Source organism: Elaeis guineensis, chromosome 8, assembly GCF_000442705.2.
Source record: "Elaeis guineensis isolate ETL-2024a chromosome 8, EG11, whole genome shotgun sequence".
Lineage (NCBI taxonomy): Eukaryota > Viridiplantae > Streptophyta > Magnoliopsida > Arecales > Arecaceae > Elaeis > Elaeis guineensis.
This window is the reverse complement of record NC_026000.2, coordinates 131,712,073-131,782,088: the sequence shown is the minus strand read 5'-3', so window position 1 is coordinate 131,782,088 and position 70,016 is coordinate 131,712,073. Positions and strand designations below refer to the sequence as shown.

The 70,016-nt window shown below is 38.1% G+C and overlaps 5 protein-coding genes across 14 annotated transcripts; 1 reads left to right on the top strand and 4 right to left on the bottom strand.

Annotated features, from left to right (window-relative positions):
* Positions 1–27,169: 27,169 nt before the first annotated feature.
* On the bottom strand, positions 27,170–28,469 carry LOC105049611 (uncharacterized protein At5g01610). Its single transcript, XM_010929328.4, has 2 exons — positions 27,825–28,469; positions 27,170–27,753 (listed from the first exon to the last, which is right to left on the bottom strand). Exons 1-2 carry the CDS (start codon positions 28,329–28,331, stop codon positions 27,691–27,693), a joined length of 570 nt encoding a protein of 189 aa, XP_010927630.3. The 5' UTR covers positions 28,332–28,469; the 3' UTR covers positions 27,170–27,690.
* A 7,892-nt stretch (positions 28,470–36,361) lies between these two features.
* Positions 36,362–50,952, bottom strand: LOC105049608 (pentatricopeptide repeat-containing protein At5g66500, mitochondrial). Of its 10 annotated transcripts, none has more exons than XM_019852411.3 (5): positions 49,398–50,952; positions 39,620–39,705; positions 39,434–39,519; positions 39,003–39,040; positions 36,365–37,110 (listed from the first exon to the last, which is right to left on the bottom strand). In XM_019852411.3, the coding sequence occupies exon 1, from the start codon at positions 50,950–50,952 to the stop codon at positions 49,420–49,422; it is 1,533 nt and encodes a 510-aa protein (XP_019707970.1). In that variant the 3' UTR covers positions 36,365–37,110; positions 39,003–39,040; positions 39,434–39,519; positions 39,620–39,705; positions 49,398–49,419. The 10 variants fall into 10 exon arrangements, with proteins under 10 accessions (XP_073098777.1, XP_073098776.1, XP_019707970.1 ...); XM_010929321.4 differs by lacking the exon at positions 36,365–37,110 and adding an exon at positions 37,690–37,769; XM_010929325.4 differs by lacking the exon at positions 36,365–37,110 and adding an exon at positions 37,690–37,762.
* Positions 50,953–51,063: 111 nt separating this feature from the next.
* On the top strand, positions 51,064–53,664 carry LOC105049609 (glycine-rich RNA-binding protein 4, mitochondrial). Its single transcript, XM_010929327.4, has 4 exons — positions 51,064–51,238; positions 51,320–51,388; positions 53,143–53,249; positions 53,366–53,664. Exons 1-4 carry the CDS (start codon positions 51,064–51,066, stop codon positions 53,468–53,470), a joined length of 456 nt encoding a protein of 151 aa, XP_010927629.1. The 3' UTR covers positions 53,471–53,664.
* A 1,832-nt stretch (positions 53,665–55,496) lies between these two features.
* LOC109504749 (probable inactive UDP-arabinopyranose mutase 2) lies at positions 55,497–56,833 on the bottom strand. Its single transcript, XM_019852412.3, has one exon. The coding sequence runs from the start codon at positions 56,831–56,833 to the stop codon at positions 55,781–55,783; it is 1,053 nt and encodes a 350-aa protein (XP_019707971.1). The 3' UTR covers positions 55,497–55,780.
* Positions 56,714–66,256, bottom strand: LOC105049607 (uncharacterized). Its single transcript, XM_010929317.4, has 3 exons — positions 66,025–66,256; positions 57,006–57,135; positions 56,714–56,924 (listed from the first exon to the last, which is right to left on the bottom strand). The coding sequence occupies exons 1-3, from the start codon at positions 66,133–66,135 to the stop codon at positions 56,905–56,907; spliced, it is 261 nt and encodes an 86-aa protein (XP_010927619.2). The 5' UTR covers positions 66,136–66,256; the 3' UTR covers positions 56,714–56,904.
* Positions 66,257–70,016: the final 3,760 nt, after the last annotated feature.

The window sequence follows — 70,016 nt, the reverse complement described above, 5'->3', positions numbered from 1 at the left end:
AAAAAGGGAGAGATACCGACAGGGTTAAGGGGGCTCAGGCCGACGTTGAACAAAAGTTGTTCCCTCAGAAGTTCAGGGGAGAGGGGGGCTCGATAAGCCTCGAGCTTTTTTGAGGCCTCGAGATCGTCCCTTTCCAGGCTAGAGGCCCGACGGACGGAATCCCTCAGAGAACCCCAAGGGGGTAACCCTAGCTCTAAGGTCGGGCATCGGACGTAGAAGAACCTCTCCTTCCAGTTATGGATAGAAGAGGGGGCGCCTTTCAGCAATCCCTTTCTACCGAACTGAGGGAAGAAGTACCATCAATCTCTTATCGAGGGATGGCGTTTGAAGGTGTAGAAGTTCCTAAACAAAGAAAGAGTCGGCCGAACTTCGGCTAAACTACAAAGGGAAAGAAACCCTATCAAAAACCTAAAGGAGTTCGGCACGACGGAAGCTAGAGAAATGTTCAGAAAATGAAAGAGAGAAATAATAAAGGACGACAGCGAGAGCCGAAGTCTGGCACGGAAGGCCTCCTGGTACAGACAGAAGCGACCGGAAAGAGGGGCGCTAGCCCGATCAGATGGCCTGAGAAGCTCCAGCTCGTACTCCGGAGGAACTCCATACTGAATCCTTATCAGTGAGAGTTCATCCGGGGTTAAGGAGTCGGGGATGGTGTCCGGCGCAAAGGTCGGACAAGGTTCGGTCCTAGCTACGGGTTGGTCTACGGTACCAGTACTATGGGGAACTGGGACTGACGAACTCCTAGAACTGCTAGAAGAGAAGATATCAGAGGACATTTTGGATCAAACGGAAGCCACAAAAATCCTGAAAAATTGAGAAAAATAGCAGGCAGGCCTCCGAGAAAACTAAATAAACAGAATACGAAGAAGAAAGGACGGAAAAATGACAGGAAGTTTCGGAACTAACCTAGATCGACCCCAGGAGCACAGGAGAACGGCGAGGACGATGGAGGTCGACTCAGAGAACACCTAAAGCCGGGAAGGATGCTAGAGGAAACTGAAGCTCTCAAGGAAGAGGAGGGGAACCGAGGGATTCTCTCAAGCAAGGTGAAACCCATGAAGGAGGAGAACGTGTTTAAATAGACCACGAAATCCGGTGTAATTATGATTGTGGATCTTCGCTGGCCGGCCTGCATTCACCGCATGTCCCACCCACCTTGACAGACTGTTGGAAACGAAAGGCAGCTGATAAAGTCATTATTACGTCGTACCTAGAGCCATGCCCTGACGAAAATTTCAAAAAGAAGAAATCTTTTTCGAAAAGGCTCCAGTACCAGCGTGCCGAACGTCAAATATCTGGCAACCGTCAAGCATGAAAATCGAGGGAGACCGCTTCGACCGTGAGAATTTTTCTGTACTTCCTTCATTCGTAACCCGAACTCGAAAGTAGGGAGACTAGTGTTGGGTATAAAATCCCCCCCCCGACCGAAGCTTGTAAAGGATCGATCCTTCCTGCGCTCTTTCGACTCCCGACCTTGTGCGAGGCGCCTCTCCGAACCTCCTCAATCGTCCGAACTTTTCCGACAATGAACTTCTGCATTCGTCCATCCGGCCGCCCCGAAGGCCCTCTGGGGGCTCACTGTCAGCCGACCTTCTACAGCAACCAACTACCCCCAAACTTCTTTCAAACTTCGTCAGCGTCCGAGCTTCCCCGACAACGAGAGTTCTACGATAACTAGATTCCACCTGAGTTCTACGGCAGTCGACCACCCCCCGGATCCTAATCGGGCGCACGCGAGAGCCGAACTTCTACTACGAACGGTCTACTCCGAACACCGACAGCGGGTTGTCTACCCCAAACGTCTACTGTAAGCAAATTCCATTCGAGCCTCTACTATGAACAAAATTTTTCCAAACTTCTGTTACAGGTAGACCTCAGCCGAGCTACTCCGTAGCGAGAAGATTCCGGACGAACTTCTACAACGAGACACTACTCCGATTTTCTACGACAACTGGTCCTCACCCGAGCTCCTACAACAAACGGCCCCTTTTCGACCTCTCACGAGAACCGAATCCTGTCTGAACTTCTCCAGTGGATGGATTCTGGACGAGCTTCTATGATGGACGAGCTCCAGCAGCTGGGTCCCTGCGATAGCCGACCGCCCCCGATGTCTGTCGGGCCTCCCCAGCGCTATCCGAAGTCCATCACCGACCGACCTCCTACCAGGCTCTCCATAAAATCGAGCTTCCCCAGCCAACGTTCTTCGGGTGAGCCTCCACATCAGATAAATCCCAGACAGACTTTCTTAGCGATCGAACTTCTCCGGACTCCGCTAACAGAAAATCTCCATCCGAGCTCCTGCGGCAGGTGACCCCTGCCTGAAACGTCAGCGACCTCGAAATATTCGAGCCTCTCCCAGAACGACGATGTGAAGAGCCATTCTGCTCCATCAGGCGCCCCAACCGAGCTTCAACCGACGGATCCGAACTCTCTGACAAGCCATGACAAGAGCCGTCACCCTGCTCCACTCTCTGCAATGGATTCCATGCAGCTCCATCACTCTCTGGCAAGTCACGACAACGGACATTACTCCACTCTCCGCAGCAAGCTCCACGTGGCTCGAGGTGACCTCTGACGCCCCTACTCTCCGTAACAAACTCTGCACGTCTCTGAATGGCCCACTTCCAGACGATTATAGACATCGCTGTCAGCCAGTTACGCTTTTTGTCTATAAATAAGGACTCCCAGATACGTTCTTTTTTAAGCTCTAAACTCTATTTCGAAACTCTGCCAAAATTTTCGCTCGAGCACTCCATTTCTTTTGAAGCAGAGTACTGACTTGAGCGTCAGAGGGTCTTGTCGGAGCACTTTCAACTCCGATTTAGATTTTCTTTGCAGGTCCCGGTAGCGGCCGCGGTCATTCCAGCTCCAGCTTCTCCGACTTCGATGGGATTCTGCACCAACAGTGGGTAAAAAGTTACGAAATAGCTGCTTGCACTTGTACACCAGTTTAAACTTTTATTTTTTTTTGGTTGAACGGCAGTTTAAAGCTGAAAGCTTAGTTGACGACGATGACAACTACTAAATATAAGAACATTTTTCTGCTTCAAATGTAAGACATGCAAACTCTAAGATCAAGTAATTGGTTGGAGGGTAGTTATAAATGGGATAGCTTGGAGTTATCCATGGCAGGCACGAGTTTGTTCCAGGATAAGGAAGGATGTAAGCGAGGACAGCGTGACGAAATTGACCTTTTACGAGGATTGGGATAGAAAGATATACGATACTTCATTAAATTGCATAAGAAAGATTGTAGACTAGAGTTTCATCACACAAAAAAAAAAAAAAAAAAAAAAAAATTGCAGCAAAAAGATTCAAAGAGAGGGAGCATCCACGGAATCCGGACTCATTTGAAGAGCAACATACTAAATATATATATATATATATATATATATATATATATTGTTTTTTTTTTTTTTTCGGCTTCAAACCTTGGCGATTAGGAGGTCGAGGGAGGCGCGGAGGCGGGGGTCGGGGAAATCGGGGGCTGTGGGGTGGCCGAGGGTGAGGACGGCGCGGAGGTCGGCGGTGGAGGCGCGGAGAATGGGGAGGAAGTGGACGAGGGCTCGGAAACGTTCGAAGCAAAAAAAGGAAAAAAAGGAAAGAAAGCAGTACTTGAAGCAGATTAGAGGAGGAAAGCTGACGTCGGTGACGATGGAGAGGAAGGCAACGGTTGAAGGTGGCGGCGAGGACAACGGGGATCCAGTGGGTGAGGGTTTGGAAAGATTCAAAGCAAAAAGAGAAAAAAAGAAAGAAAGAAAGCACCGGAGGGAGATTGGAGGAGGAAGGCCAACGCCGGTGACAATGGAGAGGAAGGCGGCGTCAGTGGAAACCGGCGTGAGATAGTGGCGAGGGCATGGGAAGGTTCGAAGCCAAAAAAAAAAAAAAAAAAGCCTCCGCGATTCGCGCGAGTTAATATGCTAGCGTATTAGATTTACAAGCACCACACCTCCTTCCCCTTTCCCCCTTGCCCACCTCACAGAGTAGAGGAGAGATGCAAAATTATTCAGAGACGGAGACAAAAGACTGGCTGAGGCTGCTGGATAATTCACTCTGCTCGCTTCCGCATTCCAGAGGACTGATCACTGCTTGGCGACCAAACGGAGGAGGGGAGAAGAGCAAGGCAGCAACAGCCGCAGAAATGGTCGCCAACATCAAGTGTTTCACGAAGACCGGCGGCAACCGAATGCCCGCCATGCATACGTACATAAGAAGCAGGCCGAGGGCGAAGGCCAGGAGACTTGCGACGAAATATATCACGGACGTAGGACCAGGCTCTGCACGTGCAACGGGAAGCACGAACCAAGCAGCAGCGACGGAGAGGGCACCCACGACGGCTTGGGTCATGCCGGCCCGGCCGGCCGGAAGAAGCCATGCCGGTAAATTGTGTGCCATGACCTTTTCTTTGGGTGTGGGGAAGGAATTGATAGTAAGGTGGCGTCAATGCCTCGTGATGGCGTTTAGTGGAAGGGATGGACCGTGAGGAAGTCCTCCAGATATGGCTACGTTTGTGAGAGTCAAAGTCATCCAAGTCGCCGATTCCTTTTGTTTAAAAAATCAAAGATGATTATGATGTTGAAAATGATAGAAGGTTGGCAAATAATTTTTGGACCGATATCATTTTTGTGGTCCGGCCTGCCAATTTGACTCCAATGCATGCTTCTTTGAATGGTATTACCCCGTTTCTTTTCTTTTCTTTTCTTTTTGTAAGTGAAGAGGATTTCGATTGCTTAGAGTTTAGCTTGCAAAAGAGATTAAAAAGGCTTTTGATTTTGAGAAAAAAAACAAAAGAGATTAAAAGGGCTTTGCTTTTGATTTTCTTGAATGATGAAGATATTTTAATCTTTGGAACTAGTAGTTAGAGATTCATTAATAAATCTTTTGCATCTATATATATATACATATAGGAAGGCTGTTGTGTTGACGGCAGGGAATGGTTGGTGGGAACAATGGCGCATCCGATCGGGACGGAGATGGTTAATATAATAAAAAATATGTAAAAAATATAATAATATGATCTGAAGAAATACAAAGCATATGTTTTTTTTTTTAGAAATTTAGAAATAGTAGGGCATTCATGGGAGTGGATTTAATGTTTGGTAATATATCTAGAAATAGAAATGCGGCGCACCATAAGTACTCGATAAAAAAAAAAAAAATTAAATTGATACTTATAGGAGTCAAAAGTCCTCCGAGCTGCACCATCCGAGGGTTTTTTATTTTTTAAAATAAAAGATGATTACGACAATGATAATGATAATGATAATGCTAGCAATGACTTTTTCGACTGACATTATTTTTTGTGGCTGCTAGTTGATTTGATTTTGAAGCAGGTGAAATAAAATTGAGGAACGCTTCTTTGAATGGTACCTCTTCTTGTTATTTTGTGCGTGTGAAGAGGAAGTCAATCGCTTAGAGTTCAGCTTCTTTCAACCATCGAAAAAGGGAAAAGAGATTAAAGGGCTTTGAATTTTCTTGACTAAACAAAATATTTTAATTTTTCGACCCAATGGTTAGAGATTATTTAATAAATCTCTAGTTTATGTCTGGACGTTGCGTGTTTTGCTTCTATGAGAAGACCGTTCATGGTGAGGGTTTTTTATTCTTTTAAAATAGAAAATGACTACGACGTTGATGCTGATAATGATTTTTCGACCCATATTACTTTTGTAGTCGTCGGTTGATTTGATTTCAAAGAAGATACAACAAAATGGCCTAACGCTTCGTTAAATGGTACCTATCACACCTCCGATTTGAGATTGTGAATCGAGAGTCATGACAACTGCCGCATACTCATAGAAAATTCTTCCCATAAGCATGTAAGGTATCTTATCATGCTATCCTAAAACAACAGCAGAATAATTGGTTAATAATTTAAATCCAAAACATAACGATCTAAATTTCTTCTTTAATATCTCAATAAATTCAACAATGATTCATAGGCCTTATATCAAATTCAATAAGACTTTCAACTTAAAATAAAAGTATGGAGATTCTGCTTCTGATCACTCTTCCATTCATATCTTGTATCATCTTAATTCCTCAACATCTGTAAAAATAGTAAAATAGAAGGTAATGAGCTAAACAGCCCAGTAAACAATGATCACTTTCAACAGATTTCATCAGGCATTTAAGTAAATAATCATTTATAGAAAATAAGCATATCAAGTTCATCAATTTGAAATCAATTTCGATTATGCAATATAGTTCATGCCAAATTTATTTCTTTTTCAAAATTCGAGTTTTTTTTGAGATTTCAATTCTTTCATTCTTAAATTTTTTTTATCAACCATGAGCTATTACCATATTTTTTCTGTGGCAGGGTCATAAAACCGCATATCTTCTTGTGGTGAGCTGCGAATCATCTGGTAGCAAAGTCTTTCAGAACTACTGGTCTCTCTGACGGTTTGTTGCTGGTCTCTCTGGCGACATATCGCTGGCCACATAAATCCTCAGGATAAATCAATTGCCAACGTATATGCCCCCATTGGCGAGGTCCTTTACATAGTCAGGTTGTCAATTCATATTGTTCTTATATCAGAATTCTTCATAAATCATGTTTCATATTCTAATTTCAATAAGAAAATATATAATCATGCAGTATCGAAATCAATCAATATAATGCATCATGAAATCAATATGTTCAATCATGCTTCATCATAACATTTCAAATAAGATATTTTCATAACAAAATATCATTTCATCCAATTCATGCATCGTTTCTCAAATCATGTTAGAAAAATATATTATAATTTGCTGATAAATCTAGAAAAAATGAAACATTACTTACCTCGAATGCATTCCAATAAATCCACATAATTCTATAAATTTTATTCCAAAATTCTTCAGTTCATAAATCATATCATAATATCCGATTATCAGGTATCAATGATACCTATACGAGATCAAATTCAATAATAAAAAAGAATACGAATATCATATTTCAACGGTTTAGATTGGGTCCGATCATCTAATTTCATCTAATCAAAATCTAATTAGGACATAAATGATCCAAAGTTTGACTATCGGATTAAATCGGATTCGAAGTGATAGGATCGAGATTTCTTCATTGGTTTCATAAAAATCAAGTGGAGAGAGAAAATCAGAGGAGAGAGAATTCATGAGGTATAATTCGAATTGATCAGGTGACATAATCCAACATTACGATTGATCCAATATCTCGATTGATGAAATCAACATGATCAAATCAAGTCATGACTAGATCGGGATCATGGATGATCAAATCTAAGGATTCATGATCTGATCAAGGTGAGTGCCAACACACTGCCCAACAATCATGGATCAAGATTTTTCATCAAATCAGAAATATTAAAAAAAAAATTTCATTGATAAATCGATCGAGAGAGAAATGGCTTTAGAGAGTGAAAATTCTAGAGAAAATTCATCTTGGACTCCTCAGACGATATGATTCAACAAATCTGATCGATCAGATCAAATTATGCTAAGATTATCATGTAGATAATTCAATAAAATCATAAAAAATAGAATCTTAAAAATATCTAATCGGATCAAAGTGGGTGTCGGTGTACCGTCCGACAATCGTAGATCAAAAATCCATCACTAGGATCATTTAAATTTATCATCATTCTTCTCAAAATTCTAAAAAATCTTAGAAGAGAGAAATAACCTAAAGAGAGAAAGTAGAGAGAGAAAGTTCAATTGTAGAGAGATAAATATTAGTTCAGACTGAAGGAAGAGATGAAAAAGAGAGAAACTCTCTTTCTCATATTTTATTATTTATATCATTATTTATTTTTTTCTTCTTCTTTTTTTTTTCTTCACAAGAGAAAGAGGAGAGAGAGTCCTATTATTTTATATAATTTTTTTTATTTTTTTTATTTTCTATTTTTCTACTTCTCTTTTCTTATTCTTCTTTTTTTTTTCTTTTTCTTTTCCTTCTTCTTTTCTTTTTTCTTTTTTTTTTCTTCTTTTTTTTCTTCTTCCTAGACTTCCTTTGGGCCGAAACAGGAGACCTCACAATCCCTTGTTGGCTGGCCGACCGACGGCGCAGCCGGTAAGGGGGCGAAGTCGGCACGAGGAGGGTGACTCGACGGCAAGAGGAGGGCCAAGTCGGTGGCTGACGGCGACCACCGGTATCCACACATTCAAAAGGGATCGAATCTCTTTTTCAAAAAAATCTGGTGACTCCGGTCACCGATGATCGTGCACACGGGCACGGGGAGAAAGGAGGAGAAGAAAGGAAGGGGAGGAGGCTCACCTTCGACGCCGGTGAGGCTTTCCGATGTGAAAATTAGACAGGTATAGAGCTGGTCTTCTGTGAAGATTTTTCAGCGATTGCCATCGATGGACTTCGGGTTCTCCGGTGAGAGAGAGAGAGAGAGAAGGGATCCCCTCCTTAAATAGGGCAAGAGGGGGCCTCTTTCCGACTCCGATTGGGAGTCGATGAGAGGAGGAAGAAGACTCCCTTTGGGAGTCTTCTTCCTCTATTTTTTCTTCCTTTTTTTTTTGTTTGGGCTGGGTTTGTTACATGGACCGGGCCATCATATTCTTCCCCTCTAAAAGAAATTTCATTCTCGAAATTTTTCTTGCTTGAGTCTTCATAGTTTTTTACTTGAATCTCATCCACAAATATTTTAATAGTCTAATTCTTGATATAAATTTATTCTTAAATCATTTCATAAGGCAAAAATCAGTACATCAAATATCAGTCTGAAACAGAACCATTCATTTTCTTATTTATCAAGACCAACATCTCAAAGTTTTTTAATATTTCAAGATTTTGAAATTATTCTCTCATTCCCTATAAAATAATGTTCAATACCTCATGACTAGATCAAAATCAAATCCATCTCTTGTGAATAGAAGAAAATTAATATCTTAATTTCTAAATAAAAATTTTATTTTTCATCATCATTTATTTATTTATTTATTTATTAAAATATTAACCACTCTTAATTTCAACCCATCATAAGATAGAAAAACATACTTATATGAATCATTTGATGACATCCTAATTAATCAAAATTCAAAAATATTTTTTCTTATTCATACTTTTAAAGATTGAAGATTTATCATTTCAATCTCATTCTCGAACTTTTGATATTTTAATTCTCGATGCAACTTTATCATTAAGTCATTTCATAAAGATCAATATCACCAATATTAATTAGAATCAATATCACTATTTTTAGTCATCAAAATTTTCTTAATTAAACTCCAAAACTCTTAAATATTCTAATTCTTGAAGCAAATTTTATCATTAAGTCATTTCATAATAAAAATCAATAACTCAAAAATTGATCTAAATCAAAATTATTTTTTTTTCTTATAATCAAAATCAATGTCTCTATTCTAAGTAAGTATATCAATTTTCTTTATCTAAATATTAACTACTCTTAATTAATCGATTTATTATCAAATTAAATCATAAATAACTCCAATCCATCTTTTGTAGAATAATTGTCAATATCAATTGATAATCTTAATCTTTTTCATTCAGTCAGAAAAATAATAATGATCAAAAGAGTTCAAACTTCAAATTTTATTATATCCTGGAGATAAATATTTGAGTATAATAATTTAAGATCAAAATCATTATTCGATAAACAATCTCAAATTCTTCCTAATAAATAGAGAATTATAAAATTTAATTCTAGGATAGAGAAAATTTATCTCTAAATATTCTAAATCTAAAATCAAAAATCAAGGATCCACTCATCCTAGAATTAGGATGCTAAATATTTTTTTTTTTAGCATAATAGATGGAAGTGTTACTTTTGAAAATCACATTAGGGATATCCAAAAATTATTCTTTCCAATATCAATGCATTTTTTATATCAAATAATATCATCTATCATAATTTTTTAACTCAAAGAGTCAATATTCCTGACTTACTCAAAGTAATCCAGATTACCATGCTTCCGCTGCGCACTCTGTTCTAACAATCAGAATTTCTTAAGTTTACCAAAAAAAATTTTGATCAAATTATTTCTTTATCTTATCAATAGAAAAGATCTAAAATTTTAAATTTCAATTGAAGTCAAAGATTAACTTTCGATTCTCATTCATATTTTTACTGGTGTACAATAATCTTGATTAACCCTTGAGTCCAATACCATATTTAAAACCATCATATAGATTACTATAATCAATATGAATCAAATCTTAATTCTCATATCAATTCAATTTGATAATTTTTAAATTAAAATCCTTATAAGTCAAATCAACGAAAAAATTCTTCGATGCTCCATCAAATTTGGACATAATTCGAATATATAAGAATTTTAAATCATTATTTTTTCTAAAATTTTTATCATCAAGATCCTTAATATCTATCAAGTATCCTTTCACAACAATCATACAAGCCTCAAAAATTAAATCTCCATTTAATAGTAGATTCAATTAGGGACCTCATTAACAAAAGCAAAGAAACTCTATATTAATTCCTAAATCCAAAATTTCTAAATTGTAAATTCATATGGGTCCCATAATCTCAAATAAATATAAACCATATTTTTTATCTTAATCTAAAGATATCAATCTTTCATTAACAACCTCAACAATAATATTAAAAAAATTTTTGATTAACTTAGATACGAAATTTTTAAATTAAAATTTTATACACATCATATAGTCTCCAGGAGACACAATAAGATCTATTATTTAGATCCAAGGATGATGATTAAAGATTTCAGTACAATGAATATCCTACAATCTCATAATCTATTTCATTCATAAGAAATAGGTTTCTTTGCAATACTCTCAAATATGCATTCATCTTAATATGCCACTTTATATATATGATCCACATATCAAGTTCAATTTCGATAAATATTCCAATCAAGCATCATAAAAAACTTTCTTAATCCATCCTAAAATAATATTTTATCATCAAATCTTTATCCTGCCAATAATAATCAACTTCTCAACTAAAAGTAATATCATAGTATTATTCTCACATAAAATTTGAGCTTACGATTCACTTGAATAATCAATGATCAAATTAATAACCACAATGTACATTAAAATTTCATGTCAATCCTTTTGCAATTACTTTCGATCAAAATCTAACTAATCATATCATGATCAATAGATCATCCATCATATTTTAAATTCTATATGTCATAATCTCTTGTGATCCTTTCATATATAATTTCAATATTTAACCAAAAATTATAAAGATTTTTTTTTCCACTACAATCATCAAAGATCTACACTATAATGTCCCTAGTGTCTATCCACTGACACCCATACTATATACATCTTAGGTCATCTACTAATGCTCTGATACCACTTTAATTGTCACACCTCCGATCCGAGATTGTGAATCGAGGGTCATGGCAACCGCCGCATACTCATAGAAAACTCTTCCCATAAGCATGCAAGGCATCTTATCATGCTATCCTAAAACAACAGTAGAATAATTAGTTAATAATTTAAATCCAAAACATAACGATTTAAATTTCTTCTTAAATATCTCAATACATTCAACAATGATTCATAGGCCTTACATCAAATTCAATAAGACTTTCAACCTAAAATAAAAGTATGAAGATTCTGCTTCTGATCACTCTTCCATTCATATCTTGTATCATCTTAATTTCTCAATATCTGTAAAAACAGTAAAATAGGAGGTAATGAGCTAGATAGCCCAGTAAGCAATGATCACTTTCAACATATTTCATCAGGTATTTAAGTAAATAATCATTTATAGAAAATAAGCATATCGAGTTCATCAATTTGAAATCAATTTCGATTATGCAATATAGTTCATGCCAAAATTTTTTTTTTCAAAATTCGAGTTTCTTTTGATATTTCAATTTCTTTCATTCTTAAATTCTTTTCGTCAACCATGAACTATGATCACATTTTTTCTGTGGCAGGATCATAACATCGCATATTTTCTTACGGTGAGCTGCGAATCATCTGGCAGCAAAGTCCTTCGGAACTGCTGGTCTCTCTGATCGTTTGTTGCTGGTCTCTCTGGCGACATGTCGTTGGTCTCACTGGCGACATAAATCCTCAAAACAAATCAATTGCCAACATATATGTCCTCATTGGCGGGATCCTTTACGTAGTCAGGTTGTCAATTCATATTGTTCTTATATCAAAATTTTTCATAAATCATGTTTCATATTCTAATTTCAATAAGAAAATATATAATCATGTAGTATCGAAATCAATCAATATAATGCATCATGAAATCAATATGTTCAATTATGCTTCATCATAACATTTCAAATAAGATATTTTCATAACAAAATATCATTTCATCCAATTCATGCATCGTTTCTCAAATCATGTTAGAAAAATATATTATAATTTACTGATAAATCTAAAAAAAATAAAATATTACTTATCTCGAACGTATTCCAATAAATCCACATAATTCTATAATTTTTTTTTAAAATTTTTCAGTTCATAAATCATATCACAATATCTGATTATCAGGGGTCAATGATACCTATACGAGATCAAATTCAATAATCAGAAAGAATACGAATATCATATTTCAATGATTTAGATTGGGTCCGATCATCTAATTTTATCTAATCAAAATCTAATTAGGACATAAACGATCCAAAGTTTGACTATCGGATCAAATTGGATTCGAAGTGATAGAATCGAGATTTCTTCATTGGTTTCATAAAAATCAAGTGGAGAAAAAAAATCAGAAGAAAGAGAATTCATGAGGTACAATTCGAATTGATCATGTGACACAATCCAACATTACAATTGATCCAATGTCTCGATTGGTGAAATCAACATGATCAAATCAAGTCATGGCTAGATCGGGATCATGGATGATCAAATCTAAGGATTCATGGTCTGATCAAGGTGAGTGCCAACACACTGTCCAACAATCATAGATCAAGATTCTTCATCAGATCAGAAATATTAAAAGAAATTTTTCATTGATAAATCGATTAAGAGAGAAAAATCGATCGAGAGAGAAATGACTTTAGAGAAAGAAAATTTTAGAGAAAGAAAATTTTAGAGAGAGAAAATTCATCTTGGACTCTTCAGACGATATGATTCAATAAATTTGATCGATCAGATCAAATCATGATAAGATTATCATATGGATAATTCAATAAAATCATGAAAAATAGAATCTTAAATATACCTAATCTGATCAAAGTGGGTGTCGGTGTACCGTCCGACGATCGCAGATCAAAAATCCATCACTAGGATCATTTAAATTCATCATCATTCTTTTCAAAATTCTAAAAAATCTTAGAAGAAAAAAATAATTTAGAGAGAGAAAGTAGAGAGAGAAAGTTCAATTCTACAGAAAGAAAATACTAGTTCAGGTTGAAGGGAGAGAGGAAAGAGAGAGAAACTCTCTTTCTCACATTTTATTATTTATATCATTATTTATTTATTTATTTATTTAATTTTTCTTTCCTTTTTTTTCTTTCTTCTTCTTTTTTTTTCACAAGAGAAAGAGGAGAGAGAGTCTTATTATTTTATATAATTTTTTATTTTTTATTTTTCTACTTCTCTTTTCTTCTTCTTCTTCTTCTTCTTTCTTTTTATTTTCCTTCTTCTTTTCCTTTTTTTTTTCTTTTTCTTCCTTCTTCTTTTTCTTTTTCTTCTTACCAGACTTCCTTTGGGCCGAAACAGGGGACCTCACGATCCCCTGTTGGCTGGCCGACCGACGGCACAGCCGATAAGAGGGCGGCAGTCAGCATGAGGAGGGCGACTCGACGGCAAGAGGAGGGCCAAGTCGGTGGCCGGCAACGACCACCGATACCCACACATTCAAAAGGGACCGAATCCCTTTCTCAAAGAAATTCGACGACTCCGGTCATCGGTGATCATGGACACGGGCACGGAGAGAAAGGAGGAGAAGAGAGGAAGGGGAGGAGGCTCACCTTCGAGGTCGGCGAGACTTTCCGGCGTGAAAATTAGACGGGCACAGTGCCGGTCTTCTGTGAAGATTTTTCAGCGATTGTCGTCGATGGACTTCGGATTCTCCGGTGAGAGAGAGAGAATGGATCTCCTCCTTAAATAGGGCCGGAGGGGGTCTCTTTCTGACTCCGATTGGGAGTCGGTGAGAGGAGGAAGAAGACACTCTTCGAGAGTCTTCTCCTCTGTTTTCTCTTTTTTTTTTTTTGTGGGGCTGGGTTTGTTACATGGGCCGGGCCATCACAGTACTACTTGTTATTTTGTTCAAATGATGAAGAATTCAATTGCTCAGACTTCAGCTTCGCAAAAGAGATCGAAGGGCTTTGAAGTTTTTTGACTAAATAAAATATTTTAATTTTTGGACCTCGTAGTTAGAGATTATTTAATAAATTTCTAGTCTATTTATCAGCATTGCGTGCACAGGAAGACCGTCAACGGCGGGAGGTGGCCGGTGGGAAGTCTGACAGCATGTCACGCTGGGATGGAGATGGTTAGCATGACAAGAAGACACTTGAAGTATCTAACAGTGCGATAGACTTGAAGAAGCATGGAGCATATGTTTTTTTCGAACCCAGAAATAGTGGGTCGCGCGTGGGAATGGGTTTGGATTGTTACTCCAACTGATTCGAACATATGCAACTGATTCGAACAACTGATTAGCATGGGTTTGGATTGTTACCACCGAAGGAGTGGCCTGATGGAACCATACAAGTAATCCTGATTCGAGTCTCGATGATGTCGGGGCTTCGATTAAATGGCAGGATACGAATGATCGAATGGGAGCGGTCTAGGCACAAATATTGAAAGCGGTTTCTAATCTGTCAGATCTTGTTAATGCTGGAATGACTTACTCATCTTTACCGATTTACACATACGTTCGTGTCGTATTTGTCTAGTTATCAATACATTTGATGGTTGGAAATTATTAATGATATATACTAAAGATTTGCTTGGATGGTTCCATCGGATGGGACCGAAAATTCTATAGAAATCAGATCTATATATTGGTCCATCTAATTTGCAATTATTAAGAGTCCATCCAAATCTAGACTAAATTCTAGCCTATTCCTACAGGATTTAGGTTGGTTGAAGTCTAGTTGATACAACGTCATACTTAAATTGACAATTTACTTTGTAAATTTTATAGAATTTTCAGTTCAACTCTATAAAAATAACCAAATGGACCCGAAATAGTATAAATATCCAATAAAGGCAATCAACATCTAACATTAAACTAGAACATAAAAGGCGCCTAATGTGTGAGGAAGATTGGTAATACTTATGAAGATTATATTCGATACACAGGCCCCAATTAAATTTAATACATGTACATAATAAAGAGTATACATATAAAATCAAATTTAATATATGTACATGGTAAAGAGAATACATATAAAATGAGTACAACAAGCATATATCTGTGAGCAAGATATCTATATTTATAAAGTACTTTGCTTCTTGCCACAGTGAAGAAGATTGATCTTTGGAGATGTTTGGTAGAATGTAATCCTGACAGGATTATATATAATTTTGCAATAGATAATCAAATTACACTGTTTATTTCGTTATTTTCACAAATAATGCTGCATTACATGTAATGCAGCATTACCCCCAAAAAGAGATAATCTGATTGTCTAGAAAGAGATGGCTATATGCTTACATGTAATCTTACAATCATGCAATTAGGGCTATCAAAATAGACTTGATCCACAGGGCCAGCCCGATCCAACTCTGTAAATGGGGTGGGCTGGGCTGCTAGATGAATAGCCCAAATAACAACCGGACCTATTTGACCCGTCCGACATCAGCCCAAGGGCTAATATGGGTTGGGCCGGGCTAGCCCAGGTGGGCCTTGAAAATTGAAAAAAAATCTTAAAAAAAAAATCCTATTACTATTAGGTTTCTAATTCTAAATTTCTAATCGCTCTGGGAGGTTGGAACCTTAAGTTTTTTAATTTCGAGCCCCGCTGCCCCACATCATCAGCTGCCGTCGCCCCACTGCCCCCACATTGTCGCAGGATGACCGCCTCCGTCGAGCAGCAGGACAACCGCCTCTATCGGTTCCTCTCCCTTTGGCCCCCTCCTCCTCCTCCTCGTCGGTGCCGCCGCCTTCGGCCTTCGAATACGATCACGAAGCCCCATATCATCAGTCTCCTCCTCTTTTCTGCCAACGGATGTCTCTGTTAGGATTTGATGCTTCAAAATTTGATCCACATTGAGCCTACAGCGAGGTCCGCAATAAAAAATAGAGTCCAACGAGATCAAGATCACCTAAAACGGAGCTCGAACGAAGGAGATACACACGTTTGAAGTCGGCATGGAACTCGAGGTGGTGGAGGACCGCCGATGGCCAGCGGCGGGCCGGTGGTGCGGCTGTGCACAGCAGGGCGCGGCCTAGCACGCGACAGCGCATGGGCTGGGCGCGCCAGGGTGCAGCCTAGTGGGTGGGCCTGGCCCAGGCCCAGGCAAGCGGGGCCCGCGGGCCAGCCTAGGATCGGGCACGTGGGGCACGCGAGCGCGGGCCGGCCTAGGCCCACGTGCACGCACGACGGGCTCAACAGCCCATGTACCTCGGTCCATGATGGATCGGGTGGTCTACGGTTGGGCGCGTGGACCGCATGGGCATTTCCCATGCATTTTACGCGGTCCACGATACTATTTCATAGATTGATCATGATCGGACGGCTCTGAGACGTTGCGGTCTTGACCCAACGGTTTGGAGAGGTTTTTGGGCTTTGTTTGGGCTTGATTAGGATTCCTAATTCTAATCAAAGTCCTGTTTAAGGCCTTTAAAAGGGCCTGTACAGTGTAACGAGAGGTCTTGTGTGGTGTGGTGGCCTAGTGGTCTTCTCGCGGTGTGGACATCTTCATGCGAAAACTAGGAACCAGTGACCCGTGGAGAGAGAAGCAGCGCATCGCTGAGAGGAGAAGGACCATGAGGCTCTTGGACAGCAGACAGTAGTCGCTTTAAGGGTTCAGAGGGTCTTCCTAGAAAAAGAGCTTTTGTGAGGGAGAACTTTCTATGAGAGAGAAATTGGGTGTACGAGGGTTGAGGGTAAGATCTCCTCTAGTAATATTTTTTTTCTCATAGTGAAGTTTGCATGCTCCGTGGAGGCGAGCCCTTTTTTGGTTGATCCACGAATTTTGATTATTTTTTGTTTTATTTCTTCTTTCTTCCTGCTGCATCACGTGGTATCGAAAAAATCTTGGGAGGTGGTATCCTGGCCAGACATCCACCCAACAGCCCCTCAATCCAATCTTCGGATGATCCCCCTCCTCCTTCGAGCCCCTCCTCCTTTTCATCGACCGACGCCCCTCCATCCAACCTCCGGACGATCCTCCTCCTCCTCCGAGCCCCTCCTCCCTTCTACTGACGGATGCCTCTCCATCCAACCAGGAGATTCCCCTCTTCCTCCTTATCATTGGTGTCGCCACCTCCGAATTAGGCTCCAGGATCAGAGTTCAGTCTCTCCTTCTCAGGCTCTCTACCTCTCTCGGTCTCTCTCCATCTAGCTTGACCAGAGTTCGGTCTCTCTCCAGGAATTGTGTGATTTGACCATTGCCGGCCCCCTCCTCCTCCTCTCTCGATCTCTCTCCCTCTCGGGCTCGCTTGGTAGTCGGTATGATGAATCTCTCTCTCCGACTCTCCCTCTGCTTTACTGCTTTAAGCCTTTAACAGAGGATGTTAAATTAAATTAATTAATATTAAATTATTAATTAAATAATTGTTTCATTAGACTTTAGTCATGATAGACTGAATCAATGATAGTATCCTTTTGTTTGTTATATTTTATGATTTTTATGTAAGATTTTTGAAAAATCATGGAATCTCAGTCGTCAGAAATTCTAATCGAAACTGAAATTGAATCTAATATTTCTGGATCAATGAATAAGAAGCAGAAAATATGAACATCAGATATTTAGAATTTTTTCATAAAAATTGATAAAGCAAAAGATGGAATTGAAAGAGCAACATGTAATGGTTGCAGGCATAAGTAACAAATTGGTCCTAAACCTGATGGTTCAAATTATGGAACTTCACATTTGCATGGTCATTTGTAAAGTTGTAAAATAGTTGAATATCATAATGTGGAAGAAATGATTTTTGATCAAGTAGAAAAAATAAGGTCTAAAAAAATAGATCAAATAATTTCTCATGAAATGCTTGTAGAAGCTATCATTAAACATGACTTGCCTTATAATTTTGTTGAATATGATAAGATCAGAGCTTGGGCAAAGTATATAAATCCAGATGTGGTGATAAATTCTAGGAATACTGCTGTGGCTGATGTTCAAAAAATTCATTTGAGAGAGAAAGAGAAGCTTAAACAAGCTATGGCTAAGATTCTTAACAGAGTATGTTTGACTTCTGATGTATGGAAAGCAAGCACTACTGAAGGTTATATTTGTTTAACTGCTCACTTTGTTGATGAAAATTAAAAACTAAACAGTAAAATGTTTAATTTTGCTCGCATGGAACCTCCCCACATTGGAGTTGAATTGGCTTCAACTATATTTGATTGCTTGAAAAAATGAGGTATAAAGAAAATTTTTTTTTCTATTACCTTAGATAATGCTTCATCTAATGACAACATGGTAGATATTTTGAAAAATCATTTTCGTTTGCAAAATAGCTTATTGTGTGATAGAGAATTCTTTCACGTATGTTGCTCTGCTCACATACTGAATCTCATTATTCAAAAAGGCTTGAAGGTAGCTAGTGAATCTCTGTATAAAATCAGAGAGTGTCAAATATGTGAGGGGATCAGATGGGAGGATGAAAAAAATTCAAAAATGTGTTAAGCAAATGGGTCTTGATGTAGGAATTGGTTTAAGATTAGATATATCAACCAGATGGAATTCAACATATTTGATGTTTGATGGTGCACTCAAATATGAAAAGACTTTTGCTAGTCTCCAATTGGTTGATAGAAATTTCAAATATTATCCAACAGACGATGAATGGAGAAGAGGAGAGAAAATATATGAATTTTTGGAACCATTTTATGATACTAGTAATAAGATCTTTGGCTCATCTTATCTGACCTCCAACTTATATTTTTTGCAAGTTTGAAAAATTGAATGCATGTTGAATGATAATTTATACTGTGAAGATGGGATTATCAAAGATATGACTCAAAAAATGAAAAAAAAGTTTGACAAATATTGGAAGGAGTATAGTGTAGTACTTGCATTTGGAGCTATTTTTGACCCACGTATGAAGCTTGAATTTTTAGAATTTTATTACTCAAAGATTGAACCTTCTATTGCTGAAGAGAAAAGAGATTTTGTGAAAATAAAATTGTACAAGCTCTATGAATAATATGCAAGCAAGTCCAGTGCATCATCAAGTGCAAGTGTAAGTGATTCTCAATCCAATATTTTGCCTAGGCCAAGTAGAGGAGCTAAAATCAAGGATACAAAAATTTTTAGTGTAAGTTTTGAATATTTTTTAAAATTTATTATTTTGAAATTTTAATTTTTTTCAGCTATATGTTATTTGATATATAATATCTCATCTGTTTCTCTTTTTTTGTTGTGAATGTGTTTAAAATTTTTTAAGAATTCAAGAAATATGGGAGTGCAACTAAATCTAATGATGGCAAATCTGAATTGGATCTTTATTTGGAAGAGCGAACACTTGATTATGACTGCTTTAGTAATTTGGATGTACTCAAGTATTGGAGGGATACTACATAATATCCTGATCTTTCAGTTATGGCACGTGATGTGCTAAGTATTCTAATTACTACAGTAGCATCTGAATCTATCTTTAATATTGGAGGTCGTGATTTAAACAAATATAGAAGCTCTCTCCTTCCTGAAAATGTCCAAACTCTTATTTGCATGCGAAATTGGTTGCATGGCTTTACTCCAAATGATATATATTTTTTAGATTTATTTTAATATCTTGTCTAATGATTAATTTTTATTTTTCAATGGGATTGATTGTCTAATTCTTTTATTATTGTGAATTTTAGATAAAGAAGATAGCCTTGAGATAAATGTATCACAAGTAGATTCAAATGTCATACAGCTTGAGGAAGAGGCCAATGAAGATTGTGAAATATGATTTATTATGGATATTAAATTTTAGTATTTTATATGGTTTGGTGTAATGAATTATTGAATTGGTGATGTTTGAAACTTTTAATTTCTATTTTATTAATATTTGGATTGAATTTTTGAATTTTAAATGCTTGAATTGACGATGTTTCAATTTTTAATTGAGAATATGTTGATTTTTTTATCTGATTATTAGTTTTTTTTATTAATCATTTGAGGTTCAAGGCCCATGGGCTGGCCCGGCTTGGCCCACGGCTATTAAAGGGTTGGGCTGGTCCAGCAATATTATGTCCCATTTTTGGATGGGCCTAGCCCGGCCCGGCCCATCAAATTTTAGGCCCTTATAGGTTGGGCCGGTCTATTTTGACATTACTACCTGCAATCTTGCAATAAGATAACTTCAGGACCAAAATATCTCCATCAAAATAAATCAAAATAAATTAGGGATAATTCCAGTTGGTGAAAATAGAAAAGAAAATATAATTAGTGATGTCATGAAAAATGATTGGTCTCAAAATTAAGTTGTTTCTCTAGAAAATAGATAATAATCAATAAGAAAGAATAGGAGTACTTTGAAAAAATTAGTTTATATTCTATGATATCTAAATTATATACCAAATACTGCAATGTACGATTTCCTATAATTTTATAACAACATTACTGCATATATTAAATACTGCAATATAAAATTTTCTGTAACTTTATCAAATAATTATATTCACTCTGCAATCATATTATTATAGCAATATTATCTATGTAATGCATCAAACACCACTTTTAAGTACTCTCATGGAGGCTACACCAGACTTTCCAATCATTGTTCTCAAAGAGCATGGTATTTTATAGAACATGACTTGTGACATAAAGCAAATGGTTATTCATGGTAAGCAATAGCATAAGCCACTACTTATTTTGTTGTACAAAAGGAAATTTCGAAGAGCCTCACCTGTGGATGTTGTGCTTCATGGTGCATCGAGTCCAATCTCCTTCGTCCCCAAATCTATAGAACAATAAAATCAAAAAATAATCCAAGAAACAGGAAAAAAACATGAAAATAAACAAAGCATTATCATGTTTTTCACCTTGTTGTCCGAGGACACCACCAGCATTTTTTACGGCATATGGGCTCACCCCAAAGCACATATCCGATACAAATCGAACAAATAACTAATATCTTTTTTTGTTAAAAACATTGGTTAAGTATCGGTAGATGCACACAAATATTCATATTTCAGATGCAAGCTACGATCTTCAAGGGATATGTGCATCAAATCAAAGTCCATCTTTTTAACTTGCTTATAATTGCTTTCCCAACCTAAACGTTAACCTGCAGAATTCTGAGTTCAAGTGTTTCGTGGGAAAGAATGCACAGTCTGTTATCCAATGAAATTCTTTGTGTATCATCTTGTCCGTCTGATTAGTCTACATAGTTATTATATTTTAACATACATTTAATATCTGTAGATCAATTTTTTTGTTTAAAAATTTTGTATGATAAAAATATCCTCTATCTTTTAAAAAAATTATGACATTCTATGTCCATATTATGACATACCGCGCTCATAATATGCATATGATGTCATAATTTTTTTTTAAAAAATAAATATTTTCATCATTTAAAATTTTTAAATAAAAAAATTGATCTATAAAAATTAAATGCACATTAAAAAATGGTTAGACAAAAATATTTTTCTCATATTATGATATCCGAGATCATATTATGACATCCTATACTATATTACGTCACAGGATGTCATAATTTTTTCTAAAAAATAAGAGTATTTGCATCATATAAAATTTTTAAATGAAAAAATTGATTTATAAATATTAAATATATATTAAAAAATAATGACTATATAGATCAATCGGATGAGATGATGTATTTCATATCGAATTTTCTACGCCGGCGATAGTGCATAAAGAATTTCTCTTGTTATCCATTGTTATTGAATATGGGCCTTGCACTGTACTGGTTGGGCCACATAAAGCCATAATTAATGGACTGAAATTGGGTAACGTGAAAGGCCTGTTTGGATGTCAGAACCCAGTCTCCGATGGCAGTAGGCATGCTGATGGAGACAGGACATGATAAAGTAGGGGGAAAAAATGGAGATTTGATGCCTTAAAGTTAGGGATACAAGAAGTTACCTTTTTAGTTGAATGTAGCATCTGAAAAAGAGCAATGTCATAAATAGTCCATTATGTTATGTGGCCAATCACACAGAATATGGGATTCTACGGGAGGCTTCCTCATCCATCATTAAATATTCTATTTGCTAATTCCTATAATTATATTTATATTTATTTGGTTTAATTTATCATGTTTATCAAAAAATAAAAAAATAAAAATTCCATTGCATAGAACAGTAGGAGCTAGTATTTTTTTAGGTGCCGTTGACATATTATTAGTGATGTAATTACTGAGATGATATGAACACTGGGGTGATGTGTAAATACTGAGATAATATGTAATCATTATGTTTGGTATATCACTAAAATATCACTGAAAATAAAATTTTACTGTATTTGATATATCACCAAATAGTGATAATGATAATATATAAAATATCATAAATAGTCTTATACATTATACATAATAATTACTCTACAATTTGATGAAACATTCTTCATTTTTAACTCATCACAAAAACATATAGCAGTAGTAATAATAATAATATTTATTTATTTATTTATTATTATAGATATTTATTTCAATGAATCTATTAAAATGATATTATAATAATATTATTGTATAATCAGGTTTGACTAGACTCAGCCAATTTTGACCATCGATATCAGGACTATCCATTAGGAATGATTTAGCCCATCAAAATAAATTGAAAAAAAAAGCATGAAAAATTTAGCACGATCCATCCATGCCAATTAACTATATCTATCTATAGAAATAAAATAGATATCTAATAAATCAATAAAATGTATCCATATCATTTAACTAAACCTATCAATAAAAATAAAAAATACATCTAGTAGATAGGCATCTATAGAGAAAAAAAAGAAAAAAATTTATTTTTTCCTAATTTACTGACTAAAGATATTTTTTTTCTAAAATAATTTTAGCACATCATCAGTACCCGGTGATGTGCTATCACCTAGGATATATGTGGTGATAGCATCACTGCATTGTGCAACGATGCTATCACCGAATTTATCACTGGATCTTTCATCACTGAATTAAATTTTATAATACTAAACAAGATGATCACATCATCTAACTCACATCACTGGGGTGATGTGAAATATCACCTCCTATCAAACAGCATCTTAGAGTTTTATCAACCAAACAAAGCATATTATGGCCAGTCATTTTCAATTCCGCAGTTGCTAGATTTTTTGTAATCTCACTAAATGATGTAGCAATTTAATTGATAGTCCAAAGTCCACGTGGTACAACAATCCTATCCAATAATTTCTCCTTGGGAGGTGTTTATATTACAATCCTATGCAATATATCCTACCTAATATTGGTGCTCTATATCCTACATGTCCTGTAGATGTTTTACATGATAAGAAATAAATAGTAGTCGTTCGCTTGGTAGGTTAGTAGGTACGCGGTAGCTGCTTACACTAAGACACCATTTTAAGTTTTATTTTTTTCGTTAGAACGGCGGCTTAAAGCTCAAAGTTTATTGGACGACGATGGCCACTGCTAGATATAAGAATCATTTCCCCCTCATATACCAGTTCTGCTTCCTATTATAGACAGCACTTTTCCTCAAGATATATTAGATTGGTCAATTCTAAGACCCAGTTTGATTGGAAAATTGTTAGAAAAAAAGATCACTTGGAGTTATCCATGGTGGGTGCTGGTGGTTCCAAGAAAGGGAAGGATAAACGAGAACAGCGAGAAATTGTCAAATGGGACGAAGGTTGTTATCCTCTGTAAATATTGACAAGGACGCTGGAGTTGCCTTTTGGATCTTTTACGAGGATTGGGATAGAAAGAAAAAGATAATTCTTTATTAAATTGGATAAGTTTGTCCTTCCGGTTCTCATTGGAATTGAGAAATGTTTGGGGATGAGTTGGGATAAGGTGTTGGGGGTCATAGGATGGGAAAATTTGCTCCCCTCTTGGAAACATGAATTGATGCAGCACACGGAGGTCCGGTCATATCACATTTAGAGACGGCAATGCTTAATTATTTAATCTATTTAATTTAATTTATTATAAATTTAATTAAATTATTTATTTAGTAAAATGATACAGGTTTAAATTTAAAATTTTAATTTATTAAATAAATAAATTGAGTTCAAGTTGACAAATTTGTGATCTATCTTATATCTGACCTAATTTATATCTGATCCATCTTAATCCGATTGCTATCCATAATCTGATTGAATAATTATAGGTGTGGCAGAGATGTCAGCGATATTGCACACAACATGTTTAGATGGATAACTGCATAACTGTCTAGTTTGAATGAGGGTGTAGTTGCAAGTAGGTAGTAGAGTAAATGTGTTGCTAATTTGGAGTAAGATGACACTGCCACCCTAGTTGTAGGTATTTCTTCTCCTTCAGCAATTCCTTTTATCTTCTTGCTAGCTCATTTCAAGAGGGACCTTAGCGTTGTTTCATCCTGGTTTAGCTCTGATTTTGTTGAAGTATCTTTTCTTTTTAAAACCTTACAAATGAAATGTACTACCATTTATCCAATGCACTTTTAGGCTCTATTTAGCTAAATTTTTAGAGTGTCAGAAAGTACTTTTTGGCTCTCAAAAAGTACTTTGGAGTGCTACAGTGATGTTTAATAAAAATATCGAGAGCTATTTTGGTTTTATCAGAAAGCTGAAAAGATCTATTTGAGAAAAGCTGTATTTTGAAGCTTTCCTCAAAAATATTTTCTGACTAATGTCGAGAAGCTGTTTTGCTTTTTTCAAAATACTTTATCAATATGATTACCAAATACCAAATAATTTTTTGTAAAAGCTTTACTTCCAAAAATTTTACTTCTCAAAAGTTCTACTTCTAAAAATTTCAAAAGCTCTACTACCAACAGCAATCTCAAATAGGATCTTAGCCACTTAAGATGATGCATTCATGAATTAGTGTCATGAAGTGGTAATTATATTAGCTCCCTATCAAAGAACCTCTTAAAATCAATATCCCTCCTGGCATGCACAAGAGAGAGGTAAAAAAGAAATGGGTACCATATGCAAGGAAGCATTATTCTCCACAGTCCTCAAAGGTATATGTTGGATTTTAGCAATCTATTAAATGAATTGGTCCCCCTTCCCAACATAACTATCTAACTCCTATTGCAGTCGTCTTCATCAAGCTATGTGCAGGATCTATGGATGATATCCATTAATGGGTCGCAACAATTTTGCCGTCCTTGCCATGGTCTCTAATTCAATACAAGTTCTAATTAAAAGATCTGCTCTCACTGCAAAAACTTTCTTGCACATCAAGCAACTGCAAGACAATAAGTGACGAGTATGTCTTGAGTTTTCGAGCTGGCAAAAAAAAAAAAAGGTCCTCCCCAGATGCCATATTGTTGTATTTAAGAGAAAAAGGCCCTGCTCGGATGTCATACTGTTCTATTTGGGCTCCATGATTAGTTAGCCAAGGATGCAGAAGTTGAGCTTTTGTGGATCGGACTAATCTGATTATTGGAGGATATCAGTTCATATCCAAATCAGCTTACTCTTTTATATATATCTCTTGTAATCCTAAAAGAAAGAAAGATTTAGAGACTGAATTTATTGAAGAATTAGATTTAAGAGAAAATCTTGTACTCTATAATCTTCAATTTCTGTAGTGAAACTTTTGAATTATCTTATGGACGTAGATCAATAGATCATAGGTACTCACAAAGGGCATTTTCATATAAAAATAATCAAATTTAATTGCAAAGATTCTAGCCTCCACCAATCCAGACTAATGAGAGGAGCCAGCTTTAAAACTTAGTCGTCAAAGATCCAACACACACCACACAAAACTAACAACAGAACAACTAGATATTCTTCTTCATATACACAATTATTATTATTATTATTTGAACCTTAGGTCCACTTCTACCATATTTGATGTTCTATATGAAGCTTTGGATGATCAAGTTGCTTGCTCCTTCGTGAAGACCATGCAATGAAACATCAATGTCTAACTTAGCAACTCATTGTCAGAGAATGACTGCAAGGAATCTACACCACAAGTGTCCATCTATGATGCTCACAAAAATTCCAGCATCCATGGTAGTTCTACTGACCTTCTCAGCTGTGTCCTGGAGCTAACATCCAAATATCAACTGAACACCACATCATCATACCATTTGGAGTTATCCAAATTAGCAGTCAGAACTGCTGCAAGATAACTCAAGATAGCTACATGCCACTAACATCCAAATTTTAATTGAATACCACACCATCACACAAATCAGAGTTATCGACATCACCCCTGTCAGAATTGCAGCAAGATAACTACAAGATAGCAACAATGCCACAAAAATTTAGGTATAGCAGCTAATATTTCAAATGCCCACAGTCAAAACAAAAAAGGCAGGGAACTGTTATTGGCAAGACTTTATCTCTTCGCCCAAAGCATAGTAATATCTGCTAACCTTCTGTCCTTAAAACTGTTGTCTCCTTGTTCACCAAATCTCAGTACAGAAAACTTGCATGCATTCTGTTCTAATATGCCCAGCCATACACTAAAAATATGGGACAAGTTTCAATCTAAGAACATACCTACATGATTTCCATCACTGTTAGAGCACATCTCATGTGTACTGGTGCTTATCATGTAATAGCCAATAATCCTAATAATTAGAAGAATTTAACTATAAAAACTTACAAGCCTTGGCTCAGCTATTTGAGCATCTACATTCCCATTTGATTCAAAATAGGACTGGCAATAAACTTTTTTTCATCTCCATTGATCGCTCATGTGGGCACTTGATATAATTGAATTACTAATTTAGATAAATCAAAAAGGGAAACAGAAGCCAAACACAATGGGACTCCAAGGGTAGTGATTCATCTTTGCAAACTAGACACTTATACTAGCTGTTTTATGTATCCACCTACATTCCTCTTTGATCCCATAAGACTCAAAATATATATATATATATATATATATATATATATATATTTTCCTTTTTCATTCTCTATAGATCACTCATCCAGACAATCAATATAACCAAAGCCCTAATCCAATTGATTCAAAAAAAAAAGGAAAACAGAAGTAAAACATGGTTTAAGCGACTCCAAAAGATAGCCATTCATTATGCAAACAAGAGTTACATATTAGCATCCAATCTAACAAGTGTTTAGAAAATATATAAAGACAGATGATTCCGGCATATACACAGAGACTCAAAGCATTACTCACAACACAACAAAGACAACATAGTAGAGAAGAGCAAGGTCCATCCCAACTCCCCTACCATATATATGTAGCCTTTTTACTAGGATCATGATAGGTTACAAGAATCAAAACTTGAAACCTATATATAACATTCATCACCATTTTTTTTTTTTTTTTTTGGAAGGAATTGAACTCCCTCAACTCCTTCCACTACATCCTCTCGAATCTTTTATCACAATTTTTCTCACAGTGGTGACAGACTCAATCCTTCACCCAGTCAAAATTTCTCCTCTTTTCTAGGATAGAGCAAATCCAAGGGAATTTCTACACTGCAATCACACACATTGTAGAAGCCAAGCCGAGCTTGTCTCAAACGAAGACATAATTCTCTCCGGCGATGATGTTTGATTCACAGAACAACCCCTCGAGCACCCTCTCGATCGAGGTTATAACGCAGCTCCCCCAATTGACTCTGCAATCCAAATGAACCAAAAACTTTCAGATCTGAGCAATGAATCAACGAACCGAGTCGATCAATCTCACCTTGGAGACGAGACGCGCGATGCGGGAGCCCTCGGCGAGGGGTTCAGCGAAGGAGGCGGTGGAAAGAGGGATGCAATCGGGCGGGGTCTCGAAGAGGGAGAGGGAGAAGCGCTTGTAGATGACGCCGACGTCGAAGTAGATGAGTCCGGAGCTGGGGATGTCGACGCGGATGCCGCGGACGGGGAACCAGAGGAAGAGTTCCTGCGCGGCGACGCCGGAGAGGGGGGCGATCTGGCCGTAGGACAGCGTGCCGGCGACGGTGGAGTTGAACCGGACCTCGCTCTGGCTCTCGAACTTGGCCGTGCACGCCGCCTCCAGCCGGACCTCGAACCGCCCCTCCTCGTCCACCTGGAAATTTTTTATCCCCTTCGGCAGCAACCCTATCGGTAATCCATGCGATTTCAGCACATCGTATGCGCTCATCGCCGCCCCCGCCGCTTCGGAGGCGGCGGTCACCGACGAAAGCAACGAACACAAAGAAAAGTAGAAAAATAAAACGATCCACATATTTTTATTTTTATTTTTTTTTTGGGAGTGAAAGGAGAAGAGAAGAGGGAAGAGTTTAAGAGAGGGTTTTTTTTAGGGGATTGGGATCAGAGATGGAATGATCATAAAAGCGAAGGAAAGAAAAGAAAAGAAAAGAACGAGAGAGAGAGAGAGCACAAAGAGGAAGGATCGAAGGGTGGGGATTAAGAAGCAAGTGCAATAATTGAAGGGTGGATGGGAACGGGGGGAGTGGGACCCACCGTCAAATCCCCCACCTCTCTGCGCCGTTGGCGCTGTAGATGTCTGTTGTTGTTGTTCTTCTTCTTCTGGGTCTTTCCTACTCCCTTTCTTTCTTTGTCCCTCGTCCTTCTCCTGGCTGTCACGGCGGTCTTGGAGAGGTGAGGTGGAAGGCTGGGGTTGGAGGAGGCGCGGAGGACGGGGGGCGGGGGTGGAGGGAAGGAGGGGATAAATTACTGCGGGGTTTGGGCATGTTGTCTGTCTGCCACGTACACTTTTCTTATCGAGGGGCCACGGGATATCCACGTGGGATGTTGGGCGGGAACAGATATTAAAATCGAGGCCGGATGCGGCACATGGTTTGGCCTGGCGAGGGAAGTCTCACCCATTCTTGGGGCGATCACGTTCAACCTTGAGATCACTGTATTTTTACATCATTGATTGAAAGATCTGAGGTAGGTTATGGGATCTTGCCCTACCAAATATTTAATATTGATATGTTGATGCTAAGTCAAGTTAAATTAAAATTCCAACAACATTATGATGATGTGTTAAGTAATTATTTATTTATCATTTCTATATATGAAATGCATGTGATGTTCCTTATTAAACATGGCAAGAGGACATTGTTAGAATTATAAATGCCCCATGTTAGCGGTTTAGGTTATGAAGTATGCGAAATAGTAAGTTCTAGCATGTTCGAAAAAGGAGAAGTCATTGGCCTCCATGAAAAACCAAAAAAAAAAAAAAAAAAGAAAAAAATTCTAAACAAAAGTAAAATGCAATCCAACATCTTTTTTGCATATGTAAATATCAAGCCATATGAGGTCTTTCATTTGAAACTCAAAAATGGTTCATCCGACCCTAATGAAATGTTCTGAAAACCATATAAAGTTATATCAATTGTTAAATCTAGGTTAGATACCAATTGGGCTAATAAACACGCTTCTCGATTGGATTAACATGCAATGACAAATTATCACTATGCTATTCTTAATCAAATATTGCAAGTAAATAAAGTATATGTTGCAACCTAACCTTGAATGTAAATTAGCTGGAATCTCAACTAATTTAGCATCTTGGAATTGATACAATTATATAATCTAAAACCCAAATTGTATATTGCTAGTGTGAAGTTAATGCATGTGCGAAGTCGTGCAATATGCATGACAATTGTATGCCTTGAAAGGAAAAGACTTGTGGTAGTTATCAAATTCACATGAAAGATTGACTCACTCTTGTGCTTGGATGCTTGATCATTCTACATTGCATTAGACATCACATTCTCACAGCTAGCATATTGATCGATAGCTTACTGGAGTAACCAATCCTTTATTTAATATTAGGAAGTTGAGGTCTTATGCTATTATTAGATGGAATCGACTCCATATACATTTAAGCATTTGATGATTTGCGTATTAATCTCAAAAGTCATATTACAATTCTGAGCAGTTTGATTCGTTATCCACATGATTAGATTAGTCCCTAAACTCAAGGGAATGGTTTCTTTGACTTGTTATAGTTACTTTCACGCAAAAGATACATTATAGATTAAACTTCTTAAGCATGCTAGCTAAATGTGCGCACTTGATTGTGGTATCTATTAGCATCCAAGAAGCTACTTACAGCTCATGTCGGTATCATTTACATGTAGACTTAGCACACCATTATAATTATATTAACCTCTCTTTAAAATCTCTCATATGCATGAGGATCTACCAATTAGTAAAGAAGAGCATGAAGAACCAAACTTGCTCATTTAAGCCAAATTAGAGTATACACTAGTGGTAGTCATATTTAAAGGAATTCCTCACTATTAAGATGAATAAAATTATCAAGGTGTAAAAAGTGCAATATTAATAAAGATGAATAGAACATAATACACATGATATGGAGGCTTGTAAAGCTAGTGTCTATCATTTAGAGAAAGTAGAAGTCGTATAGCATTTGAGAGGTATTGCAGTATAAATGGGAGGGCATTAATAGTTCCACATTGGTTGTAAGTCAAAAAAGACTTTGATTTATATGGGATAGAATCTTATCTTCCACGTGAGGCACATTTTAAAGAGTAAAACCATGAGGTCCTGTGCCATAGTTTCAAAAATCGAAGCAGACAATACCTCACGTATGTAGAAGTAGAGATCGATCCATCCGAACCATAAGCTTTTGACTGCAATAATAGACAAGTAAGATCCAAAGCCACCATTGCCATCTTCGATCACTAGTATACATGACCAAAATTTTATTTAGGTCCTTGCAGTGACATGGGCCTACGCAGTTTAATGAATCTCATAACTAAACTGCATTTAGCTCCTAATATTGTAGATTAAAGATGAATGGGCCCTGGCTTTGTGGGATGGCCTCCTATGGGCAGAATTTCCATGCATGTGAGAGTGCGGAAGCATATGGTAAGTTGTAATGTTGTGTGCACGCTCATCTATTGCTCTCTCAACAGCCAAGCAACTTCCATTAGATAAAATCCTAGGGGGAAAGCAGGATAAAAGAGACACAAGAACAATGTACAAGCCAGAGATTGTCCACAAATGGGATATATTATTCCTTTCTTATGTCCCTTTAGTCAAAATATCACATTTTGGTGGGTCTACAAGTCTAGGAATATGTTAGTTAGTAGTCTTTCTTGAGTAGATTGGAGGGTAGGAATCTATCCTGCTGCTACAGTATCCATCTGTGAAGAGGAGGTTAGATTTGGGGGACAAAGCAGCGGCCACTGTGATTGGCGGATTTGGGGAAGGTTTTTGCTGAAGATGGATCCAGGAATTGGTAGTGAATTATTTCAAAGATTTCAATATATGTCCTAACCAAACATTTTAACCATGGATGGACCCCTCAATTCATAAATATAGAAGTTCAATTGTTTAGAAGCAAACGAAGATATTGCATATGGACACCTACTCTCTCTCTCTCTAGCTTTTTAAATGAAGAAAGTTTGCTGCAACTACTATAATAAAAAAGAAGAAAAGCATAGACATCAATCCCCCTATAAACAAGAATATTATCAAAATATTCATGATAGCAGACATTAATTAGAGTATAGGAAGTGGTGAGATTTTCAAAAGTTGATGATATTTTAATTAAGCTAGTAAGTATTGACAAATCCTCCATTGGTTGGTGATAGACTGGAGAAACATGATAATAATGGATTTTAAGCAAATTAACTACATTCATCAGATTGTCGAATAAAAAAACTTCTAATTGGTGAGATTTTCAAAAGTTGATAATATTTTGAGCTATTAAGTACTGACAGATCCTCCATTGGTTGGTGATAGGCTGGACAACAGTGATGGTAATGGATTTTAAGCAAATTAGCTAGATTCATCAGATAGTCGAATAAAAAACTTTTAGAAGATGGAATTTGTCTATACTCTAGTCAAAGATTGGAAGAGAATGATCATATTTAAAGATAGTCGACGCTGGAATAGAATAGATGGTAGAGAGAGAGAGAGAGAGGTGGGTTGGTTGATAATAATGGTTTTGTCTTCGGTGTAATAATATTGAATGCGGCCCACCTCTAACACAAGCACTCAAAGCATCTTAAGAAAAAAAAAAAAAAGGAAGAAAAAAAAACATGCACTCTTGATATGATGAGGGAGCAGTCCGCTCCCTGCAGACTCCAGACATTCACAGGAAAAAAAATCTTCACTAATTATAATATTTTTTTTGATAAATTCAGAAAAAAAAGAAAAAAAAAAGGAAAAAAAATTTGGGATACCAAAGAGGGAGGGGGGGAGTGGCTGGTGGGATACTGGTCTGTTGTTTCATGTGAGCCCAATGAGAAGAATGTTTTCAGATGCCCTATTCATGCATATGAACCCGATGGTCATTATTTGAGAGCTTCCAAAAAAAAAAAAAATCTATTCCCACCATTCACATATCAGAATCATAGTTGTTATTTTATATAATCACAACGTATGGCACCATTTAGGATGGAGTAGTCAGGTCAAGTAATCGGAAGTTTGAGCTTAACTCGATTTAATATATTTGGATTCAAAATTTGACTTGAGATCGATCAAATTTTAATATCTCAAGTTCAAGTTCGATTCGATAAAAAAAAAAAATGATAAAACTCGAAAGTAACTCAGCTCGATTCGAACATCAATTGAATCATAGAATCGAGCTCGAATAGTTCGAAAGTAGCTCGATTTGTTTGCATCCAGCACCACAGCCATCAGTTTAATAAGGGATTGTCGGGATCATATCCAACGGTCCTCCTTTTGGCTGCACAAGCATTCAAGGAATGAGCAATACATGGGGAGATATGGAATTTGATCTGTGTTAGACCATATATGAAACCTAAAACAACTCCTTACATGTGAACTATATTTAATCCATGGTCAGATGGCAAGTGATGGTTGGGACCTAGCCATAAAATAGCATTGAATATATGTCCAACCATATTCCCTGACGATTCACCGTATCATGATTGACATGAGGAAACTAGAAACATGTACATGGGTGAAGTTTCAAGGACCGATCATAACACTGAGTACCGAACCAGCTCTAAAAAGGGACAACAAGAAAGAGACAAGATAGCTTTATTTAAAAACCGACTGCAATGTAAAAATATGACATGGATAATGTAGTTATTTGGTCTGTCATCCAGCAGTCATCAAATATAAAAGAATGAGGTTATTTTCAAAGTAGGGATCATGAATCTGTCAATATATACAACTACCTTATATCCACATTGCATTCTCCATTGAAACGTTCATAAAGTTTGTAAATTAATTAGTTCTCTGGTGTGACAAAGCATTCCAGCCTAGAACCTTGTCTGTACTCAATTATTTTTTGCTATAATCAATCCTATTAGAGGTTTCTCTCACTCAGAAAGTTATTACTTTCCTTCTTTGCATGATTCTTCTTCTACTAGAGGTTATAAAAGTCTTCTTGCTAAGGCAAGACCAAACCTATCTCTTGATCCATAGTTTAGTTTCTCTCGAAACAAAAACATTTAGAACAAGATCTCAATCAAAAATATGGGTTTCAAACGGCTATCCCCATCATCTCACCAATGCAAACCAATGTGTCCATAACTGTATTAATAAACAACCAAAATTTGATAACCAATTTCATGCTATATTAAATCTGTCTTTTAATTACTAATGTTAACATCGACATGTCCATCATCCAAGGCATGCCGAGATCGATCTCCAGCCAGCTTCCATGGTCCATGCACCATCTCTTCGAGCCTTCCAGCATGCAGCCAGCTTGATGGCCTAGTCAGACTAATACTTGACAGCAACCATTATTAATGTTGTTGTTGAAGGAATTCTTCCCTGAGCCCCCTTTAAAACGACGGAGATTCTCACCGGCCGCCGTTCTCCTCCTCACCTTCCTCCAAGCCCTAGAAATCCCCTCAAGAACAGCCTCCGGGGTAGAGGACATGGTGTAGAAACCCTCAGAGAAGAATTGGGGGGCTGAAGAAGGCAAGGACTGGTGCGAGGGAAGCAAGGCTCTCAGGCGAAAGAAAGGCACCAGGATGAAGCCATGAAAGGACTAGGGGGTTTAAATAGCCGACGGATCCTCGCGCAGTTATGGCGGCGAGTCTTCCTGGGCCAACTGGTGCGTGCCACGTGTCGCGCTTATCCCCTTCATCGCTATCGAGGGTTGACCGTTCGCAAATTCCCGTGGCACGGTGCTTGGGGATCGCGTTTCGACGGGGGTTCCGAAAAGACTCTTCAGGTCACCTTCACCGAAAAGCGGGCTCTGACGTACACACATTAAATGCCAAAATATCTGGAGGCGGCAGTGCGCAGGATTCGAAGGGACGGTTCCGGCTGTGCCCATCTCTCTCTCTGTACTTCCTTCGTTTGACGCCAATCCTGTTGGTGCAAAAATCTGCCTGCGCCAGAGAAGCTGGAGTTGGGGAAGCCGCGGTCGCCGCCGGGACCTGCAAAGGAAGTCTAAACCGGAGGTGGGGTTGCTCCGGCAAGACCCTCCGACGCTCAAGTCAGTTCTCTGCCTCAACAAGAATGGAGTGCTCGAACGGAGAATTTAGCAGAGTTTTGAGATAAAAAATATTAAAATCAACACATTAAGTGATAGTCAATCTTGTTTTTACCATTTCAATCCATATTCACCTCAGCCAATGTGTATTAGAACAGTACTAACGCTATGCACCTCTCATGCAGACAAAAAATTCTTTCTGCTACATGATAGGAGGGGATTTAATTTGATGCAATATGCAGGCAGTCAAAAGTGTAGTTGCCAATCCAGCATCAAACTTGCTTGGAGATCTTTCTATGCACACTAAAAGCATTTTCCATTGGAATTAATTAATATAGCCTCCATAAATAAACACCTTGAATCATCTCAGCATGGACCAACTTGCAGAGGTGGCTGATCAGATATGCACCTTTAAAACCTTTACAGAACCAAAGGCCACTAGGAGTTTGAGAACTCTAAATATATTTCCCAAAGTCAAGGCCTAGATACATTCAGCTCTTGGGATCATGGCCTCTCACAGGGTCTTCTTGAACCATGGGTATCATCACCTCATGATCAGAGAGCCATGTTCTCGTTTCACACACACACACACAAAAAAAAAAAGGGGGGCTATTATAACGCTTTTGACTAACGTTGAATCAAAGTTATCTAGGAGACAGGCCGAATTTTTCTGAACCAAGTTGCATTGATAAAAGCCTTTGTTCGCTGTCCATACTTGGAATTGGAGTGTTGACAGTTCCCTTCCATCAAGTATGTCTCACTTATGGACAAAGTTCAGCTTGAACTCAGCTTAAAGATTCATCTCCCTTTATCTGTCATGCAGGCCTTCTGGGCCTCATCAGATCAGTTGCATGCTTGTATGATATTGTTCTGGTCCCAGGAGCCACTAATATGAATAGGGACATTTATGGGCATCGTTCTTGTTGATGCTGTTATTGTTTTATTTAGGTAATGCTGATCGATGACTCCATTTATGCATTAGTCATGCTCTTTGGATTTTGATTTGAGACCTCTCACCAATCAGAAAGCTGGCTCCTCATACTGCCCCACATTTTTAATTGATGGATTCTTTAAAGGCAAGAGAAAAATAGAATGAATATATATATGGATAAGGTTGATCGGATTTGGACTCAGATCTGATTAGATCAAACCTAAACAATGAAGGTTCTACATCGATAATCAAAACTATTGGATGTGATCTACTATCTCAAAACCACTTGCACACAAAAAATCATATGATTTGAAGACCTCTAGCATGTACATCAAGTGATTAAAAATATATATCTAATTCAATTTTATTTAAGTTATTCAATTTTTGACTATTTGATGCATAAGCTAGGAGTCTCCAAATCATATGATTTTTTTTATGTGCAAACAGTTTTGAGGTAATAGATTATATTCAACAGCGTAGATCATTAATGCAAGATCTTTATTATAGATTTTTGATCTGACAAGATTTAAGTCCAAATCTGATCGATTTGATTTTAACCCCCCTCTCTCTATTTACACACACACACACACACACACACACACATATATATATATATATATATATATATATATATATATATATATATATATATATATATATATTTAATCATGAAATATTCATTTCGAGCATTTCGTCTGCGTGTGTGAGGATAGAAATTGGTCAGTGGATTGTGTGAACAGCTTTTAGTCGGAGATTTTGGGGATAGCCAGCAAAAACCTTGGATTGCGGATGAGAAACTTTGGCTTGCTTTCATATGAGATATTATCACAGGTCATTAAGAAAGAAACACTGGCATATCATCAACAGGTTGACAGTGTATTATGAAAAGCCAGCGAATAACAGCAAGGGGTTGCTTAAGGTTAAAATCATCATTGGTTCGCTTTTACACTGAATCATATACATCAACAGTGAACTTCCTGAAACAACAACATTCATCTAAGATGCAACTTCTACATGCAGAGCTGGTAAGTGGTCTTAAGACCTGAAGACATTAGTAATCATGCTATAAAGTAAATGGTAGATGTACAAGAACCATGCTAGCTGGACTTTTAATGGAAGTCAATATATGATCACATACTAAATTCATTAAGAAAAATTTTCTTGTGGATTCTATTTGAGAAGCATTTTAGGCTGGATACAATGATGCCTGGCTCGAGTACACACCATGTTCACAGAATTTGTTGCTGCCTCACTTACCTGATACAAAGATCTCATTGGTGTTTATTATAACATCTTTTGTCACTCCTTTCTCAATCACTGCAAGCACATCACGGATTATGTGTAATTAGGAAGGCAATGAGGTATGGGTTGTATGCAAGCAAAACTTGTGACACTGTTCTCATCCAATCTGCTTCAACTTCACCTCCAAGAATCAAGGCTTGTCCCAAGACAGGGACCAGTCTAAGGTGTCCAACAGGACTTGGAACTTTGAACCAATACCTGCAAATGCAGCAGCACTGCAGCTTTGACCCTGCCAACTGGAGCATAATTCATTACAATTCCAGCGAACCCATCTAATTGGTAGTCCAAATGTCATCTCAAATGCCACAGAGAATCATGGAGTCTCTACAGATTCCAAAAGGATTTAAGTTCTAATTTTTCAGATGCCTGCATTATCACAGAAGTTGTCATTGCCAGGAACAAGAAATAAATACAAATGCTATTGAGAGTCTGAGACCATGGACAAGCAAATCTCTTAACAAAATGGAAAAAAAAAATGCCATCCTAGAAACAAATCATAACACTAAAAAGCTACAAAAGAAATGCATCCCACTACAGAAAACATGCCCTTCACCAAAAGGTAAAGATGACTGAAATTTCACATATGGTCAAGCATCATTTAAGCATATTCCATGATAAATTTCTGTTTCATCATTGTCTATGCTACAGAGCAGTACAGCACATAAATACATCTTGGATATCTTCTTTGTTCTCCAAGGAACTGTAGACAGTCAGGATCAAAATCAGGTTAACTTTCATCAGGAATGGATTGTCTGGATCAATATCAAGCTGACTTTCATCATGAGGAAGAACCATTCACCATATATCCACCATCATAGCTCAAGGCAATTCCTTTTTCTGATATATTCATTCATTTAAGATAAAGTAAGCTTCTGGATGGGCAGGTTAAGCAATTCAGTGACTGAGGGCCTGGATCAGCTTAGCAATCTTAAGTTCTCAACTCACAAATTTATTAAGGCATAACTCCCTGACAATTTCATTAAACATCTTGGTAGAGCAAAGAGAGTTGCATGTCCATCTGGATCCTATGGACAAGAGTTGGTGAATTAGATATATCTACCATTAAATGCGAATAAAGAACTAATCAATATGTACTCACTTTGAAAAAAAACAAAAGAAGAAAAGAAAAACCAGAGCAAATACATCTAAATCCATAGTCGGCAGCTAGATTAAAGGAAAATTGTATAGCATATGATCTGAGTTTTTTCTCTTCCTTTTTTTTTGGGGGGGGTTAATTTTGGGGGGGGGGGGGGGGGTGCGTGGTGTTGGTTCGAAGGGAGAGGTTAAAATTGTATGCTTCTAGTGGAAATGAGCATTTCTGTTATGCCTATTCAGTATTGAAAAATTAGTGTGAAATTTTGGTTTGGCTTTTTGTCCAATGGTATCACAAACAATATCACCAATCCACATAATTTTATATGCTTGAGACTGGTGTTGAAGCTTTCATAAAAGATTTCTGTAAGGCATAAAAGAAAGACCAAATAAGATCAGAGGTGGAGATGGTCAAAAAGGATCCAACCAGAAATTAAAGCAATGAAATACTATTCATATTGATCTTCAAATCCTCAGTCCCTCATGCAGTTAGATATTTTTATTTTCATATGGTTAAACTTCCACTGTCCCTTTCCTAGTTAAGATAATGAGTGATAATGTTCAAACATATCTAGTGAGTAATATCATCTTTTAAAAAGAACTTAAAAATACAATAGCAATAGAAGTGTGATTTCACATTTGTACAGAATATTTCATAAGATGCAAGCACTGATATGCTTTCCCTATCTCATTCCTTACCACAGTCTAACTGCACTAATTTCATCTTGAACTTAATTATTAACCACATGTTATTATATCTTATATGGATGATTACTTTGTTTGGATGCAAAACTCTTGCCAAAATGATATGCCAAGAATTAAACACCATGCAGCAAGTTGATACAACTCAATATTGAATAATATCTCTTAATCTTGTATTTTGTAACCACTAGATGCATAGGTAATAAACCTCCAAAACATGAAATATTAATATCCTAGGCCACGCTAAAAAAGGTTGAATTCGAATTTTAGCTGACTTATTATGTCTTTTCAATTGACAGAATTTGGGCTCAAATCCTTCTAGTAACATTCTATGTCAACCCTGTGTACATTCATGTGCACACATAAATAGTTACATGCATGCATACACACAAATGTATGTAGTTACATCCTTAGAATTTAAAGACATTATAATCGAAAGGTATCCCAGTTTGAGACTAACACACCTCCATCAGCTACATTGCTTACAAAATGACCAATTTTCCTGAAAAAAAGACAATTATAGATCACATTAATATTTAAGACTCAATTCCTTGCTAGTCAGAAACATTCAATTGTGAATCATAGTTATCAAAACAATCCCTATTTACAGTGTCCATTTTCAATATGCAAATTTCTCTACACTTTATTAGCATGTATGTTTCCTGAAGGAAAAAAAATAGTCATGCATGTTGTGTATGCATGAGTTCATGATCAACTTATACAATATGTGTGAGTTCATGATCAACTTATACAATCTTGATAAAGCATGAAATAACATTATCATCATTATAAACCAAGTAAACTTTATTGAAAGCATACAGGATACATGTAAGTTGAAGTATCAATTATTACCAAAGCTGAATCCTGCCAATTCTGGGCAGAGATTGGTACTTACAAATGTACATGCTGCTTCGAAGTTCCCATTCAATTCTGATGTCCTGACATTAACCACTGCCACCCGCATCTGTCCGGAGGTATTACCTGGATGCTAACACTATTAATGCCGTATAATACCAAATTAAGCTTAATCTTTTGCCATTTGTGGACAATGATAGACTATTTAAAAATATAAACATCTTACAACGTATATTGCAGCTTCTGAAATGTTCTGATGTTGCGATGAGAAATTCCCTTTCAAATTTGTGAGATTCTCTTTAAACTGAGAAACTGCACAAAAACCGCAAGCATTAAGTTCTTTTGGCATCTCAAGACGCTTAAATACTAGATACATGTGGTTTAGCTTACCTCTTTCTACATGAAAAAAATTCAAATCATTCAAGCATAGATGATAGTTGGGTGCATGTGGCATACATGACTTCTTTGGCTTCCCGAGTGCATCCATGGCATAGCGCATTCATGGTCTGATGCAAATTGCAACAAAGTAAGGTTTATAAAGGCCCTGATAAAGTTCCATTCTTTATTATGTATATCACCCTGATGAAATCTCTAACCTATCTCTACATTTCCACTTACACTAGTCTGCTTGTCTTAGTCCCATCTCACACTTTCACGCCATTTCACCTTCCCCAAATTTGATAGGCTTTCTAATCACCGGCAAGGACAAATTGAGTTTCTTGATTCCAAGACAATGCAATTGTTCATCCATAGAAATGATGTTCAAGAACATATCATTCATATCCCTAATTACCAAGGTAGTACTTTTTTTTTTGATATAAGCAGGCTATCACACCATTCTAATATGAGTGCAGCCTAGAAAATCACAGTATAAAATATCTCGCAGGGCCCAAGGGCAGCCGTGGCCTTCACGCCAGGTCCAATCTTTGGTGTGCTTGGCCACAAAAGAGGCAGCCCAATCCGCAACGCTGTTTGCCGCTCGGAATACATGCCCGACAGACAATGCGGTGGCGTGATGAAAGGACCTCCAGATATCATGGAGCAGTGGATGGGTTTCCAAGTGCTTCGCCTCATTCTAAATCCAGCCGATGACCATGGCCGGATCACCCTCGATGAAGATCCTCTCAACTTGCAGCTCATGTCTCGTGCAGATGATGCCAGCCTAAGCAATGTGGAGCTCCGCCCTAGGAACAGATGGATCGAAGATATGAGATCTTCCAGCAGCCAAAAACCTGATGTTCGGGCCCCAGATAACATAACCTGCACCACCCCTGCCATCCCTGACATTGCCGTCAAAGTTGACCTTGATAAATCCTAAGGGTGGGGGCTCCCAGAAAATGAAGAGTCCTCCGAGCCGCTGCAAGCACAGTAAAAGAGTCCCAGGAACTCATGGTGGCAGTATCAAAACGGCAATACTCCTTAGCTAAGCAACGAGCTCTCTCCACCACCCGCTGCACAAGCACAACCTCGACTTCAAAAATCAAGCTGTTCCTGGACAGCCAGATCTGATAGACAGTGTAAGCCATCCTAATACCCTATGAAGATCCCTAAATCATACACCAACGAAACGCATCCAGAAAGGACAAAAGCCATGGGCCATTATCAACCCCACAGGTCTGGCCCCCCACCATCCTCCAAATCAGACATGCCCTCGGGCAATAGAGCAAGGCATACTCCGTCGACTCATCCTCCAGTCCGCAGATCGGACAGACAGCCAAAAGCTCCATGCCTCTATCTGTGAGAAGTGTCCAAGTAGGTAGTCGATGTAGGAATTCTGTGGTGTCCCCATAGTCTTGGAGGTGACCACAGGTGGAGCCGATTTAATAGACTCCAGGTTTTGCCATGACGGGCGCAGTCATAGGCTAGGGTAGAGGTTCGGCCCTCCACGAGCTTTGATGGAGGCTCAGGTGCGGCGTTTACGAGACCTGGGAGGCCAAAGAAGAGGCCTAGGTGAAGGTATCTTGGAGCAAGAGAGCCAGCACCATCAGGAGCGGTTGACATGGGAACAACTTCTCTCGTGGGTTCTAGGATTGGACTTTGATCCTAGGGGCTTGGGGCTCGGATTTATGAGTTCCAAGAGTCGCTAATCCATGGTTTGGATCAGGTTTAGGTCTATGGGGATGAGAGCATGCAAGTCTTGAGCTTGGATGAGTACTTTCATGTATGGGTTAGCCTAGGGGAGTTTTTTTGGATTGGGTTTAGACCCATTATTCGGGGCATATAAATACTTGTATACGTTACCTGGTTTAGTGTGGAATGAATCAATCCTTTTCTTCCAAAACCCTCATCTCTCTCCTCTCTCATTGCATGCCATCCTAGGAGGGGCAGCAACACTAGCCGCCACCTCCAAAGAAGGAAAGAAGGGAAGCGCTCCCTTCTCCAAGAAAAACTTAGCGCCTCCCTCCTGTTGCTAGCCACCTGTCAAATCTGCCCATTCTCCCTTGGTGCCACCCACCTTGGTGCTATTTGCTATTGATTTTCAGGTCTCCACGTCCTAGAGAAGGTGCACAACAATTGGTATCAGAGCCCGAGTTGCATGGAAAAAGAAGGAGACGCCAGAGGTTGAAGATCTCCATGTGCTGAAATTTGCTGTAAAGGGTTTTGAACATCCCTTCTTCAAGTTGCTGGTTCTCCACGCCTAAGTCCTATTAATTTTAGACGTCAAAACAGTAGGCCCTCAGGTTCTTCAAGCCTCTACTATTTTGATTTCGAACCAATCTGATCCTCGGTGAATTAGGAAATGAAGGTGTTTCAAAAAAACTGTCGTATAGAAATTTCAGCAAGGCTCCCTGTCAAAGATATTTTTTCTCCAACAAATCTGTGTTGCTTGTGGTTGTGGTTTTAAGACATCATGAGTAGCGAGATGAAGATCGATTTTGAGAAGTTTGATAGAAAAGAAAACTTCTTTATGTGGAGGACGAGAGTGGAGGATCTGTTGGTTCAGTAGGAGCTGGATCTGGCTTTGGAGGAAAAGCCAGAGGAGATGATAGATCGGGCTCGGAGTTCTCTGGAGAAGAGGGCTTGCTCACTGATTAGATGGTGTTTGGCAAACTTGGTGCTATATGACATGCTAGAGGAGAAGGCACCCAAAGGATTATGGTCAAAGTTGCACACTCTATACATAGGAAGGAACATATGCAACAAGTTGATGTTGAAGAAGCAACTCTATAGCCTTCGGATGGAAGAAGATAGAGATATATTGGGACATGTTTAACGGTTCGACTAGCTGAGTACTGATTTACTCAATTTAGGTGTGATTATGGAGAAGGATAAGTCCCTGATGTTGCTGTGCTCGCTATCCGGGAGCTTCGATCCGTTGGTGACGACTCTGTTGCATGAAAATAAGACACTAATCTATAAAGAGATAGTGTCGGTCCTTCGGACGAACAAGCAGAGGGAGCGGATAGTGAGGAGTAGTACAGGGGTTCCCCAAGATCCCATGGTGGCCGGTAAAAGATCTAGGAGGGGAAGGATAGACACGAGGTAATGGAGAGGCAGAGGTCCCCAAAGAGTATCAGGGAGGTAAAGTGCTTCATGTACAAGTAGCTAGGGCACATGAAGAGAGATTGTCCACAGAAAAAGAGAGAAAAGGGAGAAGGTTCCAAGCCGAAGTCATCCAGTGCAGTGGCTGAAAGCGATGGATCAGATGATCTTCTGATGTTATCGACTGGACACAGGAAGGAGACAGATCGATGGGTACTGGACTCTGCTAGCTCTTATCACTGTACACATCACCGGGAATGGTTCGCTTCTTACACACAGATAGGTGAGGGGCAGTGAGTGATACTAGAAGATAGGAGCTTTTATGGTATAGCAGGAGTGGGTTCCATCAGGCTGAAGATGTTTGACGGAAGGGTGTGGACCTTGACAGATGTGCATCATCTCCCAGATCTCAGGAGGAGCGTAATATCACTTGGACACTTGGAGAAAAAGGACTTCATTTTCAGAAGTGATTCAGAGGTGCTGAATGTCTCCAAAGACGACAGGATTGTGATGAGAGGGAGGAGGTTGAAAAGTTGTCTGTACCAGATGGAGGGATCTGTTATGTCCGAGAAGATCGAGGTGATTGCTTCAGCCATGGAGGATCAGCAGGAGGTTTAGTCGGTGCAGATTGGATAGCTAATGGTGTGTTTATCGGATCTGCCTGTTGCTGGATCGTTAAATCACAGAGAGGTAGAGCACCAAAGACAGATGCATCCACACGTAGAGCATCGGAGAGAGGTTTCTTCACGGGTGATGATGAAGATCATGACCATGGCACGGGCTCTAGGCAAGGAGGTGCAGAGGGAGGTGGTGTCTGCCAGTCACTCGGATAGCGGTGAGCGGGCACTAGGAGAGGGCCTTGAGGTGTATACATCGGGGTTAGATGCTATGGCGGCAACAGAATGCAGGAAGGATTCGGAGACCTATGAGGAGATTTCCACCAATCTCGACCATAGGGGGGTCGGAGGTAGGGAAGTGGAGCTGCAGTCACTTCTGGATTATTCGATGCTACGGCGGAGCATGCTGCAGGAGTAGCAACAGTCAAAGCCGTTGGGCCAGTAATGATTAGAGCCACTAGAGCAGCGACAAGCAGAGTCGCTGGAGCTGCGACTGTTGGAGTCGTAGGCGGAATCGCTGGAGGTGTGATAGGTGCAGTCACAGAGGTAGCAGCAGGAGCAGTAGCTGGATCAACGATGGGCACAGCCACTGATGACAGGACCTACAGGAGAGGTGTTCGGACGTAGGACGAGATCTTCAGCCATAAGGGAGGTAGTAGCAGTCTTCCGGACAGCTCCAGGGCTGAGATATACTGCGATGGCGAGGAGATTTGCACAGTTGGCTTCTCTTCAGATTGATCAGACGTGCAGAGGATCAGAGCTCGATGCAGAGCGGTGCTCGTCAAGATTTTGAGGGCATCAAGGTGGAGATTGTAGAAATTCTGTGGTGGCCCCATAGTCTTGGAGGTGACCACAGGTGGAGTCGGTTCGATAGGCTCCAGGTTACTATGACGGACGCAGTCATAGGCTAGAGTAGAGGTTCGGCCCTCCACAGGATTTAATGGAGGCTCAGGTGCGGCATTTGTGAGGTTTGGGAGGCCAAGAAAGAGGTCTAGGTGAAGGTATCTTGGAGCAAGAGAGCCAGCACCATTAAGAGCGGTTTACACGGGAACAGCTTCTCTCGTGGGTTCTAGGATTGGGCTTTGATCCTAGGGGCTTGGGGCTCGAATTTATGAGTTCTAAGGGTGGCTAATCCATGATTTGGATCAGGTTTGGATCCATGAGGATGAGAGCATGCAAGTCTTGTGCTTGGATAAGTACTTTCATGTATGGATTAGCCTAAAAAAATTTTTTTAGGTTGGATTTAGATCCATTGTTCGGGATATATAAATACTTGTATATGTTAGCTGGTTTAGTGTGGAATGAATCAATCCTGTTCTCCCCAAACCCTCATCTCTCTCTTTCTCTCTAATTGCACACCATCCTAAGAGGGGCAGCAAACCCTAGCAGCCACCCTCAAAGAAGGAAAAAAGGGAGGTGCTCCCTTCTCCAAGAAAAACCTAGCACCTCCCTCCCCTTGCTAGCCGCCTGTCAAATCTGCCCATTCTCCCTTGGTGCCGCCCCCCTTAGTGCTATTTGCTGGTGATTTTTAGGTCTCCACATCCTAGAGAAGGTGCACAACAGTCGATCCGAGACAACCTTCCAGAGAAAAAGTTTGATCTTGGGGTGGACAACTACATGCCAGATCCAAACAGCCTCGATTCTCTTCTCCAATACTGGCCTACTCATCGTAGCGAGGTACTTAGTAGGAACCTTAGGGCAGCAAAAATAGCTCCACACCCTCAAGTCATGACTTTGATAGATAGAAAGTGGAGTGACAAGAATTCTATCCACCAGTAAGCCACCAAAAAGATAGATGACATCCTGAGTCCTCCAACCCCTGCCATTAGCTATAATCAAGTTGTAGACCCGCATATGATCATCCACCTCCGTGCTGATATAGGTCGGCCATCGTGATAGGGGAGACTGGAGAGCCACCATCCCGATTCATATCAATCGAAGTTCCATCATCAATCTGCCATCTAATCTGAGCCATCACATCAAAAGTGCGGATACAGATCTCCCTACAGATGGAGCAACCACGACCACTCCGGATCTCAGACTCCTGGCTCCAAACACCATACCAAGTCTTCATCACCCTACTCTACAGCAATCAGGCTGGTTGAGGAATCTCGCAGCATGCCTGACAATTATAGTTTTTCTCCTAACCAGCAGAGACTGGATCCCTAGGCCTCCGTCACACACGGACTGACAGACCATCTTCCAAGAGAGCAGATGAAGCCCTTGACTGCCCTATCTCGAACCACATAAAAAATTTCAGAATTGCTACTCCACGCCTCTGAGACAAGCATATGGCACAACAGTGTTTACCAAAAGGTAGATCGAGATGGAGCTCAAGATTGATCTTACGAGGATAGTGCTCTCCATCATGAAGAAGGCGTTGGCTTGCCAGCACTCCAGGCGATCACAGATCTACTGCTCCATGGGCCTATAGTCGTCCTCCGAAGTCTTCGCCCCATGATGGGAACCTCCAAATAGATCAGGATCCTAGTCTGTTCAAGAATCCCTAGCCTGTTCCTAATCACCTGCTTCACCTGGACCTTCGTCTTGAGGCTAAAGATAATGATAGACTTTTGCAAATTCACTAGCTGACCAGACGTCCGACGGTAAGTCTCCACGATAGTCGCGAAGCATCCCACGTTCCGAGCTGAGGCTCAACCAATGAGCAGACAGTCATCCATGAAGAGAAGGTGCAAGATCGATTGAGTCCCAAGGGCAGGCCAGTAGGGTTCTAGCTTTGCCCTCCGAACCACCGTCCGAAGAGCACAAGATAAAGAATCAGCACATAAAATAAACATATAGGGGGAGAGAAGGCACCCTTGGCGAAGACCGCCCACCGAATGGAAGAAGTTCGTCGGGGCACCATTAATCAGGTTGGTAAAACTCAGAATCTCCACACGGTCCATGACCCAATCCATCCATCTGTCCTAGAAGCCGAACTCATGGAGCGTCCGATGCAAAAAAACACCAACTCACTCAATCGTAGGCTCACTCCATCTCCAGCTTAATCACCATCAAGCTTCGGTGTATGGGAGCATGCCAAAGATCATGCATAAACTCTTGTGCGAGCAAAATATTGTCGATGATGCAGTAACCACTGACAAAGGCATCCTGCTCCGGGCTAATCAGACGAGAAACAATCGAGTTTAGTCTGTCCAACCAGGACCCTCGCACACACTTTATAGAGAGTGGTGCAAAGGCTGATTGGTTTGAAGTGCTCTAGAGCCGACGCATTAGATCTCTTCAGGATGAGGATAATCAACATCTTCCACTCCTCAAGAATGCCTCTGGACTCAAAAACCAACTACATCGCCTCGACCATCTCTCCACCAATAATAGTCCAGTATCATTGGAAAAAAAAAGAGGGAAAAAACCATCTGGCCCCGACGCTTTATCTTTCCTAAGAGACCAGAGAGCCCCCGCACCTCTTCCGCAGACACAGGATAAGTCAAAGCCATGTTAGGAAGTACTATTAACTAGTCAAAAGAGCAATAATTTATGCCTATATGCTCTCCGCCAGCATCTTATCATTTTTTAGGTATGTGACTATCATTTGCACCTTCTCAAACTCATCCTTAAAGCAAATGACCAAATGAAACATTTCATCTGCCAATGGGAATTCGCCAACTCCATCGCACTAAGGTTGTCACATGAGGCCACCTAAGTGCCTATGTGGTCCTGCATAGGTGGCTGGAAAATCCAATTACCTAGGCACCTAGAAAATCCAACCGAGTAGGCACCTAATAGGCTAATACTTTCATGGCCTTCAAGCAATGCAGCCATCCGAGCACATAAGTTGATGCCACGCTGCCTAAAAGGCTGCATTTATCTCTGAAGATACCTTGTTTATTGGTTTAATGGGTCATTAAATTCTTAACTAATTCCCTCTTTAAGTACATAAATATTTACTTGAAGAGGGAAACACATTGAGTCCATCCATCCATTAGACATTAATTGATAATTGAACATGTCATGGTTGAACTCTAAATGAGTTAATTAAAAAAAAAAGTAATCTAAAGTAACTAAATCAAAGTTCTCATTATTATGTAAATTAAGTAATTGACAATCATATTGTTTATTAATACGATATTCTTCATGAACTTTTCATGAACTATATATGACTTTATATATGAAAAGGCACCAATTTTATTAACTTCTAGGATCTTTTCAAATGATTGCTTTCCACGCAACCTAGGCATTTTAACTAGGCCCTTAAAAGGGTCAATGCCAAAGACAACCTAGGCCACTTGGCAACCTTTTGGCGAACATGGTATCATGTTAGAGCCAAAGTCATCCTTAAGCTTTCTCCCGGTGCCATTGCGCTATATGCCATGAAGCATGGATTGAGGTATCGTGTCCTATTGTTGAAGCCTTGGCACTAGCAAAAATATTATGCCATGTTGTAACATGCCAGCACTTGGGATGCATTAGTTTGATGCTGTGTCAAGCACAAGCATGTAATCAATATCATGCCAAAGCCATGTGCCATGTACCAGCACTTGGCATGCGCTAGCACCATGATGAGTCAAGAACTTGCACATAGTAATATACATACCATGTCATAATGACCATGACAACTGGCACTTTAAGTCATGCCACAAATACTTTAAGATCCTAAACTTTTATCTTTAAATCTTTATAGATAAGAAAAGGGGCAAGAAGCTCCCACAATTATGGAGCTCTTTGATCGGATACTAGGCATGGGCCTGTGATGTGTCCATTGCAACATACACATCTCTTGCTCAAGATTCCAAAACATGTCTACACACTCCTCTTGATTGGCTTTTATCATGACAAATCGTTAAGTTATACTTTATAATTGTCCATGACCACCTACGCTAATAATGCTCCACAACTGTTCATGCTCGCACAATTGGCCCCATAAAAACTCTATCTATAATGCATAAATGATGTTTTTTGCTTTTGCATTACTTAGCTACTAGCTAAAGGGTGTCTTCATCATCTATACCAACAATAAGAGATTAACCCCTTATGATGCTGATTAGTATAAAAACTTTAGGTCAATTTGACGTTTGCTCCCAATGACAATTATTCAATGCCATATCTTAGACCAACATACGCATTCTTACAATGTGCCATCTTTATAATATGTACAAAATTTCTCCAAAATCTTCTATGTTTTATTAAAATGCTTCCAACTCTCAAAACCTCTTGAGAAAGGTTTGTCATACCGGTCAATACCATGCCGTATCGAGCATACCATACCATACCAATACTGAAGTGGCATATAGTCTCATACCATACCGATACTCGGTATGCCTCACCGTCTTGTACCATACTGCATACTAACACTGTAATAGGATGATACCAATGTGGAGTCCAATACCGAGATGGCGAACTATGCTCTGTAGTGCTACCGAATTTTTCAAGTTTCTCTACTGCTCTATACTGAATTTTCAGAATCAGAAGGGGTTAATCTCTTATAGTTGGTGTAGATGATGAATGCACCATCTAGTTGGTGGCCAAATTATACAAAAGCAAAAAACATCGTTTATGCATTCAAAGGTAGTCCGTGTGGGTCCAAGTATGTGAGCATGAACAATCATGGAGTTTTATTAGTGGAAGTGGTCATGGATAATTATGAAGTAAATGATTTGTCATGATAAAATCCAATCAACAAGAGTGTGGAGACAGTTGTTGAGTTTTCATGCACAGTTTGTTTTATAGTAACTATTACTCCTCAAGTACACTAAGTAGGATGTTGAGTCTTCAATAAGCCATTAGTTTAAGTATAATTGTTTAAGAGATATCTCTCTAAACAAAAAAAAAAAAAAAAAAAGGCTGCATGAGTGCCAGGTCTGATGCTAAAGGAAATATGCACCTTATAACAGTAATATTAGAATATGAACAATTTCTCAAAAGAGCTTCTCAGAAAAAACTAACCTAGCCAGTTGAACACAATATCTCAGCTGCAACCTTTGACGGCAATCTGGCTGCTACCTACCTCCTTTTTCAGCCCTTTGCCCCTCATCTGCTTTCTCAAGTCCTCTGCCCCTTCCCACCTTCCAACAGCTGCGTAAAAGTTTGAAACCAAGACATAACTTCCAGGATTATCAGAGTCCAGATACAGAAGATGCTTTGCAACATGCTCCCCTTTCACCAAATCCATACTAATTCTGCAAGCATTCAGCATAGCCACACATACAGCAGGTGTCAGCTTATTAGCACTTTCACTCAGCCCACAATAAAGATCCCATGCTTCCTCTATTCTCCCTGCCCGGCCCAGCAGGTCAATGAAACAGGCATAATGCTCTGGACCTGGATCAATGTCATACTTATCTCTCATCGAAAAGAAGCAGAGCCGCCCCTCATCCACCAGACCTGAATGAGCACAAGCCGTAAGTACAGCGAGAAATGTCACAGCATTTGGTGTAACATCACGACATTTTCGTTCTTCCATCATCCTAAACAACTTTAAAGCTTCAGTCCCATGTCCATGACTCCCATAGGCATCAATTATACAAGTCCAAGAAACCACATTCTTTTCAGTGATCAACTTAAAGACCAAGTGAGCAGCTGTTATTTCTCCACATTTTGCATACAAGTCCATAAGGGCATTACACAAGATAACATCTGAACCAAAGCCACGGCGTATCATCACACAATGTATTTGCTTCCCGTAGGACAAATTCAACAACTCTGAACAAGCAGAGAGAGCAGAGGTCAACGTGATCCCATTTGGCCTCATATTTCTGAGCATTGTAAATGCCTCTTTGTACTGCCGGTTTTGGATGCATCCACCAACTAAAGCATTATAAACCACAACATCCTTCGGGCAATTCAATCTGGTAAAGACCTCCATAGCATCCTGGATCATCCCAAAACTCGAATAGAAATCAATCAGTGCAGTACCCATGACGACGGAACTATAACCATTGCCGACTACCCAAGAATGGATCTGCTTCCCCTGCCGAAGGGCACGCATGGAGGCACAAGCTTTTAGTACAGCGCACAACGTGTGCCCGGTGAATACGATTCCGTCATCAACCATCGAGTGGAAGGCCGCAATTGCATCGGAGGTGAGGCCGTGGCGGACGAGGCAGGAGATGAGGGCGTTCCAGGCAACGGCATCCCTCACGGGCATTTCATCAAAGATTAAAAGCGCGTCCTCGACATGGCCGCATTTGGAGTACATATCAAGAAGGGCAGTGGCGGGAACGGGTTGGGAATGGATGGCGGCCTTGAGCATGAGAGTGTGGACTTGGCGACCGAGGTTGGGGAAGGAGGAGCACGCGGCCAGAACGGAAGGAAAGTCATGGGCTCGAAGAGGGATGCCGCCGCGGAGTGTAAGGAGAAGAGCGGAGATGGGGTTGTCGGCGTTGAGATAAGAGGAAAAATCCTTTTGGGGCGTTTGGCCGAACGAATGGTGAGTGAAGATGTTTCTCCCAGACGGACGAATGAAACGCCAATGGGAGAAGATGGAGCGAGAAAACTTCATTCATAGAACACGAGGGGAGGGAGACGAGGGGCATCCATAAATCGGGCACCAGATGTCGGACCGGTCCGGGTCGGGCCTGACTCGACCGGAGGTTCGTTAGCAGCTGAACCCATGGATATATCTCTCTCTCTCGAGCAATCCGAGATCCAAATTCCGGAAAACCAAGCCAGGATGCATTTGGTTCGCAAACTGAGCCTGGCGCAGACTCCTCCGCCACTTCTTCAGCTGCTGCGCTTCTACTGCGCCATCCCTCCTCCTCAGTCCAATTCCAAACTATTCGTTGCAGGTTGGACTCTCGCTCTTCTCTCTTTATGAAACAATTATTACTTCTTGATGACTCTTATTTGCTGTGAATGGGAAAGACCAGGTCTTTCATGGTCGGTGGATGAGAAGTCGTTAAAAGATGCTTTCTCTTCTTTTGGTGAGGTCACTGAAGGTACATCATCAACATTCCCTTTCCTCTTCTTTTTTTATGTTTCACTTCTTTCATGTTCTTAAACCAATCTGGTAATTGCTATCCATTTTAACTACTTTCGTTGTCTTCAAACAACCTGGTCATATTGTTGGTTCAGTTTGGTTGTCTTTGATATTTGGTTTTTTGTGCAGTAGGATTACTGAATTGTGCGTCTAATTATATCCATGTTAGTGTATAGGTTGTATGGTCTTTGATATGTGAAGCTTAATAATGTTGGTTGTATTCTTTTCCTTCTTAAGTTGTCTTGAATCTTTCTGTCTGCTGAGTGTATCTTTGTTGTTTGCATTTAGGCGTCATCATCGTTTGGTTTGAATTTTAGTATCCGATGTGATTTGTCTGTGCATACAAAAAGGGAAGCAAAAGTGTTCGAGAAATTGTCACAGAGATACTTGATGCACATGAAGTTTTTCTTTTTGGTTGATAAGTTAGGACTGAAGCAAATAAAGTCTAATAGCATTCCATTGATATATTGCTGCTGAGGTCAAATCATATACTCTGCTCTCTTTTTTATTTTGGAGAGAGAGAGAGAGAGACAGAGATACCAGAATCTTACTGGAGATGTGATTCTGCAGTCTACTTTGGTGTGCCAACTAGTGACATCAGTTTCCCTCCTATAATCTAACTGCTGTAGCATAGTCTTCTCGGCCATTCAATTTCCCATTCAGAAGCACAACGGCAATTTTGGGAGGGGATGCTTAGGCGATTTTTGAAAGCTTGTTTCCTGGCCTAAATCAATCGATCTATTCTTGATCACTATCAGATCTAGCACAACAATGCCGTCCATAATGGATGGTTCGGCCACTACATAGAGCGTTCTACCCATCGTGTCTCTGCGAGTTTAATATCTACAAACTCCCAAGATCTGTTCGGTGAAGCAGCAGTCTTGATGATTTTTAACTTGACCTTGATACAAGCTCACCACACATCTACTCAACTAAACCCAGCTATCAAGTTGGTTTGGGTTTGTTTCAGGTCATAATGGCCCATGTTGTACCCTTGGTCATCATGAGTGGTAAAAGAACAAACCTTCAGTGGAATCCAAACGGCAAAAAAAAATGAAAAAAAAAAAAAGAATAATAAATGACAAGTAGATATAGTGAAGATGCAAAGGTTGTCTCAAAAGAATGGGAGGTGGAAAAGGAGATTGGCACCCAGTTCAACATGTCTGGCCATGAGCCTCTTTCTTTTGTAGCAATGATTAAGGAATTTACACTTAAGGTGTATCGCACTTAAGGTGTAATCATAAGCATCTTCACCCCTAAAGCATTGGTTAAGATTTTGTTAATTTAGAGCATTAAAGCACAAGAATACGGTTTGTGATCAATCAACTATCAAATCTTCAATAGTCTTATCGAGCCTACCTCTCTTTGCATCTTCTCCATGGTGCTTTTCTTTCATTTGCAACCTCTGATAAGGTCCCTCTTTATCATTTTATATGTGCATTTTCATAAGTAAAATTTGCTCCCAAGTATCATCTCACATTGACCACCAAGAAATTGAGGATAAGAATAGAAGGCTTAGATAATGTGCACATGCATAGGACTTGTAAGTGCTTATAAATAGAAACTGAACAGATTAACTGAGCTTTCTCTGTTTCTGGTATTGAACTTTCACAATTTGTTTTCATGTGACTCTGATGCATGATAAACTGCACATACTTGAAAATCATTTATATATTAAGTTAAAAGTGACACAAATTATGCTCTTTTTCTCAGTTAGGATAATGTATGACAAGAACACTGGAAGGGCAAGAGGCTTTGGGTTTGTCAATTTTTCCACGGAACATGAAGCTAAATGTGCCAAAGATGCCATGGATGGAAAGGTAAAAATATGTATCGCTTGTAGCTGAGTGGGTTGACTTTGTTAAAGAAACCTGTTGTATATATAAACAAATCAATTGATGCAATGGTCAAGTTTGACAATAGTTCTATTTTGCAGGCATTATTAGGCCGACCTTTGAGGATAAGCTTTGCTCTCGAAAAGGTTCGTGGTGGACCAGTAGTAGTTCCTCGGGTTTCCATGGCAAATGAGTCCACTAATTAGAAAATGTTGACTCTACAGTCAGCAAAACATTTTTGCTGCTTTGGTATTCTCCTCATATATAGCTTGCAAGGAGAAATATGAAGTCAAGCAATGGTTTGGACGGCCAATATCACTACAATGGTTGTAAAATTCTTATCCATAACAGTGAAAGACATTTCTGAGTGACTTTTTGTCATAAAAGAGAGTTGACTCAATTTCTGCTTTTCTTATTTCAACTAATCTCGTTAGTTGTTTTTGAATACATTCTCTGGGCATGATTCAACCAGATTTTGTAGTGTACCATAGGCTTTCTATGTGGTACTAGTATAGAAATGCTGCAGTACCCAAAAATTATTTTCTCCATATAGATTTATTGTTTTTCTTTCTTTTACTGATATTCTTTTATGGAATATTGTAATGTATGCATGGTGCACTCAGCCCATTTGCATAGCTCATCAGAGTGCCATTTTTGGACATCTCAAAGAATTTGTCCTAGGTATGTTACACATCTGCCACCTTTGGTGCATGCATCTGATTCACATAAGGCACTAGCAGCCCTTATTATGATTGTCTTGTTAGAGTGAGCTCATCTGTTCAGATGCTTTCTCGACTAAATTTGGCTGTACTTTCCTAAGTCCAGCTTCTCCTCTGACTGTTTTTGGAGATCCTGCATTGCCTTAAATAATTGTAGTTTATGGCTCTGTTACACGTTGAACCCATGATTCCCTGCATGATGTATACTAGCAGACTGCCAAACTTTTACCAACATCCACATTTTCCTAACCAATGCTTTAACTGCAACCCTACCACAGAGACCATACCTGTGTACCCCAAAGATTTATTCTTTTACAGATGGCAAGCCCTTGTACGGTGGCAACAAGCACACACCAGAAAATAAAGCAGATTCATCACTCCCATGCTGGCTATGACCTAGTAGTAGTAATCCTCTCTACTGTTATTCATGTTGTTGTCTAAGCAGCTTGTCCAACCACCGCTGCTGCTGGTGGCTTTCTTGACAACACTTGGTAAGAAGCTGCTCAAATAGTTAGCCCCATGCAGGCTACAGAAGAAGAGAGAGACGACTAAGGTTTGCAAATGTCAGGGAATTGCCTGTTTTAGAACTCAACTTGTCCTACTGCTTCAAAGGGTTCTGCAATACCCATTAAAATGAGCTGTAGCTGAAGCCAAAGGCTGACATTGGCGTCACCCCTCCTGCAAATTTGTTCTCTCATTTTCATGTTATGCATCATAACACCCTGGAAGTCTTGAGCTAGATTGTGTGCTCCAGAGTAACAAATGGAGCCAAGTGCAGTCAGGGGTTCCTGGATCCAACAAATGCATCCCCGACATTTAACCAAGTCTACCCTAATCTGAATACCACACCTGTGAGTTTGATGCATGGGTACCATGGTGAAAGGTGCATTCCAACCGCACTCGGATACTGCAGAATTAAGATCCAAGCAGAGGTAACATGTTGAGACATATTGGTATGAAAATTCAAACATCTCTTTCAGATCACACCCTATCCATTACCAACCTAATCCAACTTGGACTACCCGGCCGTGATAATATGTCAGCCCCGACTCATGTTGGATCCAGATGTGAATTCGCTTGCACCATGAAGCTGGAGACAACATGAGATGGCAAATGTGCTAAGAGTTTGTGCTTCAGCTGGAAAGGATTCCTGAGTAGCATATTCAAGAGAGAGTTGTGTGCCTTCTTCAGGACTTCTTTTATCTTTCACTGATGACCATCTAATTAGTGTGTTATCCATGCAATTGGGATTCAAGATGAAGGTAGTGGTGATCCATGTTATGAATCCAATACTCACAGCAGACCATTGTCAAAAGCTGAACAGCTGCATCTTTATTTTATCTGCTTTTGTTGTTTGGTGGATCTGTCAGGATGACTGTGCAACAGTGATACATGTAACATGGACACAGAGAACATAGTACTCATCAGAAGTTATCCATACATGTAAAATGACTCATCAGAGGAATTAACACAGCACAGCACAGCACGATAGAAAGACAATAACAAAAGGCACTGAAAAAGCAAGAGTCAGCATCATTGACATGTTTGTGACAAAGTTGCCCGCAAATGGTCTAACAAGCAACAAAATGATTGTTACATATACTAATGAACGATCTCATAGTTCAACAGTAATTCTTGAGAAGATAATGTTTCTTTGGCTTCAGTATTAAACCTTCCATGCTTTTAATCAAGAACATGAAAAATTTATTTTATCCGCCACAGAAATATTATAGGGATGAAGCTTTAAAGGTTAAAGGGAAATAGTTAAATAGACCCTAAAAATAAATCCAATCCAACTTAAGCTCCCTGAGATCCTACAGCTTTCCAGAGCTTGACCCACTCAACCATGGCATCTGCAGCACTTGCAAACACTGGATTCAGTGGCCCCAGCTGTTCTTTCACCATCGCTGCCATCTCAATTACACAATCCTCTGCTGTAACTGCAGTACTTGGCAGCCTGACTGACTGGAAGAAGGGCACAATCTCCTCCATCAATTTCACTCCTTCCCATTCCCTCTTCAAGCTATCCATAGCACCCCTTACATCAACCCCGTCGCCCCTCCAAACATAAGGCAGCCCACTCTTCACCCCAAGACCCAAGTGGTCACACACCACCTTGGTACACAACCCACACCATATATCCTCCATGGTCTCCCATCTTTCCTTGCCCTCTCCTGCCAAACGCAACCCTGGAAGCAATGCAGGACCGAGTAGCTCCCTGTTGAACCCAAAATTGATTCCACTCACAGGCATCAATGCCCTAACTGGAACTGTCATTACAGCATCCACATATCGAACATTTCTATCATTTGGTTTTACAACCTGAGTTGGAGCATCATAGTCAGCAATGTTGAGCCATAGGCCACAAGACAGCACGCATTCAACTCCATTTCGCAGACTGAATGGATAGCCACGGACAAAGTCTGCACCTTTGCAAAATGGATCATAGAGTGTGTTGAAGAAGAATGGTGTGGCAGGTGTCTTAAGATTCACTATGTGCTGTGCTACGGCATCAACTAAGGTGCCAGCATTGTCCCTCGCAGGAAGACAGTCATCATCAATGGAAATAATATATTTTTTGTGTGAGACAAGATAACCAAAGTACCGGCATGAATGACCAGTAAAGTTGATGGAAGTGGCACCCAGAATCTGAGCCATATCAGATTTTGTGAACACCTGATGATCAAAGCCTGGGGGTATTTGCAGGTCCTCTTCCACGTCAGGATCTTTGATGATTATGAGGTGGAAGCGGGAAAAAAATGGTCGCCATTTCTCCATGAAAGCAGTGAGGTCAGATCGGAGTGCCGCAATCACAATATCAACCTCATTGTCTTCAATGTTCAAAGACATCTTGCTGGAACCCAAAAGCTCAACTTAAAAAAGACAGTCTTCAACTAAAGGAACTGATTTGAACTGCACCTCTAAAATTTTTCAGAGCACCCTGCAATGTGCAACTTAGGAAGGTGAAAATTCTATATTCTTACATTTTATCCATATTGAAGGCTAAAGGGAAGTTACTTACTGGTAGGAAGAACTGGGGTAAGGACCTGCTTGATGTTAAGGGACTGTACAAAGCGAAGGATTTCCTCGTTGCCAGTTGCCGTGAATAACTTCAGAATCTTCTCTGTCAGCTTTCCTGCACGCAAGGTTTTCTGTGCATTTAAAGTACATGGGAGGTTAATGAAAATAACATTAGGGGGCAAAAGAAGCATGACGTACCCACCAGTATATGATTCAAAGTAAAATAAAGAATGGGTAAAAGAGAAACGTTGTTAGTCATGAACATAATGTGCTTTCTTGGAGCAAAAGTAACATAGTATAGCAAAGCTCCATGGGGATGATCCATAAGAATACTTGAAACATATATCACCTCCAGAGGAGTCTTCCTGTAAACTACATGGCCCTGCTCCTGGACCTGATACTTAAAATATAGCAGTAATGATTGCTGCATATATTAAAATGCACATGCACAAGGTCAGAGGTCAACATGAGATTTTGTTGCATGACCATGTGGTTAACAACTTGAAGAGTGAAGGACAACACTCATGGAAAGACCCATTGAATAGTTGTAGAAGCAATGCTACCAAATTCACCAGGATAAAATGGGCAAAACTTAACACTCCAAGGCTACAGCAACAATGGAAAGCTCATTTAATAAAATTAGCTTAGCATGCAATTCCAAAAAAGGACTGGATGACATGGTGCAATCAAAACTAACATGATTAAGTTTGATGATATCACAATTCGCAACCCTTAAATATAAGCATGAGAAACCTGTTTTGGTTCATCAAATATTCATAAGTATAACGCACTGGAATTTGCTTTGCTAAAAACCAGTAAAGAACTTGGGTCAGTCCTTTCAGCAATAATAACCTATTGTCACCACTAACACTCAAAAAAATGTTTGTTCTTGACAGGATATATTAGCAAGCTGTGTTGCATCCATGCCTTCCACATTTGTCCAAATAGATCTAAGGGTAATTACTTATGACGAATTGTCTCCAGTTCCCAAGGCAAAAAACTTGAAGAAGCATACCAGAACGTAGCAAGTTATCACTAATTTTCTTCTTATGACAAGTGAAACCTCAAAGCAAGGTTTGGCCTGGTTGCAATTCCAACCAAGTATATGAGGGAGAGCAATAAGTTACACTTTATATTAAAGAGCTTGAACTTGAAGACTCTCCCATGTAGCATGAAATCTCTCTCTGACACTCCCCTCCCCCTTTTACCTCTCAAAAATTCGTGCAGACCAACTATCAAGGGTTTGCCTAAAGATATTGAAGGATACAATAAAGTCTGGTCAAATAAGTCTGTTTGCTACTATAGATTAAATGTGAAGAAAGTCAGAATATCTGGACAGATGCCTCCACCAAAGAGCAGAAAATCAATCCTGATGTTCCCCAGCCCTTATATAGTTTGCAGTCAGTACCACTATAAGTAGCCTGCTCATCATAGCAGAAACAAGAAAAGTACTGGTAAATGTGATAGTAATGTCGGAAAATGATGGTTAAGCCCAGCGACATGTGCTGAGGTATGAAGTAAGATTATATTCAACCACAATGTTAGAGGGAGAGATAATGCCTAGCATCTCACTCTTCGAGAGATGATGAAATCTCAAAGGAATAATAGAAGCTGGAAGAGATTGCATATTAATAAGATTTCCTACCCAATCAACATGATTAGTGGCCTCGGGATATGATGGATAGGCAGAAGAGAGACTATGCAAGTGATAATCCCTGGGAGGTGCCAAAGAATTTTAAACCTATAGCAAACAAACCTAGGAGCATGAATGAGCTTCGCCGCAACTAGACATGCACCATATCAAAGGAAGAGATGGTCAAACAGACTAATCTATCCTCGAGCTTACAATGCCAAATATGATCATAAATGAAGGGGCTGCTTGGTTGCCAGCATCCAGGCCTCAGATGCTGTATCCTAGTTGCAGGCTGATGGATGCAGGTGTTTGGTTGCCCTGCAACTGGACCAGATGCCAACAACTGAGTTGCAAGTTGCAACATAAGGCCCTTTTTTTGCACCTAGAGATGCAGCCAAAAATGATCACATTCCAAGATGCAGGCTCTAGTTGCAGCCTTAAGGACTATAATCGCCTCCCTTTCTTTCCAATAATGATGATAATATTACTATGATTATAATAATAAAAAATATCATGATATTATCATGTCTTATTATAATAGTTCTAGATTAAAAAAATAACGATCATAATATCATAGTAATATGATAATATTAAATCTAATTATAATAAATATGAAGATATACGAATATAATAATTGTTATTACAATAATACGATAACAATTATCATATAATATAGTATAATAGATCATATAATCTAACATACAATAATATAATATAATGAAATGTAATGTAATATAATACAATATAATCTAGTGTCGTATTATATTTAGTAATATAGTATATTAACTATTATCATAATTATTATAATTATAAAATTACTTTGTTTTAGTAATTAACTAATATGGACAATAAGTATATTAATACATAATATAATTATATAATATAATGTACCATATTATGTTATATTATATTATATATTATAGTATAATGTTATATATAATATGATATTATATGATATTAAATCATAATATAGTTATCATTAATAATAATTAATTAATAAAAAATAAAATCATAATTATATGAATTGATATTATGTTATATATTAATTATACTATATCTTTTAATATACTATATTATAGTATTTTATTATATTACGTTGTCTTATTGTATGATATATTGTAACATTACAATAATAACTATATAATGTGATAATATGTTATAATAATATCAGTGGAAGTCATGTTACCATGTCAATTTCAGGGTGATCGCACCCTATACACATGGAACAACCAACCATATAAACTGCAATTGAGGTTTATGCAAGCAAGCCAAATAGGAGGCTGCAAATACAGATGCAGTATTTGTCTTTGGTGCTACATCTGAAAATACAGGCAACCAAACATCCTGAAGCTTCAAAAGTATCTTCCTAGATGTGTTAACAGTGTAGCAGGCATGGTTGATTAAATCAAGACTCACTCTATTGACAACAAGTACCACTAGAAGAGATGGTAAACCTAAGAGAGAAAAGGTAGCAAAGAAAATCCAAGTGAACCCAAAATGACAACAATGATGCCAATCAGATGGCAATTATGAAAGCAGCACCACTAGAAATTATCGTATCATCAACATATAGCAAGACTAGAATAATGGTGAAGTAGCATTTCATTAAGGACAGTTGGTATGTCATAGTTAAGCCACAAACAAAAATTGCATGAAGTGCTTAAACCAAGAAACAATAGCCTATGCAAGTCTATCTCTCTCTCTCCATGGCTGAGAGAACTTGCAATTGATTTTTGGCGCTAAAAAGATAATGAAAAAGTGACCAAAAAAGGAGGGAGTAAGGAAGATACCAAAACCGAAAAGGCCAAAGAAGAGGGTTAAAAAACAAAGAAAAGAGAGGAACAAATAGAGTTCAACCCCAATTGATTTCTAGTCTCACCTTTGTCTTCCATGTTCAGTGGAAGTCTTCCACAATCAAAGGAGGAACCAAGGAGATGAATCCTTAGTCACATCGAAACACACCAATAGCTCATACATCCTCTTGAAATCCCCCATAATAGCCTAAATTTTGGCATTCATGAGCTTGATGAGGTCTTGCAACTCTTCATCAACATTTAAATTGAAATCCTCAATAACAATGCAGGATCTCACTCAAAAAGCTAACCAGGTGTTATTTATATCCCTTTATAAGTACCCAAGATCTCCTCTGCGCATAATAAATATTGGACTAAACACATGCTCACATGGGTCCTCACATACTCTTATTTAAGCATGAGTCCTTACATAACCCTCATCAGGTTGATCATGGTCACTCCTATTAAGCCCGTGCTGCAGTATTCCCTCATCCATATGAACCATAAGTTAGGTTAGCACAAATGCCATTAGTAACAATTTCGGACCTCACTCAAAAAGCTAACTGGGAGGTGTTATTTGAATTCCTTAACCCTATATAAATATTCAACATCTCCATATCGCATAATTGATGTGGGACTGAATACATACCCACATGGATCCTCACGTCCTCAATCTTGAAGTTGGAGGGAAAAGTTCTGATATACTTGATGCAGCCCACATGAAACAAAGAGCTACTTAAATGAATTTAATAAAGAAAATTGTCTATATCTGATTTAGATATGTTCTTTTTTGCTATATAACAGCAGCACACATAAAATAAGAGCATTCGAATGAAGAGAAGGGAAGAGAAAAGATAATATAAGCTAGAGGCATGGGAAGAAAGGATACATTCCTCCCTCCTTCCATTCACAAACTACCATTTCAGTGGGCCACTTCTTTTTTAGATAGTCTTAACAGGTTACTATTCGCTACTAGTTTGAGACCTACGAGGATCCTGACAAAACGAAATAAAAAAATTACATTCAATAATCACTAAACCCCTAAGATCTAGGAAGTAATAATAAACTGAATCTTATGTGACCAGCCACTCCTTAAAGCCATAATCAAGTCCAGATTTCTATATCTGTTCAAACTGCTAACTAGATGCTAAGACTTGAAGCCAAAATAATGGTCAGGCCAGCCTTCTTTGACTAGGCTTTGGCTGGAACTACCAAGGGGCATGATTTTATAGGCTAGACCAGGCTTATCCAAGATTCAATGTGCAGCAAAAAGAAATGTCTTTGGGTTCTTGCCATGCAACATCCCCCTAGTGAGCTTAGTTTAGATCACCACTTAGTCCACATCTCATCCTGCTACTTCACACATTGGTTCTGACTTTCTAGAGAGCAACGTTAAAAACTTGTTGCATTCTGATTTCAGTTGGCCCAACCAAGTTTCAGCTTTGCCAATTTCAGTAGGATCGACCTAGTTTCAGAGCTTTAGCCAAATTTGATGAAGAACCTAGAGAATAATTAAATAAATTTAAACAAGCCAAGGTAATATAAGTTACAGAATTTTGAGGCATATTGTTTGTAATGTTTGAATTTATGCTTTTGGTGTTTTCAGGGTAAAAGTTTGAAAGGATGTAAAAATATAAAAATCTTTTAGGACGAACGAAAAACATTAAACAGCAGTTGTCTAGTAACTAATTCTTAAACACCTGATGATGTTGATATCTATAATAGTAATGTACTAAAATAGATTTACATATCAATATGAAACTTGCCATAATGATTACCATTATACTAAAGTATCAACTATCAAGTATAAAATACAACTCATGATCAACATAATATGAAAAAGGCTATTACATATATATTAGCTAAATGCTTTTCAAGCATAAGTTAAGATCTAGGAAATCCAAGCATGCTCTATTGAGGAGGCATGAGCTTGATATAATACACAAACCATCTTTATCCTTTTTTCTCTTAAAAATTCATCTTAAAGAACTAGAAAGTTATCTTATACCTAGGAAAAAGCAACCTTTTTCTTAAATTTCTCAAAACCAAGCATCCAAAAGCTTTGATTTCTATAAAATATTCCAAAAGCATAAGGTTAATCTTCAGAAAGTGATTCTCACTTCCCATAAGTAAATTTTTCATGAAAGGTATTTCTACTTTGACTTTAAAAAAAAAAAAAGACCCAAAATTGACATTATCAAGCCAGATTTAATTTAAAATGCAGAAAGATCCTGAAATGATGATAAATGTTAAATTAAATGTAAAAATGACACCATAACAAAACTAAATATCAATATTATGAATAAAAATAGCACAAAATCAGTTTCAGACAAAACAGGACTGAAATCAGTCAGCTTTAGGTTTCTGGCTGAAATGGATGCTTTCAGCTCAAACTTCAGACCTTGATAGAGCATTTTTATTAATAAAGACAATGGTAATTTCATATAGGTGTAAATCAAGTCTGCTGAGAGGAGGCTTTAAGAGCAACATCCAACATTGCTACAGCACATCAATTTTTGTACAAAATTTTCCCTTCTCTAGTTGAAGACACTAGTGCAAGCCACTAAGTTTGATTCAGCCACAACTCCGTTTACCTAAAATATGCATACTGCATCAATTATGTATATACTTGGATAATTGGATTTCGGATTCCAGTGTAACTAACAACATCATACTTCTTGCATGTGTTTTTACCTCATGTATAACAATTCCATTGTAATCTTAGAGAAGTACTTACCTCTTTTCTTTGAAAAATTTTAATCTAGGCATTCTTGCCTCAGATCATACTTTCGGCCAATATTTTGTTCCACATTCTTCAAATAACCTCTTGTGGTCATGACTCATAAGCATATATCCTAACACTCAGAATATCAACCATTATCACAGTCTGATCTCACTCTTCATCTTCATCTGAGTTAGAAACTTAGAATGTCATAAAAAGAAGGAAGCTGGGGTGTATCATGGTCTTGGGGATCTCTATCATAGGGACTTCTAGCATCTCTTCGTTTGTTCTGCATTTGTAGGAATCTTCTCTAGTTCGTCACTATCTGTTGATTTATGAAATCATAAATGAAGTCATTTTGTTTAGTCTCTTCATATTAGTCATTTATACCATAATAGAGTGTAATTAATTACATCTTCAAAAGTAGGATCATGGTGATAACAAAACATTGTCCATGAGATGGGCATCACTATCATCATTGCTTTTGGCTTAGGATATTATATGCCCAAGAACTTCAACATGTATGTTAACCAAGGTTTTAAATCCGGTCAAATAGGACTGTTCCAGTTTTTTCATGGAACGAGACGCACTGTTGTCCCGCTCCATCCCGACATTTGGGACAGAGGATGTCCCAAAGACATCCCGATCGAGATGTTGGGACACTAGCAGGATAGTCCTATCCCGACACATGGGATGATACCCCATCTCAGTGTCCCATGGGACGTCCCGCTAGAATCTAAATTTAACACTGATCCTATGTATGCTTGGGCTTATGAGAGGAAGGATGGATGGCTTTCATCCACCATTTGGTTCAAAAAAATTTTAAAGGAGGAATTGTCCATCCACTTTGACCCACCAATTTGCATCCTTCCAATTTGAGAGGATGCATGGATAAATAGAGCATATAAGGGGTGGCTTTTGTATTGATAACATTATCCCTCATTAATTTTTTTGACAAAGGTATAACATTTCTTCACTATATAATTCATTTTATTTATATATTTTTATTTTCTCTATACCATTGATCCTATATTATTAAATTATGTTACAAATTATTTTAATTTTAATATATATTTTTTAATTATAAGTAAATAATTAGAATTATCTTCTATTTTTTATTTATATTTATTATTTTTAGTTAACTATCTATATAAAATTAATTAACTATTTAGATTAAATTATAAATTAATTAGTTATTTATATAATTAATATATAAAAATAAAATTAATTTATATATAGTTAATTATAAAATTATTTATTTTATTAAATTTTATTAAAATTAAATATTTATATAATTATAAATTACAAAGTTTGTAACTTTATGCACTATTCTGCTTCTTTGGTATATATAAGCGTTATAAATTAATAATAATAATTTTTTTATCAAATGATAGTTTAGTAAAAATGTTATACAAATATGATCCATCCTCCCTTTTATTTTTTTTATACCAAACAAAAGAGAAAATCATTCTCATTCATCCTTCTATATTTCATCAAGCACATCAATCCTTCCTCCTCTATCCATCCTTTTTCTAATCCATCTTTTGTATCAAATAGACGATAACAATTTTGAATAACTTTTTTCCTAAACTATATTTTCAAGCAAACTTAGCAGTGTATCCTCTATCCATCCTTCCACCAATCCATCCTTCATACTGAATAGAGGATAATAACTTTGAATGATTTTTTTTTCCTAAACTATATTTTCAAGCATACTCGATAGTGGTTTCAACCATAGGTACTTTCACTATTGGGCAAGAAAGTTCACACTTCACGGTATGGTTTAATCTAACACAATGAGTATATTAAGAATTCTCTATAGATGTTATCTCCCTGCATTCCCCCCTTACATTGTCCCCAAAATTGCTAGTGCTATTAATCTCAACTTTCCATATTTCTTGATGATTTAAGACCATGTTATGAATATATGTTTATACATTAAACAAAAAACTTTAAGTGTATGAAGCAGTAAAAAAATAAAATCTCATCTTACTTCAGGCAAATACAGCTCATCAGAAAAGAGGGAATCATGAAGAATCAACCCAAATGCTGAACAAATAAACCAACAAATTAGGTAACTTTGCATTAAGCCCCTGAAAATGGTTTCTTGGCAGTGGTGTGGTCATCCGTAATATCTTGAAATGCTTACTTTTATCAGTGCAAGACATCCTAACTAAAAGCCAATTATCAGCGATATTGCCTGCTCTAATAATATTGAAGAGAAGACTCAATCTCAATCAACTGATGTGCTCAGAGCCTCAGACTCCTCAACCAGAAAGCATACTTCTGGCTCATTGTGGCCAGAAATTACTGATGATGGAAAGGTACCGCATTTTCATTTCAGACACATTATGACACTGGTGTCACACTAATCCCTTCTAGTTCGATATTTTTTTATGCACCGCAGTCAAAAAAAGGACCAAAAAAAGAAAAAAACTTGGTGGTTCCTTCTAAAATAATCCTGCAACTATTCATCTGAAAACTAGGGCATCATCTGGTCCTGCCATATAAATCGCTTGGCAGCAAGGAAACCTCACCGATAATCCTCCTAGTTCAGCAGATGAAAACTTAATAGCCGATAGAAACAAAACGGTATTAATTGCCATTGCGATTTCGCCTAATTCAAGCCAAAATCTCTTTCACGTAATTCCATCTCATTTCTTTCAAAATCCCGCATCACTATCAGAGAAATAATAAATCAATCGAAAGACATCAGCAATCAGTTTAAGGAAAATGATAGAATCATGAATCTAATTACCAATTCGAAAGAAGGAACAAAACATCACCTCATCCACCAACGCCAATACCCCCAAGAGAAAATAGAAAAAAAAAAAAAAAAAAGTTGAGAGAGAGAGAAAGGAATGTGGGATACCAGGAAGAGCTCGACGAGGATGGGATCGGGAACCGCCGAGAGATCCGTGATGTGGGCGATGTGGAGGACAGCCGAGTCAATGGTGAGAGAAATTAGGGTTGGGGGTTGCATCCACAACTGTACCAAACCAACGCTATTAATAATTCCTTCCTGGTAATTGCTATTATAATAATTACCCGCAAAGATTTCCCCCTTCTTCCTCCCTTTCCTTGCTCTCTCTCTCTCTTCTCCTGGTCCCCCGCGGTTGCGAGCGATCCGCCTTCTTCGCACGAGCGTGAGCTAATCTCTTGTTTCCTTGTGCCGGCTAGACGTGCTCGATTTGTATTAGCATTTCTTGTCCGCTTGCTTTCTTCTCCGAGCTTCGTTCATTTCGAGATCTTTCACCATTTCTTCGGCGAGATTGAGAGGAAGATAAGGACGGATCTGTTATGCTCTAATCGCCGATTAGTCAACAAGGTTGTAGGATTTCCCGGAGAATAAGATTTTTTTATTATTTTTTAGTTTGGGTTGAGGATAAATTTACTCACTCCAGAATATTACCGCAGCTGGGATAGCCGGTTAAACCTTTCACCACGTTGACCGTTGGATCGTATCCTGCACAGTGATCAAAGCACTCCGAACCATTTGCTTGTATTGGGTGCATGATCGGACAATATTAATTTAAATTATCTGATAATTTAAATTATTTATAAATAATTATATTATAATAAAATTATTGAGAATATGATACGTGACACGACAGATAGATTATTAATAAGATAAAATTAAAATTTTAAAATATTTTTAAATAAAATATATTTAATATTTATATATTGTGATTTATATTCAATATTATCCTGGCATTGTGACTATCAAACGATAATGCGGGTTTAATTTTTTTATTTTTTATTTTTATTTTTTTTAATTATTTAAAAAATAAGATTTAGCATCGTGGGACCCATTATGCAATTGGAAGCGATGGTGACAGAACAGGCTTTCCTAAGGCATTTTTCAACGTGAGAAATCCGACCACAAATGAGAGACCCGATCACAACCATTGACAGCATATAGGCGGCCAGGAAGTATCGTGGGATGCTTGTCTGAAACGAAGTGAAGTTTGTATTTGGATGTTATATCCCCAAACAGCTGAAATATCTATGTCTGGTCTGTCTTGTGATGTAATATTTAGTATTGCATGCCAAGGTAGCTGTCGGTCTGATGTTCTGGATGCTGGCAAGTAAGTAAATATAAGTGTTTGCTTTATGTAGGATGAGTTTGATCAGACTTTAGCTTCATCCCAGGAATCATTTATCTTAAATTTGTGTGCATGCATCCTTATAAGCCAGTAGGGATAAATAACTGATATAAAAATCAGAAGACTCAACAAAAGAACAAATAGCATACAATGCAACCAAAATGAGACAACTATAGAAAAAAATAAAAATCAAACATTACAAAAATTAACCATCCATGAATTAAATGGAATAGCTTCACTTCATTGTACTTCTTCCAGCAAAAAGCATTTGTAGTTTGTTAGAACAATTACACATCACAAAAGTTAATATGTTTAGATCCAAAACTATTGATAAAACTATCCGCTAGCCTACCAAATGTTCAAACCAAAATACCATATCCCAAACCATAGCATCAAAAACAACCACATCTAACAAAATAGATGTCCTGACCATGTCCCAAAATATGACATTTTCTCAACATCTAAGATAATGAAAAGAAGTCAGTCAGACTTGCACTATCACGAGCCATTATCAATCCGACTTTAACCATCAACGACTCATCTAGCTCCAAATCTTCAATCTCAACCATTGCGTCAAAAACCTTCTTCTTCAATTCTTGATCATCTGTAATGAACCGGAAACAATCTGCCAACCTATCAATACTTTTACTTGAAGCTTCACACATTGCTCCTAGATTGTCTATAGTTTCAATCAAATTGCCAATAAGAGCGCAACTTTTTCATCATTAGAAGTCTTTTTTTTTTTTTTACCTTGACTGGTTCTAGGATAAAGAAGCACTCTGTTGAGGATGACCAATAAGAGTTTGGAGAATGGGACTATTACTCTCAAACCCAGTAGGATCTACAAACTGGACCTCCTTCTCACTATTCATTATATCTACAAAGATTTCAGCGGCTTTATCTGCGAGTCCTCAATCCTCTGACTAGTTGCTCGATCTTTTTCAAATATGATCGAGAGTTCGTCCAAGTGTAAGAATGGCTTGTTTCGAAGATCAGATGCTTGAGGATAACTCTATTATAACAAACTAATATAAATTTAGCAAACTATAACTAAGACATCAAAAATTAAATAAAAATAAAGAATTAATTAATATGTTGTGCATTTATCTTGATCCAATTGTCCAATACATCTTGATCACAAGTAATATATTTTTTTATATCATCCCATCCAAATCCTGATGTGTTCAACATATCATAAATAGCATAATATTGTTGTTTCAACAACTTAAACCTTGAATAGATGTGTGGCTGAGTCTTGATGCCACAATTAGATATCTTATTTGCTATCATCTTCTCCAACTAGAGTAAGAATCCAGACTTGAAGTGATCACCTCCTCCCTTCCATATAGGATCATTCTTCAAATCAAGCATACATTCAATTAGCATGGCATCTTGCTCCACATTCCATTAATGCTTCTTCCCCTGGTTCCTTCTTTGACTTGAAGAAACATCTATATCTACAAGATGATTATTTAATACAAAAGACAAGAAATGTTCATATTGCAAATCTAAACGACAACAACAGCAAAAAAAAAATTCAAATGATAATAACAAGGTTCATAGTAAGACAAACAATCCAAAAACAACTTCTAAAATACAAAACATTAATAAAATCTCGAATACATCAAATAGTAATGCAACATACAAAATACATAGCAAAATTTATAATAATATCGAGCATTTTTTCAAGCTCTGGATTGGTCCCACATTTCTTGCACCAAGTCATCCCTAAATTGAGTCCAAGCATTTGTACTCTCAATATGATCAATTATTTATCCTTCAATGCCATTTTCTTCGGTCGAAAGGATATCAGGCACCTCATCCTCAATTGGATCAATTGACATCTCTCTTCTAATATGCTTATGCATAAGAGCACATGCACTAATAATTTTTGCTTGCATATTTACTGGATAGAAGGGCTTCTCTCTGAGAATCGCCAATCTCATTTTAAGAAATCCGAAGCATCACTCAATGATATTTCTAGCAAATGAGTGCCTATAGTTAAAGTATTTTTGTGGTATTGTCAGTTGATAGTTTTGTCTCCACTATTCAAATAATATCATTGACTTCTATATGGAGTTAAAAACCCTTCTGCATTTGTATATCCAACATCACACAAGTAATAAAAATCTAACATAAATAAAAATCTTGTTAGAAAATAAGTTTAACATATAAATGAATAAAACACGTTCCAAATAACTAAAACTATTACCTTGTGATATTTTTAAACCTCTTCTTCTAGATAAAGCATCTCGTAGTACTCTACCATCTGCAACTGATTTTTTCCAACTAAGTAAAATATAAATGAATTGCATATCTTGACTGCAAACTCCTAGAACATTCATAGCTATTTCATATTTTCTTGTTCTGTATCTAGGCTTGTTGATGTTAAGGATAATGCATCTAATGTATGTCCCATCTAAAGCACCTAGACAATTCTACAACAAAATAAATATATTATTATTATATTATTATATTATTATTATTATAAGATGTTTCTTAAATAATTTAAAATTAACAAATATTTATCCATCTAATTAGAAAAATTATCTTAAACCATTTTCATCTGTAGTCATTGAGTTATCAGGTATGGACTCTGATTTCTTGAGCAAGATTTCATGGTAAAAAAGAATAGACTTCAACACAACTGCAAACTATCTACTGATTGTCTCTCCACTTCTTACAAATTATCTTTTAATTACTCTATTCTTAGCATGATGAGTATATATATGTAAAAATATAGCAATCATCTCCTCAA

Coding starts and splice junctions, on each gene's coding strand:
- LOC105049611 (XM_010929328.4), bottom strand. CDS start 28,331: ATGTGGATCGTTTTATTTTTCTACTTTTCTTTGTGTTCGTTGCTTTCG. Junction 27,754..27,824: donor TCGCGCGTCTCGTCTCCAAG/GTGAGATTGATC, acceptor TTTGGATTGCAG/AGTCAATTGGGGGAGCTGCG.
- LOC105049608 (XM_073242676.1), bottom strand. CDS start 50,952: ATGAAGTTTTCTCGCTCCATCTTCTCCCATTGGCGTTTCATTCGTCCG.
- LOC105049609 (XM_010929327.4), top strand. CDS start 51,064: ATGGATATATCTCTCTCTCTCGAGCAATCCGAGATCCAAATTCCGGAA. Junction 51,239..51,319: donor TTCCAAACTATTCGTTGCAG/GTTGGACTCTCG, acceptor GGGAAAGACCAG/GTCTTTCATGGTCGGTGGAT. Junction 51,389..53,142: donor TTTTGGTGAGGTCACTGAAG/GTACATCATCAA, acceptor TCTTTTTCTCAG/TTAGGATAATGTATGACAAG.
- LOC109504749 (XM_019852412.3), bottom strand. CDS start 56,833: ATGTCTTTGAACATTGAAGACAATGAGGTTGATATTGTGATTGCGGCA.
- LOC105049607 (XM_010929317.4), bottom strand. CDS start 66,135: ATGCAACCCCCAACCCTAATTTCTCTCACCATTGACTCGGCTGTCCTC. Junction 57,136..66,024: donor TCCTCGTCGAGCTCTTCCTG/GTATCCCACATT, acceptor TTAAATGCACAG/AAAACCTTGCGTGCAGGAAA. Junction 56,925..57,005: donor TACCCCAGTTCTTCCTACCA/GTAAGTAACTTC, acceptor TGCACATTGCAG/GGTGCTCTGAAAAATTTTAG.